This window comes from Conger conger, chromosome 1, assembly GCF_963514075.1.
Source record: "Conger conger chromosome 1, fConCon1.1, whole genome shotgun sequence".
In the NCBI taxonomy this organism is placed as follows: Eukaryota; Metazoa; Chordata; class Actinopteri; order Anguilliformes; family Congridae; genus Conger; species Conger conger.
Window position 1 is genome coordinate 57,881,400 of NC_083760.1, and position 72,089 is coordinate 57,953,488.

Here is a 72,089-nt window from a genome sequence, read left to right on the forward strand (position 1 = left end):
CCGAGTCTTCAGGCTCTGCCTCTTCCACAGAGGACGTGTTGTTCGGGAGCAGGAGCTCCTCGAAGTGCTCTTTCCACCGCCCGACAATATCCCCAGTCCGGGTCAGCAGTTCTCCTCCCCTGCTGAAAACAGCCTGAGACAAGCCCTGCTTTACCTTTCTGAGTCGTCGGATGGTTTGCCAGAACTTCCTCGAGGCCAACCGAAAGTCCTTCTCCATAGCCTCCCCGAACTCCTCCCATACCCGGGTTTTTGCTTCAGCGACTGCCGAAGCTGCAGCCCTTCTGGCCACCCGGTACCTGTCTGCTGCTTCAGGGGACCCCCGGGCCAGCCAAGCCCGAAAGGCCTCCTTCTTCAGCTTGACGGCCTCCCTGACCGCTGGTGTCCACCAGCGGGTTCTTGGGTTGCCGCCCCGACAGGCACCGATGACCTTCTGGCCACAGCTCCTGCTTGCCGCCTCTGCAATGGAGGCTTTGAACATGGCCCACTCGGACTCCATGTCCCCAGCTTCCCCTGGGATGCGTGAGAAGTTCTTCTCGAGGTGGGAGTTGAAGACCTCACGAACAGGGGCCTCCGCCAGACGGTCCCAGTTCACCCTCACTACACGTTTGGGTTTACCGGGTCTGTCCGGCAGCCTCCCCGGCCACTTGATTCAACTCACCACCAGGTGGTGATCAGTTGACAGCTCTGCTCCTCTCTTCACCCGAGTGTCCAAGACATACGGCCGCAGGTCTGATGATACGACCACAAAGTCGATCATCGATCTTTGGCCTAAGGTGCTCTGGTACCAAGTACACTTATGAGCTACCCTATGCTCGAACATGGTGTTTGTTATCGACAATCCATGACCAGCACAGAAGTCCAATAACAAAACACCGCTTGGGTTCAGATCAGGCAGGCCGTTCCTCCCAATCACCCCCCTCCAGGTTTCTCCGTCATTGCCCACGTGAGCGTTGAAGTCGCCCAGCAGAACTATGGAGTCTCCGGGTGGCACCTTTCCAGGATGCCGCCCAGTGACTCCAAGAAGGCCGGATACTCTGAACTGCCATTTGGTGCATAAGCACAAATGACAGTCAGAGCCTTCCCCCCAGCGACATGTAGTCGCAGAGAGGCGACCCTCTCGTTCCCCGGGTGGAACTCCAACACAGTGGCGCTCAGCCGGTGGCTTGTGAGTATCCCCACACCCGCCCGGCGCCTCTCACCTTGAGCAACTCCAGAAAAGAACAGAGTCCAGCCCCTCTCCAGGAGTTTGGTTCCGGAACCAGTACTGTGCGTGGAGGTGAGCCCAACTATATCTAGTTGGTACCGCTCCGCCTCCCGCACTAGCTCCGGTTCCTTCCCCACCAGAGAGGTGACGTTCCACGTCCCCAGAACCAGTCTGCGACGCCAAGGATCAGCACGCCCGGATCCCCGCCTTTGCCTACTGCCCGTTGGACAAAGCACCCGACTCCGATGCCGACCCCTGCAGGTGGTGAGCCCACAGGGCGGCGACCCCACGTGACCAGTTCCGGCTGTGCCCGGCCGGGCCCCATGGGATAAGGCCCGGCCACCAGACGCTCGCCGACGAGCTCCCCTCCCGGGTCTGGCTCCAGCAGGGGGCCCCGGTTTCCCTTTTCCGGGCGAGGTAACTGGGTCGTTGTGTGGCCCGTCTGGAGACTGAGATTCATTTTCTGGCAGGACAATCTGAGACACCAAGATGCAACCAATCTCTGCAATTGTTAAACTTGGGTCCTTTTTGGCCTTCCTCACCATCTTCCTCACCGCATTGGGAACAATGTGCACCTGCTTCCTCTTCCTGGAAAGTTTTTTGTATTATTTTGAAAGATAATACAAAACACTTTTGTATTATTGCCCTTACAGTGCTAATTGACATGTTTATCTGTTTATGTATTTATTGTACCCATTACCAGACTTGTGACGGCCAATTACCACCTGTGTCTTCTGAATTGACATTGATTTTCCCATGCCGATGGATGACAAAGGGATTTTGCATGCTTGTTACCTCCTTTTTATGCTCTAGTGAAACAGGAAGTGATGCAATGACACAATATAGTTCCTTTAGACTTAGAATTAAAGTACAATCTTATTGCAATTTAACTTTGATTTAATTAACAAAAAATGATTAGGGGTGCCAATAATTTTGACACCTATGGTTTTCAGAAAAACATTAGTTCTTTGAAACATGAGATTAAATGAATTCAAATAAAAGTGTATAATTTTCCCATATGCTTGAATGTCCATCCATCCATTATCCTAACCCGCTTATCCTGAACAGGAATACACCCTGGACAGGTCGCCAGTCCATCGCAGGGCACACACACCATTCACTCACACACTCATACCTAATAATTTCGATAATTTAGACTCTCCAATCAGCCTAACCTGCATGTCTTTGGACTGTGGGAGTACCCGCAGGAAACCCACGCAGACACAGGGAGAACATGCAAACACAGAGAGGCCCCGGCCAACGGGGATTCGAACCCAGGACCTCCTTGCTGTGAGGCGACAGTGCTACCCACTGCACCATCCGTGCCGCCTATGCTTGAATGTAAGATAAATTATTATATGGGTTGTTTATTACTGTATATGCAGCCCACTGTACATAAAACTGTGTGTGTATGTGTGTGGAAATGTGTAGTGTGCATGTGTGCATGCGTTTGTGTGTGAGTGTGAGTGTGTGTGTGTGTGTGTGCGTGTGCGTGCATGTGTTTGTGTGTGTGTGTGTGCATCTGTGGCAATCATACATGCCCAGAACATAATGGGGCGGCCTGTAGCGTAGTGGTTAAGGTAAATGACTGGGACCCGCAAGCTCGGTGGTGAAACCACAACAAGATCCGCACAGCCATTGGGCCCTTGAGCAAAGCTCTTAACCCTGCGTTGCTCCTGGGGAGGATTGTCTCCAGCTTAGTCTAATCAACTGTACGTTGCGCTGGATAAGAGCATCTGCCAAATCCCAATAATGTAATGTAATAACACCCCCACTACCATGTTTCACAGATGGGGGGGTGCGTTGGATCTTGGGCAGTTCCTTTTGGCCTCCACACTTTTCTTTTGCCATCACTCTAATGTAATTGAATCTTCTGAAGTATCATCTGTCCACAAGACCCTTATCCAGAAATCAGCTGTCTCTTTTACATGTACTGTAGGTACTTCACAGCAAACATTCAGCGGCTAACTATTGGTTTGCATCTTGCAGTGTTGCCTCTGTAGTTCTGCAGATAGTTTTCTGCAGATAGTAGTCACTGACACATCAATGCCTACATCCAGAAGAGTGTTTCTGATCAGTGGGACAGATGTTGGGGGTATTTTCTTCATTATGGTGAGAATTTTTCAGTCATCAACAGTGCATCTGCAGATCCTTTGCGAATACTGAGCTCACCAGGGCTCTCATTCTTCTTAACAATGCTCCAGTAAATTTTGGTAAGCCATAAATGCTTCCTTAGCTTCATTGGCCCAACTGTGGTCGTCATGGTCACAAGTGGCAATAACAGTCTCCAAAGACCTCCAAAGGCAATCAAATGCCTAGAGTCAAGATTAGATACTGAAAGCTCTCTTATACCTTTTTACACACAGACCGCCATTTTAGGGGAGCAAAAGTAAATCGACAATGTCTTTGCATCATTACTGTAGCTCATGCACAAGAAAGCTAGCAAAACATCTACAGTTTATCCTATGTGTGGAATTGCCTGTTGAACCACAAAAGAGCACTGTATGCTTTCATTTGCAAAAAAGTCCCATTTTCAACAGTCGAAACCAAACAGATCAAGAAACACTCTCCAGGATGCAAGCATATCTGTGTCAAAGACTACCATAAAGAGAAGACTACATCCGCATATGCTCAGAGAGCTCACTGCAAGATGCCAACCACTGGTAAGCCTGAAGAACAGAATGCCCAACCTAGAGCTTGCTAAGAAAGACTACATTATAAAGCTGTAGAGTCATTTTGTAAGTCTTATGGATTGATGGGACCTATATTTAAGTTCACCAAAGATAGTCAAAAGTGAAGAAAGGAACTGATCATGATCCAAGTGCCCCCCCGTTCAGTAATAGCTCTTTTGAGCATCCTTGGGCAATACAAAATAACCCTCATCGGGTTATTTGTTTTGTCTTTCTTCACGCTTCATCATTGAGCTCATTGCAGTTTAGTAATAGGAATAAGCCGAGACAAACCTAGTGATTTCACAATGTAGCCTGTTCTAGTGCTAGCAGCTGAACAACGCTAACTTTAGTTTATTTTTCTAACAAATACAGGTCTATTTCAGATTTGAAATTTTTTGCTGGGGCAAGGTAAACAAATTAACCTGTCATGTTACCCAGTGCTGGCACGGATGGTGCAGTGGGTAGCACTGCCGCCTCACAGCAAGGGGGTCCTGGGTTTGAATCCCCGTCGGCCGGGGCCTCTCTGTGCGGAGTTTGCATGTTCTCCCCGTGTCTGCGTGGGTTTCCTCCCACAATCCAAAGACATGGAGGTTAGGCTGATTGGAGAGTCTAAATTGCCCATAGGTATGAGTGTGTGAGTGTGTGAGTGTGTGAGTGAGTGAATGGTGTGTGTGCCCTGCGATGGACTGGTGACCTGTCCAGGGTGTATTCCTGCCTTTCGCCCAATGTATGCTGGGATAGGCTCCAGCCCCCCTGCGACCCTGTTCAGGATAAGCGGGTTAGGATAATGGATGGATGGATGTTACCCAGTGCTTCATGTCCCCCTGCTTCATCATTGTATTCAGCTAGTGAACAGCCTTGTTTCAGCTGTTGTTGCTGCAGTTTAATACAGTCAAATATGAAATTAAAGCACGAAGAATGTACGCAGGATGTGTTTTGCAAGTATACAGTATACAGTGTTTGATTCTTGATTCTAGAGCAGGACAAATATATAGTACAGTATACAAATATGTCCTTGTCTTCAGTGCATATGAAAGATTAGAGAGAGCAGACGTTTTTGAATAAACAGAATAATGTTAGTATATGCATGTGTGGTATTATGATTTCAAACTCTGGGGAAAATACTGTGCATGTCATTGTTAGCTCTAATGATGGATTATTAATAAGACAGTGGCATAGGTTTGGGCCCCAGCTGGTGCTGACACACTGTGTAGTGCTGGCGGCACTGAGGTTTCTGTTGCATGTAAGGGCCTGAGGCTGAATGTATTCTCCCGTTGGAACAATGAGAATGACATAGTATGATCAATTGCTCAGGTGAATCACACTCTCACGCACAATGACTTTAGGGAGCATGATAAGATGAGAATGGAAGGAAGGCACGGGCACTCGGTCAAAGAAAAAACTGTTATCTGGGCATTTTTCAAGGGTTAGGGGGTTGCTATTTGATATCTCATGAATATTTAAAAATGTAGCATGGGTTTCCTGTTTTAGAGATGCACACTGATGTAGCCAGCGTGGCAATATGGAACTTAGTCCCCTGGTGTTTTTTCATGGGGAACCCTGCACACGCATGCCACACAACTTCCGGAAAGAGCCATTAGACAAGCAACAGCACTGCACAGTGAGGGATAATCCAAGCTTTTGTCTCTTAGCCTAAAGGGTGACATCACTGTCCATGATGAACTTCATGTACACAATGCAGGCTCTTAAATAAACAGAGTCACGGGGTCACAAAGGCTCCTGGGTGGCTAATGCTGCTAAGACACTGTTCTACTGTGTGCCTGATCTGGTATTGAATCCTGATGCCAGTGGCAGCTGTGATTGACTGCCATGTAAGGCAACACGGAATCTTCCATAGTCCAAAGAGGTAGGAATGTAGACCAGTGAGTTGCTTGGTTAATCAAAGACCTGCAGACTGCCTGAAGAATCTGTGAATAAAATATACTCCAGCACAATGACTACGGAGTTTACAGACTTGCTTGTCTACTCGCTCACAAATTGAGGCAGCCTAAAAAAACAATTGGACATTGAATTGTTGACAGTTAAATTTCAAAAATGTGTTTTTTATAATCACCTGCATCTTTTGTCCAGTGTCTACCAAGCCCTGCATTGATCAAAGCTCAGGCTGATTGTCACTCTTAAGTGGATAATTGAATTGCAGTAGATTGAATACCCATTTGCTAATAAGCACACGTTGAAGCTGAGTGAAAAGGCCTCGACAGCCAGGGGAGAGCAGGGCAAGCATGCTGCTTTGAGGAACCCACTTTAACGCAATGCTAATGTGCTGCTGCTTTTATTCCAATGCCGTGAAAAGCCACACAGTGTTACTAACTTGAAATCTGTTAAGTCAATGAAAAATATGAGTGAGACTCTTCTGAGAGCAATTCTCGCCTCTTAACAACTCAAAAACAATCCACAATAAATAATCTTCAGAAGGCATTAAATGTAAGCGAGGGCAGTGGTGCAGACTCAAAAACACCTCGGGAAAACCCTCAAACAGAGAATGTATACAGCGTATCATTCACACTACTATATCCCTACATCTAGGGAGAAACGAACATCTGTTTACATCCACAACCCAGTCGCAGTGAGCCCTTCTAACACAGAACTATCTCAAGGCCCTGAGCAGTCACTCATGGGAAATCCATGGCTGCAGTGATAACTGTCACAGGGGCTGTTTCTGGGAGTGCTCAGAGACCCCCTATTTCCCTTGTGAGCTTGAGGACAATGTGTCAACTACCATTAGAAGCTGCTGTGAGATCCAGAGGGCCATCAGCAGGTTGTTTTGTGGAAGCGCTGTGCAGCAGAACCATAGAAATCGCAGGGCAGCAATACAAGCAAATGGGGCTTGTAAATCATAGATAATAGGCTGAGTTGCCAGGTTAAACACCACAAGTGAAACTTTGGTCTTATCTGGAATCACTTCAGTTAATGTCCAGCTGTTCAAACGAATAACACATAAAATGGAAGTTGTGTAAACCTATCCGTTTAACGTTGTTGGTAAGACAACATACATTTTTTATAGGTGTACACAAAAGTCTTAATGCCACTTGAATGTAAAATCAAGACATTTGCTTGATGTATTGTATTGCCAGTATTGCCAGTTCTTGAAACATTATAATTAATGAAGGCACATATGGTAATAAGTGATTAATGCACACAACATTCAGCAACATAATTTTTTACACATTTGCTTTATACAATGTCATGAACTGTAATATAACTTTGTTATGGGGATGCTGAAAGATACATTAAATATTATTGGCACGTAAGTTGATTATGTAATCATAATTATTTAATCCTGAATATGTTTGAAATGAACAGAAATGTTTTTCACTGAAAGCCCTCTGATAAATCATGAACCATACTCTGGAGGTAGAACCCTGCAACCACTCACAGTGTCTTACTTAGCAACCCCAGCCAAAAGAATAAACAGCCAATGTCACAAACAGCCTGCAAAGGGTGAGGCCAAATTAGGTCAGGGAAGATCGTTCTCTTTGCAGATACAACTGTGTCGAGAGGGTTAGTCTGTTTTGCTACATTCCCCATAGGCGTACAATGCAGACATAGCAGACTTATCGGACAGAACTTTGGAATTGCAATAATTTGACTTCCTGTGTAGAGATTTATAACGTGTTGTCAATTTCCAGATATTAATTTGTAGTTCTTCTAGTTAATCTTTTGCTGGAGTTGGTTATTTATGACATTATCAAAACAAACAAACAAACAAACAAACAAACAATAAACAAAAGAAAAAAAGATCTCACAATGGGACCTACAATTTGTCTGGTAGTGTGTCGACATGATCAGATACTGTGATACTGATTAATATGACACACAATTTTTCCAGAAAGTTTACATACAAACTAGATGACAAAAATCAGTTTGAAATAAAAGATAGATTATAGTGTATTCTTTGACTTTGTGACCATTTTTTCCCACATTCATATTGAACAATTATAAGACACAAACATGCCCCCTCCCCCAATCTCACCCATGGGAATAGGACTTGCCTATAAAATAGCAATGGAAAGCAAGTATAGTTAGAAAGCTATATCCAGCAAACAAAACACCGTTTGCGCTGTTTGTGTAACACTTTAATCCTGCATTTCCATGGTTCTGAAAATTTTAAGAAACACTTATTACCTTAACATAAATTAAAAGATAAACTTCGCAACATGCACTATTGTGTCTCCCAAAAGCGAGTGTTGCCTCAGAACTTCAAGACGAGATACTGAAAATTGAAAAAAATAATAAATAGTAAAGAACAGAGGCATTTTCCATGAATGTTCCTCAGTGTTTGAGCTGCAAATTTAAATCGGCTCAAATTCCAATCCCACTCGGCATTCGAAAAGCTGACTCTGTTGAGAGAGTGTTTGAATGCCATTTGAAAGATCCTTCCTCCTGTCTCTCTCTTTCTTCATATAGACTGTGCCTTTATAAACAACTCTGAGATAATGATAAACAAACAAATACAAAGGAATACAACAAAGGATACATTGCCACGTTCATAAAACTTTTCTGCCATAGATAATCCACAGACATTTGTCATTTTTTCAGATCAGCAGTTCAGCTCAAACTAAACATTTTAATTCCGGTACAGGTAAGTAGTAACGCCAAATATTTCGGACAGATAAGTTGTTAAAATGTGTAGCCTATCAGCATACATGGTTTCATTTTGAAAGCTGAACTCAAGAAGAATAGAGGCAACAATGTAGCCTATTTCATATAAAGCGTAAGCTATCGATCTAATTTTCATGAAAAATATTATTTGTATAAAAAACAGAAATATAATAATTCATACTAAATGTATATAAATAGAACATTGTTAAATTTGGATTATCAATAGGGTATCAATGTATTTTAAGATTTTCCACAATAACGAGTAGTCCACAAGATTAAGGAAGTACAAAGTAGCCTAATGTTTTTAAATCTCAGGGCATGCAAGCACACCAAAATCATTGTAATGAATAATTTAGCAGCAATTAGCTAATACGTTTGAGTAGCTTCTTTGTCTTGTTTGTCAGGCTCTAACAAACAAGACAACATAAAACTACTAAATGTAGGCTATAGATATCTGCCTATAGAACGCGTGTATTGTGTATAGCCTACTGGAGGATACACGCGATCGTAAGATTCAAATCAGTTTTCCTGCAATGTAGGAACTTTATGCTGATGAGACAACAGTAGATAGTGAGTGCGGGAGAAACCATCGTTGCTACTGAAAGGTGAAGTACAAAAACAATTTGCTTGCAAACGGCACCGACTTTGCGTTTAATAGTGGGCTGTATCCCTCAACTCATGAACGACTTTGATAATTGTTTCTTCTTGTTACAATAATCAAGACTGGAAAATAATCAAAAAAGCATTCGGGACAAGAAATTTATGTCTGATTTTCAATAATACCCTTCGGAATAGTGGATTCGGCTCACTCGTGTGCAGTTCGGAGATACAGCGCATGGTTTCACCTTCAGCTTTTTTTCTTTATATCTCTGCCCATTCTGAAATATTGACTATATCAACAAGGTAAGTTTGCATAATTTATTCTGCTGTCTGGTAGTCTGTATATCTTTCTAAAATAAACGGACTAGCTCGGTTAAATGAAATATTTATGTTTTTAAGAAATTAAACAAAAATGATAAACTTTCCTTTTACCAGAAATACGTCGGTTTAATGTTGCAGCTCTAGACGCGGCGGCATCCCGTTTGAAACCGTATAGTTGGCGTAGCAGTGACAATCCTTCCATCATTAACCCGAAAATGTTTTTTGAAACGTACGAATACAAAATACAATGCGAGCCACGGGGCTACAGCAGTCGTTCTGATTTAGGGATTAAAAAACAATGCAATGTTTTCCGTGTATATATGTAGGCTACGATGTTTATTCGTAGTAGCGTCACCTTGAATACGCAAAACAGTTTAGATTAAGGGACGTGCGTTCCCTTTCCTATTTTAGGAAGTTCCAGGTCGTGCAGATATGGTCATTACCTAGCAATGATGTTGTTGTAACTAAGGAGAATAGGGACACATCTCAATTACAAGAAGGGCGATGCCATAAAAACGACAATTGTTAAACAATCCAATGAGCACTTTGTATCGGTTACGTGCATTAATGAACATTGACTGAGCTAAAATTAACGAAAAAGGAGTGGAGTTTCAGAAAATTAACCATGGGACTTTGAGTTGGGGGTGGGGGTGGGATGCAAAGGGTGTGTGTGTGTGTGTGTGTGCGTGTGTGTGTCTATGTGTGTGCGCGCGCGCGTGCGTGCGTGTGTTGGGAGGGGTAGCCTCTCGCAAACTCCTGATGTTCTGAATATAATTTTGATCGGCAGTAGATATTACAGTGCTATTATAACTGCTCTTCTGATGTAGCCTATAGCCTACACAGTTTATATTCGATGGAATGCTAATGCTGAATGCTGTCGATTCTATATCAACAGAATTGCAAGCAGGCTGCTTTTTACATTTAGGCTACTCGTCTGATATTAACGAATGTATTACGTAATGGTGTTAAAGGCTACCTTGGATAGGCCTAGGTCGCAGCCGACAACAGTAGACTATATCATGAACCGTTTGCATTACCTTACCTTGCATGGTATTTATCTAATTGCTGGATTTATAATAGACATCTATGTTCCCTTAATTTAACGGAAGAAGATGTGTGCGGTTGCAACATGTGTAGTGGTAGCATACGTATTGCCTTGGAATCATACTACATTTAGGCTATAATTTGCATTAAATGTAATTTTCATTTTTGTTTTATATCAATTAGTAATATAATCATCTAGCCTAATCTGATTGAACGCCTTGGCATATAAAGTTCAGTTCCATTTTTACGCCACCGTCTGTTTTTTGCATCCTTAGACAGTGAAAATCCCCTTGAGAGAACATTATTAATAATAACGTTCCATTTTGCACATTTGTGTTCAAAGTAAGTAGCCTAAGTTCATTTCGGTTCAAAACCTCCGTTGAATTTGTTTCTTAAAAGATTTGCCTCTGGGCAAGTCAGGGTTTGGATATATGTTTTTTTTTTACCTGACAGTAGCCGGTAGCTTACTTGCAGTCATCTGGTCAATCGCACCCCCACCCCCCGCCTGCGAGAGCCACTTGTCATCCGCGCTTACTTGCTGGGACGTCACGCGGCCAGTCTACTCACTGTAAGAGCGAATCGTAAGGGGAAGTCAGGCTGCGAGTTAAAGGATTGGAAACTTCCAACCTTTATGGAATGTTTCATTCAATGGGAGTGAATATTCGGAGGAAGAGAAAATGAGAAGATGTTCCTGTACAGAAGTTTATAAGGCACTTCCGTGCAATACTTAAAATCAAGTCAAGTGTGCGTGGATGTGTATAGGCTATATGGATATTTCTGTCTCCCTGGAGGGATATTGTCTTACTGAAACGACGTAGGCTGGTAAGGAAGTTATGCTACTATATAAAGATTTATGCATGTTGTTTTTAGGGTGTGTACAGTGGTACCTGTGTGTAATCATGGAATTAATCATTTTGGTAGTTGTTTATTTTTAAAATATGAAATACATTTAAAAATGTCCTTTACTGAGGTAGGTCCTTTGGGTAGGCTATAACTGAGATGGAACTATAGTCCGGCCTTTTGTTGATGTGATGCATTTTATTTAAACAACTAATACGGTAGTACCGTTTACGCCTTTTTTAGGACCACACATTTTTTATTTTTAATATTACAGAACAGAACTTTTATCGATTGAATGATTGGTTTCACATATTTAAACCGGAGCAAAGAAGATGATCAAATTAACCCATAGCCTATAGGCTACTCATTAAACGACATTCAAGCGGGCTTATGCCTCAATAAGAAAACAATGGAATGATTTGACAGTATGAGCCATCTGTCACTCCCCTTGATGTTTTAATCATAATATGGCGTAATACAAACTGTTTCGTGGTACCTTCCTATCCCGTGTTGCATCTTGTGCAGCGCCATCTTGTGCCAGTTTGAGATACTGCAACCAACAATAAAGCAGTAAAACAAATATTCTTATTCGTGCTTATTGTATTACTGTTGTATGATAATTGGTAATTTACAGAACATGTAAATTGTTTTACAGAAAACTTTTATTCTTTGCTATGCTATTCTTGACTAACTCTGATGCTCAAAATGATATAAATCACAACAACTAGGCATATGCAATATTAATAATAATGCACTATACATGAAAACCTGCAACCTAAAATTGATTCCCATGACAATTAACACTAAGGTTAGTTTGATGAACAGCAGACTATGAAGCCAAGAAGTGAAAAGATATCAACCTTTTCACAAGTGCCCTCATATGTATGTGTACACGTCCAAATTTCAGAAAGGCAGTTATGTAGACTAGTCTGGAGATCTTTTTCCAAAGCTGGTAAATGCTGTCGATTAGTGTTGCTTTCTGGAAAGCTACTGCCTGTATTGCAAACGAATAAGAAACAGGCTGCGCTAACAAGGTTTCGACAACTTCAAAATGGACCCTTTCTTGCTCTGATGGAATGCTGTGGAATGCTGTTGGGAATCTGCTGAACAGTGCAGCACTGAATGGTGTGTGAGTTTGCATCCTGAGTGAGCACTCATGGGCTCGCTATGTAAGCTCAAATCCAGGCAGGAACCCTGAAACGTGCGTGCTCATTTCTGCGGCCTGATTCCCCCCTCAGCTCCCGCCGCGTGTTTTACACGAGCTCTTCTGCGCTCTGTGACGGCAGCGCAGTTCTCATTGGTCAGTTCGGAGGGCCAGTATCAAGTTCTCTCGGTTTGATAAATAAGTTAGATAAATCAAAGGTGTGAAAGTGTGAAAAGAGACGGTTGAAAAAGCAGTAGCATTTGAGTCATCTTGTGCCACAGACTTCCTGTCCTCACCACCTGTTAAAAAAATTTGCTTAGACGTTTCTATGTGTGCTACGTGCTCCAGTGTTCTTCATTTTGGGCTAGTCCCGTGAAATCTTCTGAGCTAGGAGTCTGTTACTATTCGCTCAGGAGTTTTTAGACTTTGGTCATCATTATGAGGTAGACAAGGTGCTGTACTTTATGTTCACATTTAAATTGCAACAAGTGTGTTTTTTCCCTCGTTTCGTTTTCGGTCATTTGATTAACATTTCTCTTGTCGTATTTCGATGGGGAAAAAGAGCAGTACTTATCATCTTAACAGTGAGCAGGCCCAAAAAGCCCCTTGTGGAATTCCTTCTAATGAAAGAGGTGGACTAGCTACACAGTGGTTCCTTGTACTGTATTCTTCAATCAGTGTTTTATTAAAATTCAGATGCAGTATATGGATAGTAATGTTTGGGCAGCTTGGGCAAATGCAGTGTTTTGATTGGGTACCTACAGAAAAAAGGGTCTAATAGCAAACCTCTGTGGCAGACAATGTATCACTGTTATTTAATCTCACTGAACAGAAGTGCATTGCATTTGCAAAATACTCTGCTTAGAATACAAAGAAGTCACTTTATTTGTGATTTTAGTGTAGTAGCTCTGTCAAGACAAGCATATTGGGGATTTTCATGGCTGCGACAAGGCATCAGCACCATTTCTGAAGGCTTTGCAGTGCCTTGTAAACATGCAAGCTCGTGTCTAGATGCTGCGTGTGTGTTTTTCTAAGAAGTGGAAGACATGATACGGACATCTGTTTCTCAGTTGTACATTTATTTAGAAAATATAAACACTTACCCTTTAAAAGAGGAAGCAACCCCACTGTTTAAAGCACAGTCGAAGGGCGAAGCACAATTGTTAGCAAGAAATCAAATTTGATTTATTTCTGGGCTCAGCTTGTTTTCTTTTCTTTCTTTCAAAATGGATAAATGCTTAAAACCTGCAGAAACGTTGGAGAGCACAATAGCTCTGTTGAAGAGAGTTTGATATTCAGTGGAGTATACTCATGAAACATTTTACAGTGGCACACGCATGATGGAAAATAGCAGCTTATTTGTTTGATTCCCACAGAGTTATTTGTCTTGGAGAAAGGAGAAAGCCTAACAGTTGAACAGGTCAATACGACCCATTCTTCTTTCACAAACATATTTTCTGTTCTTCTTTTTCCCCATTTTTATGGAACCTGCTTCTGTGCTGGTCATGCATTAAATTTGTTCTTAAAATGTATTGCGATGCTTTCAGACTTCTTCTATTTTGGGAGTTTCATATGTGTCAGATTCTGCTCCTGTTGCGCTGCACATGACAGAAGTGTACTTTGTTTCCTCATCAATGTTGTTGTTAGCTGTTAATGTGTTTTCCAGCATATTTAATATATTCAGCGTTTGTGTCCCTTAATCATATTATTAAGAGAGAAAACCGTAATTTGCTACAGCATTAGACTGCTGTGCATGAAAATCACAGGACATCAGCAGTTTCTGAGATACTCAAACCACCCTGTCTGGCACTAACATTTGGTCTGAAAAACAGTTGAACCTCTTGACCACCTCTGCATGCCTTTATGCTGTTATTGATTAAATATATGCATTAACAAGCTGGTGTGCAGGTCTACTTAATAAATTACTCACTGAGTGTATATCCGGAATCCCACTATGTGGCGTAGTATAATAATATAATATATGAATGTTGTACTCCACCTTGCTTGTTTGCACAGCAGTAGTGGCTCGGCCTAGAATTGACACTGATGGCTTACAGTGCCCAAAACACAACGCCACACCCTGTCGTGCTTTGGGTGCACAAAAGAGAACCAGGGGGAATCTTCACTGGCGTAATCCTTGTAGTAGAGAGAGAGAGAGAGAGAGAGAGAGAGAGAGAAGGAGGGTGGGGGATGGAGCAACTGAAACATGATATGGCTTACAGTATGTCCATATAATACCCCATTAAATTTGTGGTGCCCATTTGTCATTTTAATTATACTATGTTTTAACAACATAATTATTTGATGTCGTTAGTGTATGGTATATGTTGTTCTGCTGCTAATGCCTTTTGCATTTTGGATTGGTTGTGCGTGAGTGCGTTTGTGTGTGTCAGAGAGAGAGAGAGAGGGAGAGAAATCATGTGTTCATTGTGGAAGGAGATGAGGCAGGTAGCACTATATCAAGTGTGTTCCTGAAGTTGGGACCAGCCTGTAAACACAAGGCTGTTGAATTTGCATACTGCATTGATTTGAATAACTGCACACGGATTCAGGATTAAATGGGAGGGTTCAGCTTTGCTTCTGAGTGACTTATGCGCATGATTTAAATTATGGATGGAAAGTGATGTATAGAAAACAGCGGTTTTGTTTTTATTTTTACTTATTTTTCCACCCTGGGGGACAGTCCCTTAGTGCAGTGCGATGCCCCTGTCTTTGTTTTCTCCTCTTCTCCCTCTACATGGTTTCAGCATTTCAGATTTAGGGGTGACAAGTGGGTCGTAATCCCATTGTGTGGGTGTAAACACCTTGACGGGTGTGGCAATCGGTAGCCAGCAGCTAACAGGCAAGATATCTGGCAAAATTAGGCCATAAGGAAAGGGTCTGGTAATCTTAAAGGATTAAGAGAGGAGGGGGAGAGGATAGAGGCTGTGCCAGGACGATTAAGTGTGGCGTGTTTGGCAGCAGGGGCCCAGGTCTTGGGAGGAGATTGGTGTGCTTTGGGTTTTCTAGGTTGATTAGGGATTAAGAGCTATATTGTCCTAATTTGTCCGGATTTTGGTTTAAAACCTTTTTTGCACTAAATATGGCCCTGGCCCCATTTTGTAGCTTAGTGCATTTATAAAATTTTAATTAAAAACCATCACTATATACTGCATTAAGTTTATGCTATATTTCCTATTTCATTTTGCATTGGTGATTCAGCCCTTTTATGACATTGTAATTATTATTATTATTATTATTATTATTATTATTATTATTATTATTATTATTATTATTACTATTATGAACTACAAATACTACTAATACTACAAGCAGTATAGAGTATTTATTGTACTTTGTGGATATACATGTCCACCAAATGAACACGTAGAATCAGAATCTTAGTTGTATATATATATTTTTTTCCCTCTAAAATATTCATGAGAAGTAGGAGTGAGTGGAGCCACAATGAGGCTCAGTGCATCCACAGGATGGTATGCTGGTCTGCTATTGACACAGCTGCTGTATCAGTGCACAATAACTTCAGACGTGCGTGATAGCAACTCCCTGGAATTCACAGTGGAATATATAGGCCTATACGCCACCCCCCCCCCCCTCCCTTCATCTCCCTCTCTCTTTTCTTCACTTAAAGCAAAAACCTTGAAAATGATAACTGCATGTCTGTTCTTTGGGGTTGTGAGGTACCTGTCATTGCGCTAAGAATTCCCTTTGATCGTCCCCTCAGCCGAATTCCTTCCTGTGTGGTGCTTAAGGGCGGAGGGTGTTACTGAAAAGCAGACAGGTAGACAGAGCAAGTGACAGCTGTACTGCGCTCAGGCGCGTGTCTTGGAAGGGGGTGAGGACATGACATTTGCCAGGCAGGAAACCTCGCACATTAAAAACGAACCACAGTGTGCAAATGTACAGCAATACATTGCTGGTATTGTTTCGCTTCGCGGATAACTGAATCCTATATCATGTGTTCAGTGTCTCCATTTCCTGATATTTAAACTGGGCTGCTGTGTTCAGATGAACTGCCTTGATCATGGCCAAGACAGTCCTTGCAGAATGGCACCTGTAATCTGCTGAATACAACTGCAGTTTTGGGGCTGTGAAGTGTGTTTGTTGCCTTATAATCACATATAAATATTAATATTAAATAATAGTAGGAATTGTTTCCCCATGCTGCTAAATTACTATGTTGCAAGAGGCTTTTCAAGGAGTTGTGATAAAAGCGATGGGCACTTTAACCTGATTCACCACACTTGAGTTAATCTTAGTTTTTTGTTCAATTTTGTTCCTCAACTGCCAGGTGACATTGAATGCTTGGCTACCCATAGTTACTTTCATATCCTTTAGATGTAAAGGAAGCTAAATGTGCATTACACTGTAGCTTTAAAATGTGAAATGTTCTTCCTGACCCAGTCTATGCCTTAAAGATGTGAACTATTTTTTATTTTGCCATAATTCATTCAAATGCTTTCTATTTTAAAATGACTACTGCTTTCAGATATCTATACTTATTCTTGTATTATGGTGGATTTTTCTCCACTTAGCGGTAAGTGAAATGTATACTGAAGTGAAATGTATATTGAAGGAGTGATTTATATTGTATGAAAAAGTTAACTGTGGTGCCATTGAAAGCCTAATCTCCAGTTTTGTTCTATATAAGAAAAAAAAGTGTTTCATTCTTGAGTTTTTATTTTTGCATAACTTTGGTTAATGTGGCATTTGTGTGCATATCTCGTGGATAGTTGGCGTAGTCTTGAGTGAGATTAAGTGATTATGAAGCTGTGTCGTGTGGCAGCAAGCTGGAATTCTTTCAGGGCCCAGTTCCTGGTCAGCCCCGAAATGCCACCAACATGCTCATTGATTTCTTTCCACTCTACACACCGTTCAATAGACTAATTACAATATAAACAGAGTTAATTCAACAAAGCCCATTTTCTCCCAGAATGGTAACAAGCGGAAATTAATTCATTTAAAGCTTGGCTCAATTGTATCTTGTTTTTTTCTCATTTTTGGCAACAATATTGAGCAGCATATAATATAATTCCGATAAGAAAACAATTGAAGCTCATCTGCTGATTAGGTAGATCTATCAAAGAAAATGATGTATGATATTCTTATATCCACTATCCAGCAATAATTGATGGACATGCACATAATATCAGGGGTACATGAACTGTGGCTGTGACTGTGTATGCTTGTGAAAAGGAGAGTATGTGCACATACAAGACCTGTGATATCTGTAGTATATAAGATTGCTAAACAAATGAGTTGTGTAAATGACATTCAGAAATGTTCACAACTTGACGACCAGTAGATGCTGCCAATGTGACTCCACAGTATGAATAATTAATGTCCATGTAAATCACAAGAACAGGAGGCAGGCCAGTTGTGAAGTATCTTCCTTTCCCGTGACATCACCCCTGGTCCTGCTCCGAAGTCCTCGGTTTTCCAACAGGTGTCTGGTCCGTTGTCGCGAGCAGCGAGGAATCTGTTGTCGCAAGCAGTGAGGAATGTGTTGTCACAAGCAGCGAGGAACGAGTTGTCAAAAGCAGTTACGAACGGTTACGCGCTCGCGGAAAGAGGCAACAGGTGGCGGCGGCCGCTGCATGGCTGCCGTAATGAATGCCACGGTGCCCTTGTCTCTCTCTCTCCGCAGTGTTCCCCTCTGTAGTTCTCTCCTTCCACAGCGCCTCCTTCATATTTCATGAGGTCTGCGCGTGAAACCGGGCGCCGTGCGGCGACAGCTAAGCTCACGTTGCAGGCCCCAGACCCCGTCTGGCTCCACCGCAAAGGCCGCCAAAAAGGTTGCGAAAGGGGCGCGGGCAACAAAGGAGACCGCCCACCGAGTGCCTGCAGTGACGGACTCTTCCCCTTTCCGCGGGCCTTCGGGTCTCCCCTGCCGCCATCTCGGGAAATTGGCCGGACTCCGTTTTCAGAGATACCGTCCCCCTGAAGGGCACCGATACGGCACCGATACGGCACAGATGCCGCATCGAAAAAAAAAAAAAAAACACGCTACAGTATGGAGATTCAGGTTTTGTCAGCATAGCAGATTTTTTTGTTTAACTGTACAAACACGACGAGGTGCAGTAATTAACCGCTCTCGCTGTGTGGCTGTGCCGCACAGTGGGGGTGATTACCATAATTAGATTAGCTATAATTATTACCATAATTAGATTAGCCCTACTACAGTAGCTGAGAATCCTGCTTTTTTTTTTCTACTAGAAGATTCATTTGGGAGCGCATCTACTCGTTGGGTTCCAGATTGCTTTGGCCCATTGATTAAGAACAACAAGGATGGTGTAATTACTTCAGCGAAAATCCGCCAATGTAATGAGATGGCTCAGCAACAAGGTCTTTGGCTGCCCTGAGCGGATGTGTGCTGACCAAATATGTGTCACTAGCACACACCCACAGGACACCCGGCAGTCTGGCACGGATCTCTTCTGCGTGTGCTCCCGCAGTATTTAACCACGATAATACGAATGCGCGCTTAGCAATAACTAAAATGGTGGAAATGCGCAATGGGAATTTTTGCTTTCCATTCCTCCTGCTACTTCCCTACCGTGACTTGCTCGCATTGGCTCAGTGGGATTTCATGTTGTGGGGTTTTAAGGCCGGTCCAGCTGGACATCTTCAGTGTGAACCAGATGGATTATGGGGCTGTAATCCTGTCCTTTCCAAGGAGTGGACTAAACACCTAGCGGGGGTTTACCGCCCTGTAGCGCCCCCAAATCTTTGGCCGCACAACCGAAACGCGTGCCGCTGTTACTGCTGGCCTGTCCTCCCGGCAGGACCGGCTCATTTGCAGGGCTGCTAATTTCACTGCTGGGGTCTCATAGGCCTATATAGCATTAGCTGGTTTCATGAAGAATTGGTGCCTTTGGTGTCTGTAATTGCTAAATTCCTTAAAGACCACCACCACAGCAGTGTTTGCATGACCAAAGCATGGATAGCTATGTAGCTGTGTAGCTGTGTTTGTTGGTCTATGCTGCTTAAAGACTCCTGGGCCGCACACTCTGAAACATCAGGCGAAAGGGTTCAATTTCTAAGTATGATACTGATGTACACTTGAGAGGGACGTAGCCAGTGTGTGTTCTTCGGTAATAAGTCAGCTGTTAACTGAATAACGAAATATCTCAGATTTCACATTTGACACCAGCCAAAGATAAATATAGCTGCATGACACAATGTTGAATTAACCTGATAGCTGCTTGCCTTTGTGGTATTGTAGTACTAACTTTCTTTGTGAAGGCACTGTTGGTTTATCATCCAGTTGTAGCACTTACCAAATACATTTTGCACCCAGTGAAATCCTTGCAAATTATTGAAACTTGTTGGATGTGAAAAGATTTGTCAGAGCAAGAGCGACAAAACTGGGAGATGCTAGAATGATACGGCTGTCTGAATAATACAGCGCAACAGTCTCGAAAGGTTTCTAGGCAACAAGTAATCATCCAGTAGGGTGAATGTGGTCGTTAGGCAGGGATGTCACTCTGACCTTGCTGTAAAAGTGGGGTTGGAAGAGAGGGGAGGGGGGGTGTCATTGCCATAGCACCAGATTCAAGGTTGAGGGGTGGGATGGACACAGAGAGGGTTAGCACTCCTTAACGCTACTATGTTTATCTAGCCCTCCCAGAACGTCCAAGCTCTGAGACAGTTCCGTTCCTAGAACACACGTCATTATCACACGCAACTGTGTGGTAAACGGAATATGGAGGTCATTGTCGGCCTGATCGACATTCTTTCCGTGGCCGCGCGTGTTTGGAGTTCACACCTGGAGATCATCTCCTAATGCTAACCCTCCATCTATCATAGGGGCTGTTAAGATGCCTGAGTGATTTGATTCTCTCATACATTTTCCATTCATTGCACATAATAAAAATAGGAATATTATCTACTCTTTACTTTTTCGAAGAACAGACATTGCCTTCAAACATCTCATTTAAAGGTCTAAAACCAGTTCAACAGTGGTGTTCCTTAGCTCTGCGGATTTTGACTTTGAAGTGAGTGGCCGGCAGCAGTGGTGGTCGGCAGAACTTGTCCCTCTAAATTGTAGGAAAACAAAAAACTGGAAAGATAATACATAACCTCCCACACCTTTAATGGGGCAAAAATGCAAGCCTGGCCTCCCCCTGGTCCCCCTAGCCCGTGCTCACACATTGTGTCCAGATGGGTACGGGAGACCAGGGGCCTGATCCCAGGCCACAGCAGAGCAGGAGAAGCAATAAAAGCGGCTGTTGGAAAGCCAGCCCTCTGTTTGCTTTGCTTTCAGCAGGAAAATAAGATTTCACAGTATAGGGTTACCTGACGCAGGCTGGCTTCAGCTTTTCTTACACGAGTACTTCATCTCGCTTTCTCCCGACAGAGGTGACTGTGCCCTGCTGCCCTGTTTAACATGAGCTGCTTTTGGAGGTAGTAGTAGTAGGCCGCATAAGTGGGAGATTTTCTATGATGATAATAATGGCAGGAGATGGATGTGTTGTCCTTTGAACTGCTCAATTGAGTAATGAGTAATATCCATTAGAGATTTTAGACTTTTCAGCTGAGACAAAGAGCTGACCACTACAGTTGCCTGGATCTAGAAATCAGGAGCCTTGTTGTCAGACTGCTAATGATCTAGTCCGTGTCATAACACCCCTCAAGGTCATTGGTGTAGACTGGGTAGGGCAAGCAGTGCACCATGCTGAGGAGCTCTCTTAGCCTTGCTACCTGTATTAAGAAAGGCTGTACAGCATCAACAAAAATTCATCCTTTACAGCAAGCAATTGTCACAGATGACTTTCAGTAGAGTGTGTAACTCTGCCAGCACTATGCAGTTGTGAAGATATGCCCGTTCCACACAAAGGATAGTCGCCAAAAGTTCATTTCTTCCATTCCATGTCTCATTGCCAATTAGTTTCACATAAGGATCTATGTACAAATGTATTTATCTCAAACCTGGGCAGGAGACATTCTTGTTCAAATTCTTGCCAACATTTTAGCCGGTTTGGCTGGAAATGAGCTCTCCAGAACCCCCAATTTGGGCCAATATTATAGGGTTTGCCGATAGGCACACAACATTTCACAGTGTTACATGAATGCCTCCTGGTTAACCTTTCCACAAAGTTTTGGGGTATTACGTGAATACATTTGGAGGTTATATGTTTTTTGTGAAAATCTATGCCCACCACCACAGACAGAAGGGGGTGAAAATATGACCTCCGTCAACAGGATTGTACATTGTATTACACTTTATTAATTACCAACCAGTAGACTTTCTCACTGGTAGAGGGACATTAGAATGATTAAAGGAGCAGTTAATGGAACTGTTAATGTTCCTTATGGTTGGATATTTTGTTGTACCTCTTCTGTGACAATGCTTTTCTTGAATGAATGTTAGGACATGGAATTACAGATTCCATATCTGCTGAAAACTGTGGTGCATGAGTCTGTGGTCTGACTACTGTATTCTGATATACTGTAGAAAACAATCTTTCTTTTATTTTCATTCTGACCTCCAGACATCTCACCCTTGGAAAAAATATTTCCGTCTGGGAAATTACGTTACCTGGGAGAATTCCCTTGAACTTTGTGGTTCGTCAATTCACAAATGTTAGGGAGTTTGTGATGCGATAATGCAAATTGCTGAACTTCACTTCCGCCTGTTGTGCAGATTTGTGACAGACTTCTAACCACGAGCGGGTATCGGGGGCAGGTGAATGCTTTGGGCTATTGAGTCTGTGGTTTATCTGACCTGCGTGGGCCATGCTGTAGCAGTAGTGTAATGGGGAGAGATTACCTTGGAGAATGGGTAGTGAGATGATGTGAGGAATGATCGGCTGAGATAACCTGGGGAATCATGGCTAACATGTTTAGCAGGATGACCAGGATTATATTCATGACTCAGGGAGGGTTTAGTGAGGTGGCCTTTGAAAAAAATGAGATTCCCAGGGGATTGGTTAGAGGGCTACCCTGGGGGAATGACTGGCACACTGGTCTGAAGTGTGGGTACTCCCTAACTGATGATGACTCTGGCCTTGGCCTGTGGAATAACCCCGCGGCAAAAGAAGAGCGATCATCTAAGACAACCTGCCCGCAAGAACATAATCCCTGTCTCCAACCACTGTGCTTTATTTAGATTGCAAGCTAATGTCCTGGGATTATGCTCAGATTGCCCCCAGAGCATCCTATTATTTCTGCAATGGGCCTATAACCTTGCATAAGCGGTAAATGGGAGCAAATGGGCATCATGGCCTCGGTTACGTCACGTCTCCCACACTCCAGAACACGGGCCTGCTTCCCACACCCCCCACCCCCCCACACCATCGCCACCCCCCCCCCCCCCCACCCACCTCCAGTGCATAGGGAGAATGAAGGAACTGCCTATGTGGAGTTCATTTTTAGGTCCTTGTGGAAAAGACAATATTATTCTTATGAAAGCAGCTCGAAAATATCGACACACAGACTCGCAAGTGTAAAAACCTTTCTCTCTGTGTATTTTGTACATCTATACCTTCTGCTATGGCTTCTGTAAGACATGTTGTTTCCTTGTTAAGAGACACGTACCACATGGAGCAGGAAAGAAGATCTATTCTGCACATCATCAAATGCTAAAAGAATGGGCCTAATCCTTGCTTATTTGTTGTGTAACAGGGTTAAGGGTTTAAGAGGCAGCTCCTGGAATCACAGGGCGGTGTGGAACATGAGCTTTTGCTGTCCTCCAGGTCTTAACCTCAGAGCTCAAAGGAGTGACTGGGGTCTCCATTTTGGTAGTATTCTCAGAATTCACAATCTGGTTCTGCATATGGACATCAGGGCAGATGGGTGCTGCGTGACGGGCAGAAGTAGATGAATGACATACCCAACATGAACTGCACTGTTTTAAATGGCACTATATGACTGATCACACAGGAGGAGCCATTATGGTCTGTCAGAACTTTTCTTGTGAATCTTTGGAAGTTACAGCCATTCTAAATGCCAGTAGCAGAAACAATGTATATTTAATATATTTGTGACACCATACATTCATATATTGGGATGTGTATTGTAAAGGATATGACGTAGATCGCAGAATGCTTTTAATATAAAGGGGCCGTTGTGAGGTCACGTGTATCATCGAAGGCCCTCAAGGGTGTCGACAAGTTACATTTAATTACTCGACAAATATGTGAACACGGTTAGAATCACAACATGACAGCTATTCTATGTTGTGCCTTTTTGGGATATTTAGATTTTGTTTTCCTTTTGCAAAAAAAGCCTGTTTTATCTATAATTCACTAGAGGGGAAGCAGCAGGCAGTCAAAGGAGACACTGTTGGGCTGCACTTCCTCTTTGTATTTGTGTTCACAGCATGGAGGTTCTTTTATGGCTTGTTGTGGTTTGAGTTTGTGGTCTTTTGACTATTCCAGTAGGATTAGGATATCAAATATCCACACGCCCCTGCATACCAACAGGAAGTAAGCAGCAAAGACTTGTAATGTGTGGATGGATAGGGGATATTCTCTCTGTTGTTTTCTGACATTATGGTGTTGGTCACTTTCACAGATAGTGTAGAAGCTGCTCTATTTTTGCTACTCTACTTTTACTCTGGTGAGATAGGGTATTCTGTACCTTAGATCATTCATAATTATCATATCCATATCCCTATAACATTATATCATGATTTATGTCTTTTGAATCCAGATCTGAGGTTTCCTAAGTCAGTTTTCTCCAGGAAGGAAAGATCTGTGTTTTCAAACAATATTTAGCTTCCTCCCCCCTCAGATTTCCCTTTTCTCTCCGTAAAATATTTCCTAATTTATCTTGAGGCAGTCTTTTTATAATACTGTATACATTCACTGAGCACTTTATTAGGAACACCTCTACAGCTACTTATTCATGCGATTATCTAATCAGCCAGTTTTGCGGCAGCAGTGCAATGCATACAATCATGCAGATACGGGTCAGGAGCTTGGAATGTAATGATTGTTGGTGCCAGACCCTGGTTTGAGTATGTCCAAAACTGCTTATCTTTTGGGATTCTTATGCAAAACAATCTCAAACAGTGTTTGCAGAGAATGGTGTGAAAAACAAAAAAACATCCAGTGAGCAGTAGTTCTGCGGGCAGAAATGCCTTGTTAATGAGAGAGGTCCGAGGAGAATGGCCAGACTGGTCAAAGCTGACAGGAAGGTGACAGTTATGCGAATAAACGTACATTACAACAGTGGTATGCAGAAGAGCATCTATGAACACACAAACTAGTTTTTTGTGCAGGTTTAAACAAACATTTTTGCTTAGATGAGGAATGTCTCAGCTTGACTGGTTTGCATTTCATTAGGGATTTGAAAGGGAATCTCAGCTCGGTTATATGCTGTTTTTCATAGAATCCTGAAGCCATGGTCTCAGCTTGTTTTCTATAGTCTCGGCTTAGCTTTATTGCACATTGTGTAGGATTTTAGGAGGAAGACTTGACTTGGATGTAGGCTATAGTGTGTAAAATGGGATTTTTCAGGAACATTCTCTCTTTGTTGTAGTGAGTGAGGGGAAAGTTTTAGCTTGGTTGTACTACAGTATATTGTATTGTATTTTGAGGGGTAGGCTGAGCTCGGTTGGCACAGTTGTCCCTGTGAACTGTTTTATTTACAATGAGGTCTCAGTACTTTTGGAACCCCCTCATTCCTCCGCAGCCCATGGAGGACAAAAGCGAGAGAAACAGGAGAAGCACTATGAGTGCTATGAAAACATATTCTGTGCCCCCGAGCTTACTGTACATACAGTACTGTGTTTTACACGCCCTACCTGGACATTACACAGTATATCCTGCAGGCTGTGAGTCTCAGTAGAATATGTTCTGTGAGCTATTTTATAGTACACATTCTTTCTTCTTGTGAGGTTAGCTAGCTATAAACAAACACACGTTGATCTTTGAAAGGCAGCTGTCAATGCTATTCTCGGTTCGCTACTTCTTTTTTCCCCAAAAAATACACAAATGCACACAAACACAGGTTCATATAAGCACATACTCATACACAGATGCAGATATGTATACAATAAAATGCATCTATAGAAATTTTGACACATTTTGATGTCAGTTTCTATATACAATTATTTGGAGCTCGACAAACTGCCAGTGCAAAGTTTAGAGAGAGAAGAACTCTATTCTCAACAGTGCCCTTTCTGGTACCGATTGTGCTGAGTATGTTTGGGCGTCCAATAAAACAAGCATGTGCTGACTGGATGCCACGCTTCATCAACAAAAATGTGTGTGTGTGTGTGTTTGTGTGTGTGTAGGTTGGGCATGCAGGCATGTGTGTGTGTCTGTGCTTGCACTTGGGGGCTGTACAATTTAGGCTAATGGTAGTGGGAGTGTGTATGTGGGAGCTCAGCCTACCAACATATCTTAATTTAGCATTTTCTTGAATTTTCAGACTGTGCAGCTTGCAGACCCTGATGATTCGGTTGCATCCTGTTGAACTGGTTATAGCCTTTACCATATGTGTGCTTACCCACAGGAAGTCTAACCGTGGGTTTAGTCTCCTAATTGCAACCCATGTATCTCCTTTAAGCAAAGATATGTGTTCTGGGTATGTCTGGGATTGTTTATGCAGGTTATGAAAATGATATTGTTTGACAGTTAAGCCTAGTTAGTTCAGGGTAACGTGTTCCATGAAATGTGATGCACAGACTCCTCCTCTTCCCTTAATAACCATCAGGCACTAATAAAGGAGGTTTCTGTTTACAGTTTTCAGTTTACATTGTATTGTGTATTTGCAATCCTATACATGGGATTTCCCTGTTCCTCTCTGGCCTGGTTAAGAGTGTGGGTTTGTGTGTGAGGCACATGAATTTGTGTAATGGTGTAAACAGTATGTATGTATGAATGTTTGTACGGTATAAGAGTGCATCTATGGTATGTGTGGAATGATATCCATATATATGTGTGTGTGTGTGTGTGTGTGTGTGCGTGTGTGGTTCAGAGCTGCTCGGTCCCTGCACTGGCCTCTGTTGTGGAAGTAGTTTTGAGGTCAGTTTCTCATGGCTGTGCTGGCTTCACTTCCTGGGGTGTTGGGGTCAGTTAGTGTGACATGAGTGCTGTAGAGGCAGCTTGTAAACAATCCTGTTAATCAAACCCACTGCCTTCTCTCTTTATCACTTCCAGAACAGCAGGGGAAACCCACCATATGTTTACACTCTGAAACATTTTACATCCCAAATAATGTCTGCCCAGCCGAGCACTTTCTCCCGACAGAACAATGTTGTGTGGTCAGGTTCACACCTGTTCAAGGGAGACGATTTGAAAGGCAGGCTGTTATCTGAACGTGGAAGGTGATGACGGTGTCAAACATCCTCCAGAGCAGAGGCGTTAGTTTGTTGTTTTCTTGCGGCTTTCCGTCAGACGTGTCCACCAGGCGTGTAGGTCCGACAGCCACCGGCCACTGGGCGATAGCCGCTCGGAGTACATGCTCGTGGCCTGAAGGGGCGGTCCGTTTTAAACGGGCCCCGGCGGTCGGTGCGTGCGGGAGATGCGTGGGAGCAGGCAGGGGTTAACGAGCCGTGTGTGAGGGCCCTGCAGAGAGAGGCCCCGGGGTCATGGCCCCCCTTGACTGGGAGCGAAGCGCTTAGACTGAGAGGGCAGAGCTGGTGGGCGTGCTGCGGGAGAAACCAACAAAGCGATTGTTTTTTAGGGGGGGGGGGGGGGGTAAGGGGGGTTAGTGGGGCGGTGGGCGGGGTCGTCTAGGCATGCCTTTGAGAGGATTTAGGAACGCGCTAAACGATGGCGGCTGGCCTGGCAAGCTGCAAGCAGAGGGAAGCGGAGGACCGGCACTTTTATTTAGTCACAAATGGAACCTGTTTTTCATCAGTTTTGAGTCAACAAACACGTCGGTTAGGATTTCCTGTTTGCAGCTGAGCCCTTTTAACCTAATTTCATGTAATGTGGGAACTCTACTTGCCTTTGTATGTTTCACATGAAGTCACTTTAGACAAAGGAAAAAAGGTTAAAACATTTTAAAAGTTTGTTTTAAGCCCTTGTCATTCAAAATAACCTGATTTCTTTGTAATCATTTTAAGCATTTCATGTGCCATGAACAAATCTAAAGTTATCACATGAAATACAATAAGTTAAAATGAAGGGGTTTTGGTGAGACTTTCCAAAACTGTTTTCGGTCAGGAAACTGGTTCATAACCAGTCAGTTTACAGATCTCTGCTTCCTCTGTCGACAGCTTGCCAGGAACATTGGTGATTCATGTATAAGTGTTGTGCATGTGGTTATGGACATGTTTATACAAATTCAATAACATGGGCTAAAATTTCACAGCAGTCGAAGTGTGTCTAATGTCAAAGTTAAGTGAAGGGTATTTGACTTCCTCCCTTTTTTCTGTACTGGTTTTTACAGAGACACAGGGATAGGCAGGTCTACAGTGTGCCTCAGTCTGTAAATTTATACGCACATTCACTTAGCACTCTCGAACATTCTAAAGGGCTATTCAATTATGGGCCTTATAAACTGACCACTTGCACACAACCAGTTTTACTTTCATTATATTTGCATTCTTCTTCCATTTTCTATTCTGTGGGAAAAAGAAGAAGCAGCATTTCTGAGGTGAAGACCAGAGGTCTTTGTGTTTTGAATGGAGTCTGTGAACTTCCTTTAAGATCACTAAGTACAGCCATGTGTTGCTCTCTGAGATTACGCCACGCTCCCAGCTCGCACCCCTGTCGGCAGCCCCACGGAGGCAGATTTTTTGTTTGGGGAACAAATGAAAGGGGTGAAGGGGAGCTCAGGGCTGAGAGGGGACGGGGCGTCGCGGACCCCCTCTTTTGTCTGCGTCGGCCAGACACATGCGTGCCGGGGGTCGGCTGCAGAGCGACCCCGGCTCCTCAACAACGGACACGGTGACAGGCCCGCCCTCCCTCTGGGGGTGTGAGGTGACCGGCCCTGACAGGCCTTGTGTCGCAACATCGGGCTTCGAGGGCAGCGCGTTTAAAGGAGGCCCGCTGACCACCGCGTAGCCCCAGTTCTGCCCCCGGTCTCCACGGACCCCCACATTCTGCCTCTCTGCTCTTATTCTGTGGTATTGACGCTACTGCGGGGGGTACATTATTGCGCAACTGCGCTGCTTTGGCATTTTTGGAGGAGCCGGTGACCAAAGTGATTTTTTTCTTTGTTTCTCAGTCAGCGCTCAGCGTTGATATGCAGTGGAGGTGTGGTTTTATCCGCGGGAGTTTCATGCGGAGTGGACCGTCTTCACTCTTTTTCTCTCCTTCTTCTCGGTAGATTTATGCAAACATTCGCAGCCCGGTAAAACGGCGACAGCAGCAGCCCACTTTGAAAAATATTGCGGTCTTGTGTGATGGAGCCTGGAGTATAAGTAGCAAGTGAAATTTAGGTCACTGTTGAGGTTGGCCCTCCGAGAAATATCTCGCTGAACAAAAGCAGTGCTATCGTACACAGTCACTCCAACACGAGTCCACACCTCGTTAGAAAATGCAGAAATGTGGTTTCTGTATATAATTAATAGAAATAGTAGGGGATGTGGAATATGTAATTGTGGAATATGAATGTGAAAAATGTCAAATATATATTTCACAAGAAATGTAGCCTTTGTTGTATTTTTGCTGTTGAAAATAAATATTTGAGTGGCTGCCTTCTAATTGTTATGTTATCTTTAATGCTAGATTGACAGATGAACAACAAGTAGACGGTCGGATAGAGACGTCAAATTACAATTTATGGAATTGTGCTCCCCCCCCCTCTTTGTAGCTATTAATTTTGCATTCATGCATCCTCATGAATTACCACACAATCTCAATTTGGCTCCATAGCATACAGTGGAATAAATATAGCATAGTGTATTATTTTCCTGGCGCAAAGTTTACGTCACAAGGCATTAATATATTTATCTGAGGGAGTAAAGAGGGATTTATGCTTTCGAGAAATCACTGACCTGTTCTTGCCCCCTCCTCGCACATTTTCTCCCATTTGTGTTTCTCCCCCCTTTCCTTTGTGGAGAGACGTACAGTCGTGGTCTTTGTGCGTTTCCTCGTTGGAGGGGAGGGGGGGTGGCGGGGGGGTGGATGGAAATGTAGTTCTCTCATAATGGATTATTGATCGGCTGGAGAATGGCCCGGGCCGGAGGGCCCGTCGCCGTCAGTACTGTCCTATTCAGGGGCTGAACGCATCGCTTCATTCAGACCAGGCGAAGACCCGGCTCTCCCCTCTCTCCTCTGTCCTTCCTTCTCCCAGGCCAGGGGCGACGCTCGCCTCGCTGAGAGAGAGGGCCATTGATGCTTCTCGCACACACGTCCATATATTTATTCTAATACGCTTTTTATGAAAGGAATTTGTTTTCCTAATTCCGCCCAACCCCCCATCTTGTAAGCAGGCTTCCATACACTAGTGTTTTTCAGGCTGGTATTGGGTTCCCCCACAAGGGCAGTCAAAATGATGTACAACTCTCCAGGCAGACAATGCAGTACATCATAACATGCTAAAAATACAGACTCCTCCGTGGCCGCGGTAAAGAATGTGCTCACTGACTATCGCCAGATGTCTCAAGAATCTGCCTGGGCAAAGAAAAAAAGAGAAAAGAAAACGACAACATTAGCGGAGGTTCGGTATATTTAGGTATGGTGGGAAATGGTATACAATGCAGAGATTTCCACATCTCAAAGAATTAATCTTTTAGTGGCAAAAGAGAAAAGAAAAAACACTCTTTTTGTGCTCTGCCTTGGCTACCAAACCACTTGTTCTGGTGACGGTGGGTGCCTGAGTTCCTCGATTATGAAACCCACAGAAATATCTAGCATTCGCTTCCGCAATTGGAAATGTGTTTTTGTTTTTCCGAGACCCGCTCCTATTAGCGCCATTGTTGCTCTGGTTTTTCTCCGCCCTCCGTAAACCCAATTTGTCAACTTTACCATGTGGTGCGGAAAACCAGCGCAGTGTTTCTAGCTGAAGCTAATCTCATTACAGATTCATTAGCATGTGACGACCGGGTGCATGACGAGCCTGACTCCAGATTCTGGCCCGTTCAGCAGTGATGCTCAAATAAATGTGATTATTATTCACTTTGTTAAGAAGAAGATATGATGAAGTTGTACTGTATTGAGAGAGAGAGGGTGGATAAACAAGATGAACAGATTGAGGGGGAGGGATAAATATACAGACATGGAATGTAAAGAAATGGAGAGGTAGTGAATGTGAGAAAGAGACCAAAGAAATGTTGAGAAAATGACTAAATGAGAGAAGGGGAGAGTGGGAGGGAGAGAGGGAGGGAGGGAGAGAGAGAGAGAGAGAGAGAGAGAGAGAGAGAGAGAGAGAGGAGGGGAGCGGGTTAAGACACACTTGGTGATATTATAAACAGACCACTGTTGATTGTTACGCAGTGCAGCCAGTGGGAGTAGGAACTCCGATTGGCAGTAATAAGGCTTCAGCTTGTTTACATTGCAAAGATTAAATCTCTGCACAGAGGCCTGGGAATGCTTCCTGCCCCTAACTGCCCCTGCTCCTGCTCTTGTCTCCCCCTGTACCTGCTCATTCCCTGTCTGCCTGTCCCTGCTCATTCCCCTGTCCCCCTGTCCCTGCTCATTCCCCTGTCCCCCTGTCCCCCTGTCCCTGCTCATTCCCCTGTCCCCCTGTCCCTGCTCATTCCCCTGTCCCCCTGTCCCCCTGTCCCCCTGTCCCTGCTCATTCCCCTGTCCCCCTGTCCCTGCTCATTCCCTGTCTGCCTGTCCCTGCTCATTCCCCTGTCCCCCTGTACCTGCTCATTCCCCTGTCTGCCTGTCCCTGCTCATTCCCCTGTCCCCCTCTCCCCCTGTCCCTGCTCATTCCCCTGTCTGCCTGTCCCCCTGTCCCTGCTCATTCCCCTGTCTGCCTGTCCCTGCTCATTCCCCTGTCTGCCTGTCTCTGCTCATTCCCCTGTCTGCCTGTCCCTGCTCATTCCCCTGTCCCTGCTCCTGCCTTTGGCCTAGTTCCCACACAGTTTCTGTCCCAGCAGCACATCTAACAAACACACTTTCTGGGCTTTGGCTCTCACTGTTCAGTTCTCAAATAAAGCCAACGACCAACTTTCTGCGAATGAGCAGTTAACCACTATACAAGAACAGCAGGTGGTGTGTCCTGTCTATTAAGCTCTGTTACCAGCAGGGTCATCGCCTTCCCACCAGAGACCAAATGAAAACTTTCATATTTAATATCCTGCATTTGCTTCTGTCTTATTTATTATTTGGGGGGGGTAGAAAGAGGCTAGAAAGAGGCCCCACACATGTAATGTTGTGCAGGTTTAAACCTAAGCAGCTTTGGAAACATGTGGCTCTGTACAATCCCACCCTGGGGAGTCCACAGACGGTCTCTCTCCCTCTCTCTCGCTCCCTCTCTCCCTCTTTCTCCCTCTCTCCCTCCCTCTCTCTCTCCCCCTCTCCCTCTCTCTCCCTCTCTCCCTCTCTCTCTACATCTCTATATCTCTCTCTTCCTGCCTCTGTTGGCCTCTGTGATGGCTCCCCACCCCCACAGCTGCATGCGGCTGCAGAAAGGAAAAAGGCCCCAGGCATTGTGCAACATGTAGCAGGGGGGTGCTGGGTGGGGTGGGGGCTGCAGGGGGGTTCTGTTGAGTGGAAGGGTCAGTCCGGCACTCTGAACGGCCTTGTAGAAAGCAGCTGAATCCATGGCATGGGTCCTAAATTCAGTGGGAGGTGGGCGATGCCATATCCCCTGTCCCGGAATGTTTCTCCTGTGCCCTTTATTTTTTCAGACTGTCATCACATTCTTGGTCCAGCAGTTAAACAATAGCCTGTTTTCAGCTAGGCTCACGGGACTCGCCCCAAACGTTGATTTTGATTGATTTTTAATAGACCTGGTAGAGAAAGCATTACCTCATTTACTTTATTATTATTGTTATCATTGGTATTATTATTATTATTATTATTATCAGTTTTTTGGCCAGTGTTGGACGTGGTTTTGTACGACTGGGTTTAATCCTGGCCCCTTCATTTTCTTCTTTGAACTTTATTGGAAATTTTACACTTGGAACAAAATTCGTAAAGTAATTTTTTTTCAAATTAGATTTCGGTACAGTCTCCCTTAAAATGTTAAGCCTTTCCTATCCCTTTTGGGAGCATGGGAGTTTAATCAGCTAAGAGGGTCATGGGTTTGTACTGCACTGTTAAGTAAGATAAGATGGAAGTATCTGGGAAAAAAAACCCCACACATGTGCACACACTCACACACAGAGTTATGGCAGTTCTCTTGGTTGCAGTGTATGATACTGGCATTTCCATCCTGGTGCTTATTTCTGTAAGATGCAGCACTGGGGCCTATGCCATTTGACAGTTCCATTCTGGGACCTGTTCTCTCAGAAATGCAGCTCTGTGCTAGAGTGTGTTTTCTCTCAGATGTGCAGCTCTGTGCTGGGGCCCATATGTTCTGAATGAAACAGCTCCATGCTGGGGCCCATCCACCTTGAGTGAAAGCTCCATCCTGGAGCTCATCCAGATACCCATTTCTGAGTGATGTCATGAGTGATTTATGCATACTTCAGATTCAGTTCTGTGGCAAAGGCTTCAAATGATACGCAGATCTTTATCCATTTAGTTAATGTGAGCAAACTGTTTTATTGTCAGTTGGAACACACTAACATAGACTCCTGTGAAGAGGGCCATTTGTCTCTGTGAAGATGAGATGAGAATCGGTCTTGATCTATCACTGAATCTCAGAGGCTTATTTGTCCAGAGATGGCGTGATGATCGGAGCAATGCCATTAATATTCTGAGAGATTTTATAAATGACGTAAATGCGCAACAAGTGAAAGATTTGTCTCGCTGTCATGTGCGGCAGTCTGTTTCCTCTAAACAGTAGTTTTTACTTATCAAACCACAACACCGCAAAAAAGAAAGCTTTGCAGACAAAGGAATTGCTCGTATTTTTCTGTTCCTGGACTGAAAATTCACACAATAACAACCACAATAAAGAATATCTCGGTAGTCGTTCGAAACACTCGGTGTGTGCTCTTCAAGATTAGTGTCATCTTATTGCCTGTAGGGCAAGCTGCGGAAGGCATGTTTAAGATATTGATTTTTATATTGCGTTTGCCCTTGAACAATCATCTTCATATCAGTCGAGAGCGAGCCCCTATGCTGGGACAGAATTTAATGATACAGTAGAGCTCCTAATGGGTTTTGAACACTTTTTAAATGTTGGAGTTTCTTTATTACATTTTTCAGCAGAGGGAAGGGCAGGCCTTTGCTTTCAGTTATAGCAGTTATGAAGCACATGAGAATACTTTAACAAGGTCATTTAGAGAATTTAATTTGGATGCTTGCAATGGAAAGAGTTGGATATTCGATGGTCATTTCATGTTCTGACCTTTCTCAGGTGTGCAAAATGAATAGTTTGATGTTTTTTTTGTTCTTTGTTTTTTATCCCGATGCATCATGTACTTCATAACATTCAGGTGTATTGTTTTGTGATGCCTGCATCTTAACCCACTCCAGCGTCTGTAGATGGGAATTCATGATTCGGGAAAAGCAGGAGAGGATCAGATTTGAGTCTTCTGTCTCTCAAAATGGTGATGGGAAAAAAAACAAAGCAAATGAACCACTTCCTGTTATTAGTAGGAATCCAAATGAACAGCGGTACCAGTAAACCGCGGTCTTTGCTATAGAATCTTTATGTTCTGTACTAACTCTGCGCTGTCATAAAAAATGTAAAGTTATTTGAATTTGAATTTGAATTCGGTAAATCACCACTATTGATGAAAACCAAAAAAGAGAAGAAAAATGAATGGCAGCCATTTTATCTGCCAGAGCGCAGATCCCTCTGTACCGCTTTTTGAACGTTCCATTGGAACAGTGGCTTTCTGTGAACAAGCGGTCATTCTGTGTGCACGTGTGCCCACAAGCCCACAGCACATCCACACATAAAGACAGGCCAAGCGAAGCCTAGAGCCATCTGCGTAACAGAGCGCGTCATTGAGAGTCCTTTTGGATGGAGCTTTTATTAGAGGCAGTCGAGTTTCTGAGGACGTGTTTTCGGACACTAGGGGTGTGTCCGAGCCCAAATACCGTATGCAGGAATGCACAGATAATGCGTCATACACAGATTTGCCTTGACAAACTTGACCTGTTATGCTTGGACGAGATTAGAAAAAGAAAGAACTTTAAAGGAAAGCAAGGGTAATTTGTTCTCTAGAATGAAACTGCTTTTTAAGGCATTTCCCAACACACAGAGAGATGCATTCATAATGCAAGACAAACCCTCCCCTCCTGCTGGGGACATGCACCCCCCCTCCCTTCCAGTCAGCACTCCCCCATTCCACATACAGTCACAGGTGTAGATGTTTTTGTAGGTTAAACAGACACAGGTAATGTTGTCGCTGCATACCGCTAATGTACACATTGCTAATGCGTTTCTGCTCTTCCGTTTTATTCTCACAGATCTGAGGAGTGACATTTCAACTGGTCATCGGACAAGAACTCCACAGCACCCCCTACCAGCAAGCCATAGCAGAGCAGTGGAGAAAGCCTGGTGTTCTTCAGTCAATGGACACTATTTTTAGGAATATATCTTGTAACTAACTGACATTAACTGAATTAAACAAAGGAGGCGTCCGCAGACGATGCACCGCTGAAAAGAGTAGAGGCCCCGCGGCCCTTTAGCGTCGTTGTGGAAGCGTCGTCACGGAGACTCGGGCGGAGGGCGCGGCGACCATGGAGCGCCGGGAGGGCTCGGAGGACGGGAGCAAGGCGAGCCGGAGTGACAGCGAGGAGGAAAAGTCTCTCTGCCACTCCTGCGGGATCTGCGGGAAGAGCTTCCCCTTCCAGAGCTCCCTGTCGCAGCACATGCGCAAGCACACGGGCGCCCGGCCCTACAAGTGCCCCTACTGCGAGCACCGGGCCTCCCAGAAGGGAAACCTCAAAGTCCACATCCGCAGCCACAAGATAGGCACCCTGAGCCACGGGTACAAGGACGAGGAGGAGGAGGAGGAGGCCGGGCTGGTGGAGCTGGGAGAGGGGCAGGTGGGAGAGGGGCTGGACGGCGGCTGCACCAGCCCCACCGAGAGCGCGTCCGCCTGCAACGGCACGGCCCCCGAGGAGCGGCCCAAAACCCTGATGAGGAGCGTCAAGAGGGAGAAGGCGGGAGCGGGCGACCCCGGGGAGTCGTTGCTCCAGTGCCCCCTCTGCAGGAGGGTCCTGGGAAGCCGGGCGGAGCTGGAGCAGCACTCGCAGGTGTGCCGCCGGCCCTACCGGTGCCGACTGTGCGGATACGAGGCCCAGCGGGAGGACCAGCTCCTCAGCCACGTGGAGAAGGCTCACATCACCGTGGACGGCTCGGCGGGGGAGGGCGAGGCCGGGCCGGACGAGGGCGGGGAGGAGGGGGAGGTGGAGGGGGAGGCCGGAGAGGGAGACTTCCCCTGCGAGGTGTGCGGACAGGCCTTCACCCAGGCGTGGTTCCTGAAGGCCCACATGAAGAAGCACGCGGGCACCTTCGACCACGGCTGCCGGGTGTGCGGCAGGCGCTTCCGAGAGGCCTGGTTCCTGAAGAACCACATGAAGTCGCACGGCTCTCGAGCCAGCGGGCGGGCCACTCGGAGCAGGGCCGAAGCGGAGAACGCTGCCACCATCAACGAAGTGGGTCAGGACGAGGTGTCCGGAGCGGGCGTGACCTGCCTCTACCAGCTCTGCTCGAAATGTGGGAACTTCTTCCACAACAGGGAGAACCTGAGGGCCCACGAAAGGGTCCACAACCAGACCCACCCCGCCAAGCCAGGCGGCAAGCAACAGGGCCGTGGGAAACATGGCGACGACGACCCGGACGGACCTGGCGCCAAGAGGCGCCTCGTCGAGTGCCTGGGCCTGGTGCCCGTCGGGCTAAAAGGCCCGTCGGCCCAAAGAATGCTGGGAAAGCGCATCCAGGAGCTGGACCCAGTGTGCAGTTACCAGGCCTGGCAGCTGGCCACCAGAGGCAAGGTGGTGGAGGCGCCGGAGAACGGGCGGAACCTGGGCTGGGACGAGGCCCTGGCGGACGCTGACGTGGCGTATGACCGGGACAAGGGCGCGTACGTCCTGGTGGGTCAGGAGAAGCGCAAGCGGGAGCCGGAGCCGCACGCCGTAGGAGGGAAGAGGCGCAGCAGCGCAAACCAAGCCCCCCAAACCGGGAGCAGCAGCAGCGGAAGTGGCGGAAATCACCGGAACAATGACAGGCACAGCCACGCCTCCTCGGGCGACCTCAGCCCCGACAGCCTGAGCGACTCGGAGTACCGCCCCCCGTCACGGCAGGGCCGCCGAGCCTCCCGGAGCAAGGGCGCCGAGTGCTTCGAGTGCGGCAAGATGTTCCGCTCCCACCAGCAGATGGCGCTGCACCTACGCGTGCACCGCAAGGAGGGGCGGGCTGGGGGCGAGGGTGGGGCTGGAGGCGCTACCCGCTGGGGGTCTGTCAGTGAGGCGGAATCGGGATCTGCCAGCCCAGGCTCGCCGCCTTCCTCTGCCCTGGGGGAGGATGGGACCGGGGAGAGAGGCCAACTCCAAACCACCGGTAAGACAGTGAAGGGACACCATGCTGACTCAATAGAGACAGTAGAGCATAACTGTAAAGTGCAGCACAGGAATGTGAAGTTCATTACATTAGAGCCACGATGTCTGATGACAAGTACATGTTTGTTAGTAAATTTTGGCAATATCAGAGAGTTGTGTAGTGAAAGTGAAAGTGAATTTTTCAAAAGCAAAGCATTCAACACATAACCAGTAGCATTTTCTCCAGTACAGTAAACGACCTACAATAAATGTAGATTATATGGGTCATTCCATGCCAATTCCAGGAAGCTGCACCACAGCACCTCTTGGATTAAAAAATGTTTTTCTGTGTGCTGGTAGACAATGATACTCCGTACTTGTTTTGCTGGTGGACCCATTTTTTGGCAGGTGTCACAATGAAAAACACATCCCTGCACAATGTGAATTTTAGAGGAGAAAAGCTCTGAATCTTTGTGAATTTATATGTAGGTATAATGTTGAATGTAGAATCAATATCTAAAGAAAAGCTGTATCTGCTTTCCTTTTTGATATATTTGGCCCTAAAAAAACTATTTTTACCAAAACGCTAAGACCCAATTAACAGATTTTTTTGTTGAGCTGATCAAGGTTATATGCAGTATAAGATTAAACAAAAAAAGTGGAGTAGTCTACAGTGGCTCTACTGGTAACTGCAATCAGACTTCCATTTTAGATAATAATCCGAAGTAGAAGGTCACATGAAATTTCTGACATTGGTTTCCAGGCTGGTCTAAATGTGCAAAAAATATTATGTTATTATATCCATATTATTGGTATCATGTAGTATCATGAGGGTGCTCTCAGGTGACCCTCATTTACAAATTTTGTTTACTTCTGTTTAGATTATGACCAACCCAAACCCCCCCCCCCACCCCCCCAAAAAAAAAAGAAAAAAAGATTGGTCTCCAAAGAAAAGAATTCTTATTGGGCAGATATCTCCGACATGAAAGTAGATACATGTTAATTCTACATACAAAATTACTTTCAGATAGAAACTTTCAAAGATTTAGGGCTTTTCCTGAGAAAGTCCTCAAAAATTGGCATTTGAGTTTTTCATTGCGACGTCCGGTGAACTTTAAATGGCTCTACTGGCAAAAGAAAGTGTATGAGTATGAAGCAGAAATGTTGATGTTTTTTTAATATCATTGACTAAAACTGACCAAAACAGAAATACATTTCAGGTGGTGCTGTGGTGAACCTCCTGGAGTTGCTAAGGAATGGCCCATGAGGTCGATCTGCTGTTTTTAACATCTGTATCACCACATTAAACACCTTTTTTCCCCACTTCTCTTTCCCTGTACAAAAATGACATTACAGTCAAATGACTTATTGTTACAAAGTTTTATTTTTACTCATTTGTATGTGGAAAAAACAGATAATGTACAACACGGGTAATGCAATTGGCTTCTTGTGATATATTAATTTGTCTTTTTGGAAATTCAATTACAACTACTTATAACTACATACAGGTCTCACACAGACAGTTTTTTATCTTCCCGTCACAATGTTCATTTTAAGTTGAGTTACATTGCTTTCATTTTTTTTTATGGTTAACATTTTAAAAATAAGGTGGTGACTTCAGTGGTTAAAATGAGATTTAACCTATCCAAAGAGTACCAGTACAGTATACAGTACAATAATAAATATAGTTCTGTGATCATATGCAGAATACCTTATCTGACACAGAAAAAATTTTGAATGACAGATTTACATACATCTCTAAAACATTTTCATTTTGCCTAGCGCGCACCAAGCAAATAGCAGAATTCCTGCCTGAACTGTGTCGATGCAGTTGACATTGATTGGTTTGCTGCTTATCAAGGGGTGTGTGCCACCCCCCCCCCCCCAACATAAAGATTCACAGCAGTGTAAGCTGCAGGACTGAATGAAAAATATATGACGTGCGTATTAAGGAGACCATAAATATGCCCTTGGTCTAGGAAGGGGATTGGTAAACCCAGCTTAATCGAAGAAGAGGAAATACGGCACCTTTGTTTGACGGTCCTTTGCAATAGGATTAGAATAGCAAAAGATGGTGCACACTGTGGACATTTTCCACAGAGGTTGCTCCGGGCAATGTAAGCTCCCTCCCTAATGGAAGGATAAAAACACTCTGTGCTATCAGTTTATAAAAAGGGACAAGCTGCATTATCTGTGACAGTAAACACGCATACTGACATTCGGCACGAAAGGCACAGTGCAGCCTTTTGTTTTTGCCCTGCAGGCCAGTGTGCCTGTTCACACAGTCACCAAAACCCCAGACCGTCATCAACCACACCGACTGTCCCCGATTTGAGACAATGAGTGTTTTTTAATGTGTAATTCCACCTCAATAACAAATAGGGTCTATTGGCTTTTGGCTGATTTAGGCCCTTGAAGCTGGAATGTTTGTTAAACCCAGAGCCACCTAGTGGTGAGAACCGGAAGCACGCTGTGGTTGTTTGGACAAACCCGCTTCTGTGTAAAACAGTAATACTGTCAGTCTTCTGCAATGTTCTTAATAAACTGTAAAACATAAACATATAACTGTATTTATAAACTGAGAAAATTGTTCCCAATTGTTATCCATAAAAAATATCAAGAAATTGCATTATATATGCAAGTAAGGCATTGTCACAAAAGCAATGGAAAGTTGTTGACCATGTTAACTGTTCCCAATGTTCCATGCAGTTTAACTTGCCAAGAATTTTCAATAATAGATGCATCTCCAAGGCCAACATGAGATTTTCGATTTCAATTATAAATGACTTTAAACTGTCAGATTACTGGCATCTTGTTGATTTAGTTTATATAAATTTTATATTTTGCTTTGACAAGGCAAATATACACCATACATATATGTTTTTGTTTCATCACATCCAAGTCTACAGTTACAATTTAAAATAAACCTCAGTGTTCTTTTGTAGTACTGTAAATGTCAAAAATAGGCCCAGCTGTCTTCAGACAGCCTTTGAATGTTATTTCAGAACTTCCTGCTTCAGGAACTCACCCCCCTAGACCGGTTGGTTGCCTTATTTGGGTAAGCTTTCATCCACGAGGGTGAGTTCAGAGTGCATGGCAGAACAAAGGAAATCTCTGAACGTAAAGCTCACAGGCAGTGGATATGAGAAAAATATCACTCTTCCTCTCATATGAGTTTTTCTCATTTTTCTGCTTTGTGAAAAAAAGTATTTTTTCACTTAGCAACTGATCCTGGAACAGTATTAACTTTCACGCTTTGTAATTGGAGTTAGGATTTAACCCTTTGAAGAGTAGGTTTTTCCAGAATTTTAGTTTTAGAAGTCCATTTCTTTCAGTCACCAGTAGTGATTGTTACATCAGCATCAGAATGCTCAGTTCAGAACATTCAAATCACATAGCTGCGATATTGAAAGGGTTAAGGGCTGTGGACAAACTGACCTCAGATCAGTTCTCATGGCCATACAGTACCCAGGCCCTGAAGAAACTGCTCACACTGAGCGAACTGCGTGAGCGCTTATGCTGCAGCCATCAGCCATGCTGAGAGACGGGATTAATAGTACTAGCTGCTAAATGTGCTGATACATAGCGAGTTATCCAATTATCAGTCATTTACTTACAGCGTTGTGTCTTTTCTTGCATCCACTACCGTATGTGGTACTTAGCCAAGCACGTCCCATTGGGAGGACCAGTGTGGTAGCATGATTGACTGATTAATCTAAAAGGAATCAATCACTTTGGCAAGCAAAACCTCGTGTTCCGGGTGAATAGCCCGGAGCGGCGTTTGGCTGCCATTACAGTATCCACCGAATATTTCTAGCATCTGTTTTACAGTGCAGCTAATGCGCAGCCCGGTGTGTTAACACTCTGAGCCAACACCCAACACCGCAGCCTGTCAACGGCGCAGCCGCACGGGCCCCGACGACGTTAGCGTTCGCAAAATTCTGACTATCGATAACGGGCCGAAGCGCTGCTGGGGTAGACCGCTCTTAGCCTCCCGCCCCATCGCCAAGGTGAGAGCTCAATGGGAAGTAGCAGTTTTGCGCCGAGAGAGAGAGTCCTCTCCTCGTCTTAACATATCCGCCGCCACCCCCCACCCCCGTTCCCCCGTTCCCCCAGCCCACCAACCAGAGAAACTGCATCCAGCGCACCCGCAGCATTAGTCCAGCCGCGCTCGTACAATAGGCCCCCCGAATTAAAAACAGATGGCCGTCTCCTTGTCTAATTGAAAAATTGAATGGAGCGGTAGCCCATCTGCTCCAGTGGCAGGGCCGGGCGGACGCACACACACAGACGCGCTGGCCGTAACCAGACGCCGCTCCCGCAGGAAGGCAGGGAGCTCGCGGCCGCGCTATCCCAGAACCCCCCACCACCCCGCCGTCCGCCGCTACGCATTCCTGCGGCGGCACGTCTGTGACGTGTGGCGCCGCCTAGTGGCACACCCCGGCACTGCCTCTCATCCGTCACCCTCAGACATTTTTAGATTCCTGTTGAAAGAAGTCTTGAAACTGCTGAATACTTGATTTGGTTATTTTGATCACTTTATACATATTTTTGGTACTGTACATTTTTATGTTCCATTACTGGAAATTGGTATAAATGGAAATCGGCGAAGGATAAATTTGGCACAGATATTAGGAAGTATTTTTTTGACAAAGAGAGTAGAATTGCCTGTAGTGGAGGCAGAAAAACTGGGGGATTTCAAGACTAGGCTTAAATACTTAAATACTATTTAGCTTTTAGGTACACTTTAGTGGTAGGCAAAGGTGAGAATTCCTGGGCTGAATGGCCTGGTCTTGCCATTATGTTATGTTATGTGTGTTATCTGCTACATGTTCATATAATTAAGCAACCAAACATCTTAACTGTTCATATGAATGAACCACTGTGAAGGCATCCGTTTTATTATGAGAGGAGATTGTGAAAAAAAAAGTATGAATAAAAAACTATCAATTATTTTAAGTGGTCTAAAACATTGAACAATTTTAGTTACTGTACATAGTACATTTTACCTACCTCCCAGTTGTTTCATCATCTTTAAGTGAAGCACATTTAGATCAGATCCTATGCAGTTTAGCCATTAAGGCCTGGTTTGAGAATACTTGAAGATTTGAATAATGTATTATGTAGATTTAATAATGTAGTAAGTGAACTTCCACAGGAAGCTGCTGGCTGAAATTATGGCAAATATGTTTTTTTCCCTGAGAAAAACACACTTCCTGGAAGCCCATGTCGTATTATTTTGCATGAACTGCACGGTCTAAAATTGGGGGTTGACACATATCTTATTCTGTGCTGCCATCTGGTGGTCATACACATGCAATACTTTTTACTCAAAATTTGAGCTTGCGCAGCTCCTGCCTAAGTTTAAAGTACTAGGTGGAAATTGTGGTCTTTCTTACAAATTGGGTCTTGCTATAACCCCATGCTAAGCTAATGACCATTTCCATAGTTCCCTCAACTTATAATCACATGGGTTATATTTTAGGAATATTTAGGATATATTCTGTTATAGACTTTAAAAAAATATATGCTAGTTGATAAGTTGATGTATTCTTCAAGGGTTCAAGATGTATCTATGTGATCACACTAGGACTTGGAACTGTACTTTCCTCTAGCGTCCTCATTGTACTTGTCCCTGTGCTTGATTTGCACTTCATTGTAATTTTATATGATATTGTACAATTGAAGAATAACAAGAAACTGCACTTTCTGATTGTTCTATGTTCCAGAGGGATATCCCTACAGCTGATGTGTTGTGTCTCTTTCAGATGAAAAGCCATATGTTTGCAACCTCTGCAACTTTGCAACCTCTGACTCCACCTTCTTCGCGTCACACGTACAAGACCACCAGGAGGACGTCAGGACGGCCTCCGCTCCTGGTGCTAACACGCAGGTCTCAGTCTCATCAGCAAACGACACGGACAGAGAAAGCCACAGCAGCCAATCCAAACTGAGGAAGGCCCTGCTTCAGCAGCCCATTCGTCATCCTGCCCTCTGCCCCCGGGCCAATCAAAACCCAGCAGACGCCCAAACGTCCGAGAACCGCTCCCCGGATAGGTCCCCTCTGAATCTGTCCGTCCAATCGGATGGCTGGAGAGGCGGGTCCTCCTCGCTCCTGAGGGACGGGTTGGTCAGGCACCGGTGCTCGTACTGCTCCTACGTCACACACTACCCCGAGGTGCTGTGGATGCACCAGACCGTGTCCCACAAGGTCAACAGCAGTGCCCTGGCGCCTAAATGGGCCACCAGGACCGTCCTGAAGGCGCCTAAAGAGGGGCTGGCTTTCCCCAGACGCACGGGGCCCCCGCCGGTACTAGGGGGGAAGGAGTGCCCCGCTCTGCCCTCCACACAGACCTCCCGCACGCGCCCACCAACGTCTGTGACCACCAAACGGGACAAGGCCGGCAGTCAGCCCAGCACCTCCCAGGCCAGGGCCCCACCTCCCCCCCCGACCTCCAGACCGGCCCCAGGCTCCGCTCCCAGCCCCACGGCCGGCAAAAACCAACCCAAAGCCCCCAAGCGCAAAGCCGAGGAGCCCCAGCACGGCCGGCCCCGGGTGGAGATCTACCCCAAAGTGTCCCCGTCGGCCGGGGCCTTGGAGAAGAGCGCGGGGGTCTCCCCCAGGTCGGCCCCCAGCCCCAAAACGGGGGTCCGGCAGGCCGACCGGTACCTGCTGCCCCAGGAGGGGCTGGGCTTCATGCTGTCCAGTAAGCACGGCCTCTCGGATCACGGCAGGGCCCTGGCGTCCCCTCTACCCCAGCTGCCCCCGCACCTCTCCCTGAGCAGGACTAAAACACACAGCCCTCAGCCGCACCCCGCAGCCCGAGGCCCCCCGCCCGACTCGTGGGCGGCGGAGAGCATCGTGGGCGGGTACGGGTCCTCCCAGTCGCTCTGGAGCGCGGTCCCCGGGTCCAGGGCCCCGTACGCGGAGGTGAAGCAGGAGCAGACGGGCGAGGCCTCTGACACACCCGCAGACATCCTGAGCTTCCTGAAGAACTGCAACTCCCATGACCTCGCCACCCTCTACCACCGCTGGGGCTCGGCCAATCCCCTGCTGGATCACACAGGTAGGGGCGGTGCCCACGGTTCTTTTACACGGGGTGTGCTCGCTAATGCTTGAAAAATGCTTCCTCGTTTACTCCACTCATCTCATTACATTACATTACATTATTGGCATTTGGCAGACGCTCTTATCCAGAGCGACGTACAGTTGATTAGACTAAGCAGGAGACAATCCTCCCCTGGAGCAATGCAGGGTTAAGGACCTTGCTCAAGGGCCCAACGGCTGTGTGGACCTTATTGTAGCTACACCAGGGATCGAACCACCAACCTTGCGGTTCCCAGTCATTTACCTTAACCACTACGCTACAGGCCGCCACTACGCTTCTACCGCATATTCCAGTATGGAGGGGAAGAGATGAGTGGAGAAGACATTTTCTTGAGTATTGGGATGCACCTAGTGTATTCGGTGTGCTTCGTTTATTCCTGTGTGTTGGGGAGGGTGTACTGAAAGCCATATGCTGCTAGAGTAGATAGTCTGAAGTGCCCTTCTGTGCATGTGGATTGAAAGATTTGACCCCCCTGCCAAAACCAGAGGCACTTTGTGGAGGTGTGTACACACCAGCATTTCAGCGAATGGTCTCGCTGGTACAAAAGAGTGTTTCAGTACCGGCTGTGGCTTGTGTTTATGTCAGCGACTTGTATTTTATATAGCAATTTGTAAATATACGGGGTATATATCTATGTTTTGTTTCATTCCAGGGAATGAATCTGGGAATGCCTATTTTGTCAGAACTGCTTTATCACTTCATCACTTTATCGCAAATTATGAAAAGCTACTTTCCCGGCGTATTTACGTGTCGAGCGTGTTCACGCAGCACGCATGACAGAAACACAGCGTCACCTAAAAGACGCATAATAAGATTCCCGCAGAGGCCGCTCTTTCACAGCTCACGGCCGCGAATGAGTCTGTTCCCAAAGTGAGAGGATTTATGCGGTGTCAAGGGAGACGCGTGGGTCCGCCCGTCTCCTTTTATTACGCTCTGACAGCTACCTGCTGTTGCTCATGATTGGCTGTGTGACAGGTGACATTGAGGTTACATATCTCCTGGCGCTACCCGGCGTCGAGCCGACTGATTCATGGTTACGTCGGCGGGGCTGTTTTCCAAACCGTCGCGGTTTGGTGTGCGGAATTGGGCGCGGTCGCAAAACGCAGCTTGAGCTTTTCGGCACCAGGCCAGACTAATTAAAAGAGATAATTAGTTGGTACCTTTTTCAACGTACCATAAATCAATCTGGATGGGTTGGTGGCCACAGTTTCAATGAAGTTTTATTGTTAATTTCACTGGTCGAGGAATATCCTAAACCTCTTGACCAGGGGATTATGTCCTTGAAGTATGTTGAAGACATACTTTGAAACTTACTCTAGATGTCAGGTACGTACATGCTGCATACGTCATTCATACGGAAAACTGAACTGTAAGAGATTATTAGTATCTGTTTGGATTTAATTCATATTTGACTGTACATTCACCGAGCACTTTATTAGGAACATTTTAACTTTATTACACCTGCTTATTCATGCGATTATCGAATCAGCCAATTGTGTGGCAGCAGTGCAATGCATACAATCCTGTAGAGACGGGTCAGGAGCTTCAGTTAATGTTCACATCAACCATCAGAATGGGGAAAACATTTGATCAAAGTGACTTCGACCATGGAATGATTGTTGGTGGCAGACAGGGTGGTTTGAGTATCTCAGAACCTGCTGATCTCCTGGGATTTTTCACGCTCACTAGTCCCTAGAGTTTGCAAAGAATGGTACAAAAAACAAAACAAAAATTCAGTGAGCAGCAGTTCTGCAGACAGAAACGCCTTGTTAATGAGAGACGTCAGAGGAGAAAGGTCAGACTGGTCAAAGCTGGCAGGAAGGTGACAGCAACGCAAATAACCACACATTACAACAGTGGTATGCAGAAGAGCATCTCTGAACACATAACGCATCATAACTCTAAGTGAATAGGCTACAGCAGTAGAAAAGAAATAAGTGCAATAAATGCCTAATAAAGTGCTCGGTGAGTGCATACCCTGGCACAGTATGGCAAGTTAATTTCGGTGATTATATAAGCGGCCGAACCAAAATCAAACACTTTTATTTTGCATTTAGCTCAGAGCTCAGGATAGCGAGTCAGCGAGCGAGGGGAGGAGGGTAATAAGTAATTTAGCCTAAAAATATCCGACAGGAAATGGTTGTAGATTTTATTACTCCGATAGTTATTAATCAAATTGCGTGGACGAAACCTGGCGTGCTGTCTGGGATTGGCTGATTAAAAGCGATTGATGTCTTCTGTCACGGCAGAAGCGCGTTTTACCGGCTGCCGCACAGACAGGACCCCAAGGCTTCCCGGCCCCCGGGGGCCGAGGGAAAAGGATTGACGGACAGGAGGATGTCTCGATCGTGACAAGTGTGTAAATAATTCAGGAGAGGTGCATTTACACAGGAAGTTCACATCCCCCCTCTTCCCTGCGCCCCTGACTTCACCCCCCCCCCCCCCACCCAGCCTGTGAGTGTAGGAGGGTGCAAGGTTAATGGAGGTATTGAGTAATGTTTTATCGGGGACTAGCTCGCAGAACCAGCTGCAGCTACCCGTACCGCGAGCAGCAGTGAACAGCGGTGAATAGCGGTGAACAGCGGGGGTAAAGAGCCGCGTTTCACCCGGCGCTACAAATATGTAAAGCATCGTCACGAGGGAAAGGAAAATACATTCGAGCCACCAGCTGCTTTTTCCTTTTTTTTTAAAAAAAGGGGCAATTATGAAATGCACATTTCTGCATTTCTTCCCCCTCCTTAAAGCGTAGTTTTCCTCGGGTCAAACGAGACAAATTGGCGAGTGTGTGTGTGTGTGTGTCTCTCTGCGGACAGACGGCGTCTCCTTCAGACGTCGAGCGCGATATCGTCAGGCCGCTCCGCAGCCCTTTGAGTCACATGCGATAAAGTGACCTTTTCCGGAAAAAACGGCGGTTTGTTTTTCCGCCCCGTCGTGGGGGGGGCCCTTTCCCTTTCGTTAGCGTTTATTTATTTTATTCGCATTTATTTATTTATTTCCTCCTTCCCGTGAATGCTAATGGCTCAGGGAAGGGGGGGGGGGGGGGTTAGTGAGGGGAGAGGGGGCTGAGTTAGAGGGTTTGGGGGGGGTGGTTCTGTTCAGCTGCCAGTGACACTCTCTGTCACTGCTTCCTCTCGTCCGCGGTCGAGTCCGGTCCCAGGGTCACCACGACACCGGCAGGCAGGTAGACGCAGAACGCTCCCTGACGACATGACAGTGGGGTGGGGGTGGGGGGGGGGCTCCTTTCACTCCGTGTTCTGCCCCCCGGGGGTGGGGTAGGTGCGGTACAACAACACGGGGGTGGGGGAGCAGGGGGGGGGGGGGGGTGTTCTTGTTCCACCCGCCACACCCGTGTCACTCTGATTGGCTGCGATGTCAGCGTCGACCGGGGCGACGGCTGGCGAAGAGCATCCGGCGGCGAGTGAGAGAGAGAGAGAGAAGGAGAGAGAGAGAGAGAGGAGGAGAAGAAAGAGAGAGGAACACCTGACATGTGACACCCCCGGTCCTGGAGCGGGAACATCACGGGTGACGCGTTTTAATTGGCTGTAATTTATGCGGCGCCGGGGTCTAGCGCGTGTCCGGCTGTCATCCTCAGCATTGATGCGGGCTGACAGTGGCTGTCCGGGCCCCAGAGGTAGCCCCGCACGCTGACACATTAGACATACTAATGATGCCTCCCTCTCTCTCTCCCTGCCCGGCTCGCGCTGTTGTCTCCTTTAACTCTCCGCTTTTATTTCCCCCTCCCCGCCATCCGCAGGGGCGCTGAGGTCACTGGTGCGGCAGGGAGACTACATCTGTCGAGAGTGCGGGAAGAGCTTCAGTCAGCCCAGCCACCTCCGCACGCACATGAGGTCCCACACAGGTACGCGGCTTGGACCCGCACGTACACACGCACACTCAAAACTACACGTACACACACACACAGGTACACACACTCAAAACTACAAACCTACACGTACACAGGTACACACACTCAAACCTACACGTACACACGCACACTTAAAACTACACGTACAAACACACACAGGTACACACACTCAAACCTACACGTACACACACACACAGGTACACACACACACAACTACAAACCTACACGTACACACACACACAGGTACACACACTGAAAACTACAAACCTACACGTACATAGGTACACACACTCAAAACTACAAACCTACACGTACACAGGTACACACACTCAAAACTACAAACCTACACGTACACAGGTACACGCACTCAAAACTACAAACCTACACGTACACAGGTACACACACTCAAAACTACAAACCTACACGTACACAGGTACACACACTCAAAACTACAAACCTACACGTACACAGGTACACACACTCAAAACTACAAACCTACACGTACACAGGTACACACACTCAAACCTACACGTACACACACACACACAGGTACACACACTCAAACCTACACATAAACACATACACACAGGTACACACACTCAAAACTACACGTAAACACATACACACAGGTACACACACTCAAAACTACACGTACACACATACACACAGGTACACACACTCAAAACTACACGTACACACATACACACAGGTACACACACTCAAAACTACACGTACACACATACACACAGGTACACACACTCTAACCTACACGTAAACACATACACACAGGTACACACACTCAAAACTACACGTAAACACATACACACAGGTGCACACACTCAAAACTACACGTACACACATACACACAGGTACACACACTCAAAACTACACGTACACACATACACACAGGTACACGCACTCAAAACTACACGTACACACACACACACACACACACACAGGTACACACACTCAAACCTACACGTACACACACAGGGACACACACGCAAACCTACACGTACCCACACACACACACAGGTACACACACTCAAACCCACACGTACACACATGCACACAGGTACACTCACTCAAACCCACACATACACACACAGGTACACACACTCAAACCCACACATACACACATACACAGGTACACACACTCAAACCCACACGTACACACACACACACACACACGTACACTCACTCAATCCCACACGTACACACACACACAGGTACACACACTCCCACACATACACACACACAGGTACACTCACTCAAACCCACACGTACACACATGCACACAGGTACACTCACTCAAACCTACACGTATGCACACGGATGCACATACGATCACTCAAACCCACACGTACACACATACAATCACTGAAACCCACACATACACACATGAACACTCGTACACTCACTCAAACCCACACATACACACATGAACACACGTACACTCACTCAAACCCACACGTACACACATACAATCACTGAAACCCACACATACACACATGAACACTCGTACACTCACTCAAACCCACACATACACACATACGTACACTCACTCAAACCCACACATACACACACAGTACACACACTCAAACCCACACACATACACACACACACACTCAAACCCACACGTACACACACACGTACACTCAAACCTACACGTACACACACACACACAGGTACACACACTCAAACCTACACATAAACACATACACACAGGTACACACACTCAAAACTACACGTAAACACATACACACAGGTACACACACTCAAAACTACACGTACACACATACACACAGGTACACACACTCAAAACTACACGTACACACATACACACAGGTACACACACAGGTACACACACTCAAACCTACACGTACACACACAGGGACACACACGCAAACCTACACGTACCCACACACACACACAGGTACACACACTCAAACCCACACGTACACACATGCACACAGGTACACTCACTCAAACCCACACGTACACACACACACACACACGTACACTCACTCAATCCCACACGTACACACACACACAGGTACACACACTCCCACACATACACACACACAGGTACACTCACTCAAACCCACACGTACACACATGCACACAGGTACACTCACTCAAACCTACACGTATGCACACGGATGCACATACGATCACTCAAACCCACACGTACACACATACAATCACTGAAACCCACACATACACACATGAACACTCGTACACTCACTCAAACCCACACATACACACATGAACACACGTACACTCACTCAAACCCACACGTACACACATACAATCACTGAAACCCACACATACACACATGAACACTCGTACACTCACTCAAACCCACACATACACACATGAACACACGTACACTCACTCAAACCCACACATACACACACAGTACACACACTCAAACCCACACATACACACACACACACTCAAACCCACACGTACACACACACGTACACTCACTCAAACCCACACATACACAGGTACACACACTCAAACCCACACGTACACACACACACACGTACACTCACTCAAACCCACACGTACACACACACACACGTACACTCACTCAAACCCACATGTACACACATGCACATTGCTCACTTGCACAAGAAAAGAAAACACACGCATGTGCAATCACTAATCATAAACACATGCACAAGCGTATACACAGTCAAACCCAAACATAAACGCACACATGTAAGCTCATTCATACCTACACGTATGCACAAGTACACATGTGCACTCACTCAAACCCGCATGTACGTGTACACATGTACACCCACTCACACGAGTAAAGAAACACACACACACACACACACACACACCTGGGCAAACTGTATGTGCGTGTACACACCCACAGGCATGTGTGGGCAGGCATGCACGGACAGACTCATCTTCATAAATACAGATATCCGCACACCTGCACATCATTTGAATAAATATGCACACCTGGACGTATGCACCTGCAAAGAGATGCAGAAATGAAAAACACACCCATAAAACATAACACATGCACAGATACACACACACACAAACTAGTATACATACATGTACATAGAGATATGTAACACACAAACTGTACATCCACTGACAATTTTTGTATCTCTTTTATCATTTAAATATGTCTAATTCAAGATAACCAGCGTCTCACCTGAAAATAGAGATTTTATGGATGCATGTATCTGAGTATATTTATGTGTGTGTGTCTGTGTGCGTGTGATAGAGAGAGAGGAGTGTGAGTATAGTTTCATAAAGGTACGCTAGTCTCCTCTTGTACTTTTGCATGTGGGGGTGTGTGTGTGTGTGTGTCCGCGCGTGTGCGTTCTCTCTCCTTGGCCGACAGCACCAGTTTGTTTTTCTGAACTCGCTTTCCTGTGATGCTGACCTGTGAAAAATCGTATACATTATTAATCAGATGTCAATTAGGGAGATGTAATTGCGCATGCTAATGAAATGCATTGCCACCAGCACCGTGAACATCAAATGTCCATTTCAGCATATGTCTCCATTTGCACACGACGTCTCTGTTCCGAGCCCCCCCCCACCGCCCCCCCCCCCCCCCCCCGAATACGTCTCGCCTTCTTTATAATTTTGTCGACGGTCACGGAGGGTAGCCACCCTTACGGCCGGGTTACGGTGTCACGGCAAACGTCTTTTCTCCGCCGTCACCGAGCGCTAACGGTCCGCTCCGCTCTCGAGTCGCCACGGCCCCTTCCACGCAGTCACAGTGAGAGACAGCCGTATCGCGGAGTTCTTTATCGGAAGTGTGAATGATGCACGCAGGAGCCAGCGTGATGCAAAGTGACAGAGGCCAAATGGTAAGTAATACAGGGACAAGCCTCCGCAAGCCTCCGTGTGCATACAGTCATAATTAATGTTGGCAGTGATGGCTTTCTTCTGCGTAAATGTCCAAATTAAAAAGGGCAGGGCCCTCAGGCTGCCATTAGCATACTCTCCAACTCTATGTGTCATGTTAAATCGGTGGTTTCAGTCCAAGGGCGACCTTCTCCCTTCTCTCTCTCTCTCTCTCTCTCCCCCTCTTTTTTTCGTGACTGGTGATGGTAATCTATAACAGTCTCAGAGAATGTTGGCTGACTGAAAATCTTAGGTTCTTAACCGGCCGCCTTGTTCCCCACAGTGTTATTTGAGTCCAACGGACTCCGAGGTACTGACGTTCACCCCACTCCCTCCGAGGTCCCGAAACAAGTATGTTCCATCACCGTTCATTTGGATATTTCCGTTTCTTTGTCTGTTGTATTTGTGTCTTCTGCTGTTTTTGTTTCCTTATCTCATTACATGTTTCATTTATTTGGTTCAGGGCGGTATCCATTTTCTTTTACATTTTGGCCTGGATTCGATCGATATTTGTCCTTAACTTTGCTTTTACCGATAGCATTTTTCTACACAAGCACAGATTGACAATATTCTGGTGATTTCTGAGAGTTTGTTGAGAAAAACAGTTGCTTTTGTTGGTAAAATCAAAGCTGAGGATGAATATTGATTGAAATAGTATTGAAATTAATTGTACATCATTCAGGACTAAGTGGTGGAATCCAGGCTATGATCCATATGCCTGAATAGGATTGGAGTTGACACACCAGGGATCTGAACCCACAACATCCTGACCCTGTCCACTTCCCAAACACATCAGCACCCTAACATATACAGTTTTGAAAAGATATGCTCATTTTGTGACAGCAAACATAAAACAAACACCTTGATTTTTCTACCAGCTCAAAGATTGACACAGGCAGTCAATGTGGACTTAAATGGGTTTCATTAAACTGCCTTTCTTGGCCAGGACACTCTTTGAGGTTTTCCTGGTTAAATAAAGGTAAATAAAAAAATGTTTTTCTGGCTTCAAATAAACAAGCAAAGAGCAGATTCCCACCTTCAACACTTCATAAAGGTAGTAAACCGAAGTTCACTCAGCATCTAGACCAGCGCTACTCAACTGCAGGCATTTGCTTCAACCGTGCACTACACCACCTGATTTCACTAATTAGCTTATTATCTGAACCAAGCAGTTAAATAATTAGTGAAATCAGGCGGTGTAGCGCACGGCAGGAGCGAATACCTACAGACACCGCGGTCCGCAGGACGAGGAGCTGCGTAGCGCCGGCCTAGACTGTGTTATTTATTTTGTAACAAAAAACAAAATTATTTGGGCCTTTTTTTGAAACCTGAAGTTATTATGCCAGAAACACTTTTATATCTACTTTTGAAATCTACCCGTTGTACCCTGTCAAATAAATAGCTGAGTAAAAATTTCACAAAGTCCTTGCGGTGTCCTCTTGTTTTGAGGACGCCGCCCGGTTTGGTCTGCCGGCAAGAGCTGTGATGATAAGTGAAAAATGAGATGTCATGGCAACATGGCCGGAAAGAAGAACCGCGGTTACGGTTAGAACAATGCTGGTTACCGAAAGTGAAGTGGCTCATTACTCATTAACCGTCATTAAACATTCACCTGTTTTTGTATTCCTATTGCTCCGAGGTCAACTATCATAACAGGCACTCTCTCGCTGTATGGAGTGGATTGTTAAATTCTGGTGGAAGTGGTGGTACTTGACATGAGAAATGGATTAGCCTTGACATTCAGACTAATCTGCTCGTCATTAACATCATTATTGTTAATTGACTTTTTTTTATCGTCCAGCATTTTAGCATGTTAGAAGCAGTTTCGGAACGCATAATTCATTCACACATAGTAAATATTTAAAAAATTTGGATTCTGAAAGAATTGCAGTTACATCCTCACTCTCATTTTCGAATCATCGTGTCTGATCACCTACTTCTCTGTGTTCACTGAAATGTCTTCCGTGATTGTGATTGGCTGGATGTCTCCGGCCAGGTTTTTTGATTGTTCTGATTGGTTGAACTCTGTGTGTTGTTTCTACAAGCCTATTACTGAGTATTGTTTTCACAGCCATGTCACTGTTCTGATTGGCTGAGGTCTTTTGGGGTATTTACTGGTGTTATATTTGTCTGTTCTCTATTTTGTTCCCATGCCCCTCTGTGTTCTGTGTAACATTGTGTACTTAACAAAAATCGGTCCACCTGGTGACCTGACCCCACAACCCCACAACTATCCCTCCCCCCCGCCCCACCCCCGCCCCCAACAAAGAGAACCTGACCCGAAAAGCCAAACAGAGACTTTTTCCTCAACCTGTAAAACATTTCTTCAGAGAAAAAAAAAAAGGAAGAAAAAACAGGGCCGATAAATTATAAGCGCACTAGCATTCAGAAAGTCCCAGGTCTGCACTTACGGTAGGACCGTCCTCTTAATTAATCATACTTTTACATTTATCGGACGTTATGAATGATGAACGCGGGAGCAGCGGAAAGGTCCAATTAAATCTATTGTTGGTAGTGCTACGCGGTGACAATAACCTTTAGTGTAATTTAGTGTGTTGTTTCTGTGCGAGATTTCACTTTCCTCACAGGACACAAAGCCATAAAGGTGCTCGCCGCAGACTTACGGCTGAAGCCGCCCGCATTATCGCCTGCTCGAGATTACCTTGATTAATTGTGATTAATTTGTGGAAATTCGCCCATTTTTCAAAACGATAACGAGGTGCAATTAAATGGCAGTCTCATTTGTTTTGTTCAGGTGTGCGTTGCTTATTTATGGGATGTATTAGGAGGAGTTGTAGGTCAGTCTAATTAAACCCGGTGCGCTGAGCCCATGATATTCTTGTTCAACACTAAAAAGGGCGTGGGCGGGAAGTGGGGCTGCGGCCGTGTCAGGTCCGCTCCGTTCGCTTGCTTTTGACGAAGACCCCGGCCTCCTCCGACAACATTACTCCGTTCAGTCTGACGAAATCCCCCCCCCCCCCCTCCAAACTTTGAGTAATGAGTGTAAACAAATGTTTCTTTTAAACACACGTGCGTAAGAAGTTAAGTAAAGTTGTGGCAAGGCAAAGGGAAAATTCCACTGTGGTTGAGCTGAATAGAGGCCTATGTATGTGAACGACTACATATAACTAAGTTTGGTGCAGGTGTAATGATTTAAATGAGAGTTTCCATTTTGTTTAGGGCAATATGTACATATCGGTGTTACAAATTGTTGTGAATCTCGAAGCAAAACATGTCATGCACAGTAGGTAGACAGGTACCATTAACAAGAAAATATTGCTACTGCATTTTAAAGCATCTTAGAAATGGCAATGTCCCACATTCACTCACACACTCTCACACTAGCTGAGCAGCTTCCCCAAAGAAGTGGTAGTACCTCAGTTTCGCCGCTAGAGGGCGAAAGGCCTGAAACAAAGGGGATCCCTCCCCCGGTGTCAGTCTCTGAACAGAGCCAGCTCCTGCTCTTGTTTGTCAAAAAGCACAGCTGAAAAAAGAAACGGTGGAGAAGTGAAGCCTGCTCCATCCCCTCGGGGTAAACAGTCAGCCATCACCATATGGCCTGCCTTCGACAACGTCAGTCACAAAACGCGCCGTCACCCTCCTCCGCTAACCTAATCTGTCTTTTTCCCTTCACGAAAAAAGAGCCAAAGATCTGACCGACCTGCCACCTCGACCCCCAACTCCACCCACCCCCCACCCCCCCTTCCTCCTCCTCCTCCTCCTCCTCCTCCATCCCTCCTCCGCTTCACCTTGTTCTTGTTTCTCTTCCCCTGTTTTTCCGCGGCGCAGGCGAGAGACCGTTCCGGTGCCAGCTCTGCCCATACAGCGCTTCTCAGAAAGGGAACCTAAAGACCCACGTCATGTGCGTGCACGGCGTCCCCTTCGACAACGCCACGTACCCCGACGGGAGGGCCCGCCAGCCAGGGAGCGACGACCCCGAGGACCGCCCGGGCGACCGCGACCGCGACCGCCACCTCCCGCCCGAGAACACCCACCTGGACCGCGAGCCGGACGCCCTGACCGCCACGAACAGACAAATAAGGAACCCGGCCAATTGAACACAGCTAGGCAGCTTGCACGAGGGGGTGCGTCCTCTGACCCCCTAGGGTGACCGGAGTCACGTTTCCCCACCTGCGCTTTCCGCTCTGAGGACGGTGTGAGACTGTTGAAACCTTTTTTCCGAGGGTCTGAGAAACAATGACACTGTGAAATGCATCGCTGGTTAGAGGTCACGTGACCGGAGTTTGGGCCGTTACTCTGATATTTTTCTAGTCCCTTACTCGACTTTCCCACCTCCCCCGTTTTTCTAAATTGAGAATATTCGAGTGCACCTCCGCCCGAGGCAGGACATGAAATCGAACACCTCAGAAAGCACCCCAAAAAAACACTGTGCTTCACGGAGAGGGGTGAGATGTGTGTTTACATGGACAGTGACACTGTGGCCACGGTCTCTTCATTCACCACCGATCTTACCAAACTTGAAAAAGCCATCCGACCAGTTCACACCTGAAGTAGAAGTTCAGCATTTTGCTTTTTAATTTTTCATAAAAACTGATTAAATTCCTGCTTTAAGAGCATCCGCTTGGATTTGAAAAAATAACTTGCTCGCTAAATCTGCTGTGAACAAATTTTCTCAGAGGGAAAGGGGAGACCAACCTCATTTAGGTCCAGTGGACATTTTCAAATGAGAGTGTGTTCACCTTCTTTTTTTTTTTTTTTGCCGTGACTAAAAAATTTTTTCGGGCAAATGGGTCCAAACCTGCGGAAGCAAATATTGTAATAGCTAATATTACTGTGGACTCGCTCACTATAGCTTTCTCATTTTCTCAGGACAACTAATGCTTACTAATGCGTTTTTCTGTCTGTGTATTTCCCTCAGTTAACTTCCTGTCATCCCTTTGATTGGCTTGAGAACTGTCACAGAAACATGAAATGTGAAATCCAAAATGTAAGGAATATATTGAAAAAATTCCGCTCATACTGTAATATAAATTGTGTTTATCGCTGCTTAACTTAATGCATATGTTGCAATGACATACTTTGTAGCATATTGAAGAAGCAATAATAGATGTATTTTGACATGCTTGCAACCTATTTTACCCTAAAAGTAATAATATATTCCTTATATTATTGATTTCGTAAACTACTAGATCCAATTGAATGATTTATTTCATGAGGGAAATTCATATTGTTTACCTCAGAGACATATGAGTACTTAAAGCCATGTGGTATATGCAATGATAAGGCCACCATAGTGGTGTTTATTTTACAGTAATCTTGTACCTGTTGTTGTCTAGTAATATCAGGTAGCACACGCAACATCGAATTAACGGATTACACAAAATGACATGCCTTGAGACGAGACAGTACGAGAAAAGAACTGACCAATTAAATTATTTTTTAATAAAAGCGCGTTATGAGCTATTTTTCAGCTCCACAATGTATGAAAACAGAAATGAAAATAAATTCAAGGCATGCAAATATCTTTTATATATTTTGAGACGTTAGTAGTTTTTACATGTACAATGACGAGATAATTTCTGTATCGCTTGGGTATCTTGTGTAGATACAGTACATGTATGCTTCAATGCAGGTGCGCTTACAGTACAAATATGAAAATAATGCACTTGTAACTTATGTATATTGCATACCGGATGGTATGAACTGATTTAACAGTTTTTGCAAATGTTATTGATTAAGTACATTATTTACTATAGATTTTACTCTAGCTTGCTATTATGACTCACTGGCCTTGTGCTCACTAAGCAGAAACTAAGAAGGAGGGATGTCCTCTCCTCTTTCTGTCTAACCAAACCCTTTACGGCATCAGATACCAAACGGTTGTTGGTAAGCCTCGGTGCACTTAAGATACAAACTTGCTTTAATATTTATTGTGTTTCACTTGTGTTTGGTGAGGTGAAAGGGGTGTGAGTGCTTAACTAACAAAATTGCATCTTTCATTATGTCATTTCTTTTCCCCATACCCGAGTACTTTGAATGCATTTTCTAACGTGGGCATTTTGTGTGATAGGCGCATTAAAAATGTGCAGTTTTAGAAATAAAATTTTAAGAGGTAGATCTATGAATAAATGACACTTAAATGCTGTTTGTTAATGGAAGATAATACACACGCACACACACATACTGTATGACAGTCACTATACTAAAGACTAGTCTTTTTTACTGACTGAAATACATTAACCTCTGCATGCACACGTTACATTTAAGATTTACTTCTGACTCCTGGCTCCAACCTCTATGGAGCATTGATTTTTGCGAACATACATGATTATAATTTGTATGCTGTCTAAAACATTCCATTAACCATTCCCGGCTGAAACGAATGGCAGATAATCACATCTGAGACAAAATTACTACGTCCATAAATCAATAACATATAATTAACGTATCTGAGAAGAAAAAAAAACAGGAAGAATGAAAGAAGAGAAGGCACAGTGCTTAAACCATGTCGACCGATGGATCTGGTGTCTGACCGTGTTGCACAAACGACTACGACACGCGTTTGTCTTTTTTAAAGAATTCCCAGATGCTAGGGAACAGTCCCAACAGTCGCTGTTCCCTAGTGTCTTCTCCATAGTTAGGGCTTGTTCAGTTGTAGGCAAGGTGGCGTTCCAAAGAACCTAGCTTGGCTTATTATTTTCAATTTGTGTGTGTGTGTGTTTCAGAGCAATTTTGTTTTGATTTGATTTTAGTTGTTTGATAGCTGATAGTGTTTAAAACTGTATTTTGTTCTTTTTTCGTAATAATTATCATGTCATAATGGATCAGCAGAAATGCAACATCGTCAATTTGTTTTTATAACATTCTCAATTTCCACCTGACAAACTGTTACCAATAAGAACTTCTCTACCTCTCCTGATTCTCATGTCTGAACAGTTGTTTTGTATGTGGTTCCAATTGTAATGTAATTTCCACATTAAAAGATGAATAAGACAACCTTTTATGACAGAGAGAAATCGTTTCTGTCACCTGACGGTAACATAGCTTGCAGGTATTTGCGGTTGATGAAAGAACCGTAAACACAAGATAACAGAACCAGGTCAGGGTTTATATCTCGACTAGCTTAGATTGACTGTACGCTGCTCGTGTCTTTGTAGCACAATCCAAATGGGCATGTCTGTGCGTGTGTGTGCGTGTGCGTGTGTGTGTATACAGTATAAAAGGCAGAAAATCTAGGCACAATGCTTTTATGTCAGTGTACATAAAAATCAAACATAAAACAAAGTGCCTTGACCGTTTGTGTATGTGTGTATATTTGAACTGTGAATTGTATGTGTGTGCGTATGTGTGTGTGAGTGCGTGTGTGCGTGTGTGAGTGAGCGTGTGTGCGTATATTCCCTGGCTGCCAGAAGGTGGGTCTGACAGTAACTGGACAGCAGCAGTAATAAGGAGATGGGTTGTTGCCTGCAGTCAGGTCCGGCTTTGTCACTCACAAAGGGCTCTGTTTCTGGTCCTCCCCATGGGTGATTCCCTGAGTTAGATAGATTAACAGTGAAAGGGTTCAACAAAGCTCAGGAGAATGGTATTAACCTGTTCCTTCTGTGCTTCAACAGACAACCTTGCTCGTAATAATCACACAGTCCAAACTGATTGTGCCTCCATTACATACGCAGACTTGCATACACCTGGGAAAAAATGTGCCTACTCACAAGGGCCACCACCTTCATTTTGACCACTTATAAATACAACGATGGGACGAATTGAAATGCAGATTGAACAACAGGAGAGCAATGGAAAGCACTCTGGTACACTGTGCAGCTCACTGTAGCAGAATATCTTCTGCGGTTGATTGATAGGGGCTATAGAAATGCACTCTGGAGTAAGTCACTTCTCTCTCAGCCAGATGGACACCCGCTAACGTCCTGGTCACCAAGCCACCTTTGCCTTCACGTGAAGACAAATGACCTGCTTTCATTATGGCAGCACACTGTGAAGAGACTGAAATGTGTGTATTAAGATATAAAAAAATATATATTTCCATTTTGGAACCAGAATTATTCCTAAGGCGAGTATGATATACGGAGAACAATAGCAATAGCAGACTTCCGAATGAGGTGCAAAATGCTTTGAAATACAATTTTGAGCGCAGCCGAAGATCTTTTCTAGCACCTTCAAGACTTACTTTTAACTCAATTTTTAATTGCAGTGAAGTAAAAATAGCCCCGTATAATGATGAAATCTCTAAAACTCATTGCGCTGTCACAAAATATATTCATCACAGGATTTGTGTTTTATATTTTTAAAATGAGATTTGATTTCTGGTAGGCTTCTCTGCAGATGTCTGGCTGGGTTTTTGTATCCCTGGCAACACCCCTCTTACCTTATACAGGGACACCAATCTTCGTTCCAAAAACAGGAGGAAGGAGCCATACCTGGAGTATAAGCAACAGTGACTGGCTTTCAGGGAGGCAGAGTGGGGGGGGGGGCTGATGTTTCCTTTCAATTCTGTGACCTCTTCCAGTTAAGTACATGAACATAAAGCAGAACTCTCCCTCCATATTAACTGTTGTGCTAATAACCCAGCCTTACTGAATACATATTTGTGGGGCTGTGAGCTCCCGTGTCTGCATGAAATTGGCAAGCAGACATTGCTGCCATATCTCCAGGTATCCAGAAGTAAATTTGTATTGACAGTTACAGTATGTCTAGCCCGCAATGTCTATATAGGGGTACAGTCAAAAAGGGGGTGCCAGACTTACACTTCGTATTGGGAAATTGGGATCATCTGCAAACCCGAATGAAATAATGACCCTTTTCAGTAATTTTTCCACTGTAATAACTGACTGATCATTTCCATCACTGACTTCACGCTCATAGTAGAAGTGCAGGTAGATGCAAGTTTTTTAACGCGCTGTGAATCTGTTTTTCTCATTAATTCACACCAATGACTAATTCTACCAGCACAGAAAAACATAAATACTACGGTAATACTGAATCATATTTTGTTTATATGAATATTATGCAAGAAATATTATGTTAGCACACAAAGTTTTCCTGTTCTTCTCCTACGGTTTGGAAACATGTTCAGGGAACCTCTTGGAGCTTTGAAATTGGGCCCATAATAGACATAATTATGCACGGTTGCTGTCCAGTTAAAGCAATGGTTCTCAAACTTTGTGAGCCAACCACACATTTAACCAGCAAATGCATGTTCTGTGACTTTTAAGTGGTTGCCTAAGCATGTTTTTATATGGAATTCAAATGTATGTCTAAGCATCGAGTGCAATTTCTGTTCTTTTGGCTCTGCATTCCAGCACATTGTATTTTAAATGAAACAATTTGAGGTGCAGACTGTGACCTTTAATCTGAAGATATTTACATCCATATCAGATGATGATATGGAAATGACATCCCTTTTTGGTACACAGCCCCCTCCCCCCCATTTTAGGGGACCAAAAGTAATTGGACAGTTGGCTTCTCGGCTGTCTTTTATTAGGTGTATTCAGTTGCTTCCTTCATGCAGGTATAAGAAAGCGTTTAGTATCTACTCTTGCTTCTGGGCTTTTGATCGCCATTGGAGTTATTGGAAATTGTCAACATGACCACCAGAGTTGGTGACAATGAAAGTCAAGGAAGCCATTATGAGGCTGAGAAATAAGAACACTAGCTTACCGAAACAAATGGTTTGGAACATCATTAAGAAAGTCAGTCCAAGTATGTTTTCTGATTGATGGAGCTCCAATGGAGCCAATGGAGCTCATTGTCTTACCACTGGGACAGGTATAGTTTGTATACAAAATAAAATAAATAGCATACTTATATTATTTCATCATAAATGTTAGATTGTTTATGTTATTCATGTTTTTCTCATTAAAATACACAGTGAAAAATCAAAACTCTGGGCTCCGGACAACAATAAATCTTTTCAATGTGGAAAGCTACATATTCTAACATGATTTTAGTGTTAACATATGAGGGAGAAAAAAAATGGAAAGAACAATTTTTTCTGGAAATATACGCAAAAAGGACATAAAAGTTCCCGTATTTGCATAATTGCCCATATACACAAAGAAGTGCAGTATTTAACTTGACTGGTGTAAATGTAAATGTAAATGTAGGATATATTTTTCCAAATGTTATCTTGTGACTCACCCCAAGCGCTCTGACTGCCCTAAATTAAATGCACTGGACTTTCCGCGTCCACATAGCAGTGCTCTTACCTTCTGTTCGTCGGACCAATGGATGCGACCTCCCTCCCCCACCCCCCACTGCCTGGGCTGTTGTGTGATCTTTGCAGTGACTCATTTTGAGTGACTCTTCATCTTTAGCATCAGAGTGAATGGACTGGTTTCTGCCTTTTTTCTCAGAGCAGATGGTGCATGATGCTAATGTGTGTGACATTAATGCTTGTGAGGCCGCAGGCTTGCAGGAACTGACTGACAAGAACTGACTGCTATCATTCGTCAGCCACCCAAACCCTGACATTCCAGCTCCCGGTCACTGAAACCGAGACTTTTCCCTCTCAGCCAACGAGAGCCCTTACTGGAGACAGGTCCTGTCTGTGGCACAGGGTGCATTAATATCACAGAGGGAGATAAGCTAACATCCTTCCCCGTCTGGGTACCATTGTGGCAGCCGGACAATACTGTGGATATTGTCGTGTGTTTTTGTCATTTCAGATGCATTAACATATCGGATGGTCCGGACATTTCGAGAACAGCATTCCACAGTCCAAGGTAACTGCAGGTTTGTACGGCTGCCAGTTTCACTAAGGGACCTTCTCAGTAACGATCGCTGAATTTCACTTATATCCGACATCAAAGGTTTAGTGCGTTTTACAGTATTTAAAACATTAAGTTGGCCACAATTTCAAGTGCCAAATTCTTAGAAAGGAAGACCTTGAAAAATCCCTTTGAATATTAAACTGTTCACTTCGAACGCAGAAGTATTACTTAACGCCCTCCTGGAGCTTAGGGTACATGTCTGGGTTTCAGGTAAGGGATAGGGGGTGAGATTAATGGTTAATTAAGGGGTTCATTTCTGGGGAACGGTTATGGTTTTGTTAGGGTCAGGTTTAGCGGTTGGTGGCCTGGGACGGCACATCCCGAATGCGAATGCGCAGGATATGACCACAGCGTTGGACAGAGAGATGTTCGTCTGCTCCTCGACACTTCAAGGTTGAGGTTAGCTGGGGCAGAATTTCATCCACCCATCACTCGCTGAAAGATAGGAAGAGGTCTTGCTCCAGTGTTCTACAACAGACAGTTGATGAATGTTTTTCTTTGATGTAGGGGATAATGATTCAGCCCACAAATGGGTCTCTCTCAAGTTTGCGTAGATCACACAGTGCAACTTGCAGAACTTGAGTGCTTCCCTGTACAAGCTTGTCAAGAAGAAGTGCTTAATGTATGACATTCTTTGCATACAGATATGTTTCTCGTATTATGTGCATAAGCTTGTCAGTGATGGGTCACTGAAATATTCATCATATAATTCCTGAAAACAACTTTTAAAATTATGTGAGCAAAGTTGAATTTCAAGACGACAGAAAGCATAATGACGAGTGCGCATCTACCCATGTCTAAAAAGAAGGTGGTGCTTATCTATTGCTAATGTTTGATGATAATTACAAATGTTCAAATTGAGAAATGCAGCTGTGGTAAAGGGTTTGTTTGAAAGGGGATGTTCTAGGAATGAGGAATTTATACTCGGTCCTGCAAACGAAAGACTTCCCCGGGGTTTAATTTATTTCCGAGACAAGGCATAGACACCATCGTACAGCGTAGCCTCTAAAAGTGAGGTGACAATGGTGAACTTGTAACACTTAACCATTTAATGCAATAGTCTTGTTAACACGCGCCCCAGTTTTGCACCTCCGTGTTAGCCTTGCTCTGAATTCCAAATCAGGGTTCTTTTATTTCGAAAAACAACTCGGGGCTCTCGCTGCTGCTAGCGCCGGCGTGGCTAGCTCCTCGTAGCTCCAGCTGGGCCCGATCTCATCCCGGTGTCAGCGGCCGTGATCTCATCCCGTCGGAGAGGGTGCGGACCCCGCGCTAGTGGGTCCAGAGTTCACGTCCCTCGGAAGGTAAAGAACACAGGCCTCATTCAAAAACACCCGAACAACCAAATGGCGCGGTATTACAGAAGGAGCGGGTGGGGGGCGGGGGAGTGGGGGGGGGGGGGGAAGCAAACAGGGCCCCGTTAGCAACGAGGGCACCAGCGATCCAGGCAAAAGGCCAAACAAATTTACAACACTTCAAGTGCTTCCGACACCAGAACATTTCCGCTGTGGAATATGTAAATATTGCACTAATCAAAGGTTTTTGGAATTGCAAATGCCACAAAAGGTTATGACCCAGAGCCTTGCTAATAGAGGACTGGGGGCACTCAGAGAGAGGGCCCAAGTGACAGCTACCACAGGGCATTTTGCATGAGGTGGACCTCCAGTGTGTGACCTCTGCCTCTTGCTTTTCACCGCCCTGACAGTAATGAATGGAAAGGGGTGTTTATGAATATCAAATGTTATTTACACAGAAACAGCTGACAAAAAGAGGAAAAAAAAGAATGGGAAGCTCTCTCTCTTTGCATCTTTGCACATTGTTTGGTGACTCCTTTATAGTCATTTGGTCTTTGAGAGCTGGCTGGAACAAATGGTTCATTTAAAAAAAACAATTGTAATAATTATCATTTTAACCTGACAGTGTTTATTTTTAGACGTGCGTTATCTTTTTATCCTTGAAACGCACGTCTGTTGAAACGTATATGAAAAGTATATTTGTGGCTGCTGAGAGATAATTACAAGGATTTGTTAAGTAATAGCTCATTTTCTGCCGGCATTTTGGTTGCACATCTGTTTGAGCCTTAGTCATAGCTATCACCAAAAGCCTTCACCGAAATCAGCTAACAAAGCCAGTCGGCAGAAGAAAGTGGCATGTATGTGTAGCAGATCCCGGCGAATGCACAATATGTGTCTAAAACTCGCAAAGCCTCAAACTTTAAACCATTAGGCAGACTTAAATTGTGTCATAAACTGCAAGTAGTGAGCTGGTAAGTTCAGTTTCTCCAAGTACTTTATTTTCTTTGACGCATTCTAATTCTCTGACTGCTTTCACGTCAAGCGGGAAGGGTTAACTTAAGAGCATTACAAAAAAAACACATCGCCGGTTCCCGCTAAATAGGGATAACCTCAAGAATAACCTTGAACCCTAACAATGAGATGTTTCATTCGCCCACAGTACATTTGTGTTTTAACATTCCTTGCCGTCGTCCTGTTGCACTGTCTAACTTATATCACCCTGCGTTAGATTTAGCTGGATCTAAAGTATGCTAATCAGAACCTATTCAGCCAGCCTCCATTCTTAAAAGTGAAAATGATTCCCAGGACATACTGTGACATTTAACATCGCCTTCACTAATTTGTGCTTAATAGCCAAAAAGTGATTAGAGTTAACATTAATGACATTTCATACTCCCTAACCCCCCCCCCCCCAACCCTCCCCCACCCCCCTCCACATTAATTTCCCTTCTGCTGATACTTAACGGCTAATGCTTGTGGCTGGCTTTTACAGCTTAAACTTAATGCAACACTTTGGCAGAAATCCCTCAGTGGCGCTCATCACCGCCACAAAATCTGTGAAACAGAACAACAGAGCACTCGGGGAAACAAAGAACACAGACCTAAACCCCTTAACTTGCAATCTATTGTATCGGTCACCAACTTGTTACCAATTGACACCGGCACCGCAGGAGATTAAAGGCGGGTGGATAATTTAAGATTAGGTCGCACAAATAAATGTGTCTCGCGCTTTTCATTCGTAGGCCCATTATGTACATATCTATTTTTGTCAAAGCTGAATCGCGCAGAGGATAAAACTGTCAGGAAAGAAGGGTGGCATCCATTCACTAGAGATGAGTAGGCTTTTCCAATTGAGCAGTGAGGACATGTTGTCACTGAGTATGGTACAATGGGTTGGGGGCAGTTATATGCATTGCAAGTGCTGGGGTGGTGGGATATTTTACACCCAAATTTAAGGAGTGTATACCAAGTAATGTAATGTACTGTGGGAAAAAAAAGTCATGTACTTTGGTATTTATTCAGTCAACGCTTCTCCTTAATTCTGATATTTTGTTTTCTTCAAAAATACATTTGGCATATTTGAATATTTATGAACTTAGCAAACTTAATTTTTTGCTTGCATGTAATTCTAAGTCATCAGGACAGATGTTGGTTGAATTTAAAATACAACTGTTGTTAGCTTCGGTTCATACATTTAAATTCTAAAATGTAAAAAAAGTTATGGATATTTTGTGATTACAAATTGGTAAGAAGAAATGAAATGCACAACATTGATTGTTCTTTCATATAGACATACTGTATCTGTCGCATGGTTTACACCCTTCTCCAACCCTCCTGAAAAGGTTTCTGTCTGTTGTTAAAAACAACAAACGACTCTTTAAAGAAGAAAAGCAACCTTTACTGCACCTCATATATTGGTTTATTGCTCCTGTATCTTATCCGTTCTTTTTCGGTCACTAGCACCCAAAAAGACAGAGGAAGCCTCTAAGTCAAAGTATGACACCCATTTAATGCGATAACGCACTGCGGGCCATACCAATTTACTGCGGGGGGGGGGGGAACCAAGTGCGTATTAAAAAACGCTTGCGGGGCAGAAACAGGTACCGCGCTGGTACCGCGGTGACCCCTCTGATGTGCGAGGGTGAAACGACACGGTCCGCAGCCGGAGGAAACCGCGGATGGAGGACGGGGGGGGGACGGATCCTTCCGGATCACTTCGTGTTACTTGTAATTGCGGCAGCTGTACACATCCTGGGGGGATGGCGGGAGATGGCAGGAGCCCACGCTGACGGACAGCCCAATCTCCCGACTGGACAGGTTCAAGAAGGACGCGTCACTCCGACCCCAGCCCCTCCGAGCCGGCCGCTGCCGTGGGCACTAAATGCATATCGGCAAAGTGTCCGTGCCAATGTTATTAGCGGGGAGGCTTAAACTCCGCTGTAATTTTCTCAGGGGCCTTCTTTATTGGCACCTGTGATAGGAGAAGTATTTCAATCGGAGCTGAGTGGAATTGTGATTAAGGCTCCTGAAAGGCATTGTGCTTTAATGGACAATCGGAGATGGTGGTTCTGGTGGTGAAGTTGGGGGGGGGGGGGGGGAGCAAGGCAGGATTCTCCATACACACAGGTCGGCTCTGAGGAGACATTACAAACACGGGCCTTCCTGTGCGGGTCTAATTGTACAGGAAGTACAAGGCCTTATGACCGATCCTATATGAATCGTACCTTATCTGGTGTGTTCGCTTGTTTGTCATGTGACCTTGGTATGCACTGTTTTGTACGTCACTTCGGGTAAAAGCGTCATGCTAAATAAAATGTCATGTAATGTAATATAATGTAATGGAAGTGAGATTTGGGCTGCCACTGACACACGGATACAGTGGAAATGCAATAAGCGCAAGTGGAGAATCAAGCCATGATTCAGAAATCATGGTTTCCAGCATATTAATGCTTCTGATATGGCCACCGAAAATAAAACGAATTCATAATTTATCAAAAGTATCTTCTGTGCCGGCTGCTCTCCGCATGGAGTCTTTCTGCGAGACAACGCGGTTGAAGGAGTTCAATGGAAGTGAATGTTTCACAATATTTCTGTTTCCCAGGGGCTAACATAATTGTTTTAATCAAATTTAATTAGTATTAATAACTGGTAATTCCATCCTCTTTAAACATGCTGATACCCCCTTTCCCTGTTAATGGAATTCAAATGTCACAATGTTTTGCGTGTGTGCAGTTACAGTGAAACCTTGTCAATACCTTAAGTACATGGCCTTCAAAATGAATTGTGGAGTGACAGAACGCGGGTTTGAAAGGACTGTTACTGATACCTGCTGCTTCGGCTACCAGTAATATTTTTAATCCGCAGATAATCAAGAGCTGGTATTTGATGAAAGCCTCACAGGCTCTTTAAACTCCTCAATACATGGACACACACTGTCTGACCTCCATATCTGTATAAGATGCGGATGAATGTCAAGTGACAATACAGTCATGCTGAATAAGAGTGAAAAGCACCTTTATACCAAAGCGTAGCAGCCAAAACAAATAGGTTCAGTTTATCTTTAAATGGAATGTACAATGGATTCGGGTGTAGGAAGCATGCCTACCATGGCATGACCGCCAAAAATTTGAAAACAAGATTGGTTCACAATTCACAAATATTGTAATAACAGTTATACATGCATAGTCCATGTTTACTGTTTGTGTTTTTTGAGATACTACTACACAGTGAATAAGTGGAGCCACACTGAATTGCTCACTTTGAGACTTCATGTGCCTATGTATTTACAGTGCCATGTTAGCACTAGAGGTTACGTTAATGGAGGGGTGCACAACTCTGGTTCTGGAGGGCCGGTCTGCATGTTGGTTTTTTGTTCCAACCAATTAACCTTCGTTTTACTTCTCTGACAGTGCTATAAACTACACAAGTCTATAAAGTACACTCTTGTACTTGAGTTACAGCAAAATCTTTAGAAAACACTTGCAGTGTGTGGCTGTTGCTGGTGCTTATACTGTACAAATGTGACATTAATATATCATTGAGATAGTTAAATAATTAAGAGCAGAACTTGGCACAAGATCCAGAAACAGACCTACCCTTGTTGTGCACCCCGGCTTTAAGTGGAAATGGAAAGACCACGTTTCACTGAGGTGCTGATGGGAAACGAAGTTCAGAGCTGGTGAATTTGAAGTCCAAAACTTAAGTAGGTTCTTGAGCTCCCATCAGCTCAATGCAACAGGGGCCTCAGTGTGCGTGCCTATTGAACTCACCCCTCCCACATCAGACAGAGTGTCAGGGGGGTTTTCAATTTAATCCGCAAAACGGTACGGGAAAACGAGAGCGCTTTCTCAGTGACAACCTGCGGAAGCAAGACGGGCGGGAAAGCCAAGGACCGCATAGCCAATCAACAACAGGGGGATAATTAGGCGGCCAGGTGTAGAGAGTCAGATAATTTGACCAGGACTCCACACCCTTAGTCTATCGATAAGCGCCATGGGATCTTTAATGACCGTGGCGAGCCAGGAGCTACGCCTCGTACGGAAGGCGGCACCTTCTTCCGTGGAGTTTCCTCATCACCGCGCTGGGGATTCGGATTTAATTGGCCCAGAGGGAAGAGCTCCCCTCTGCTGGCTCTCCAACAGAAAGCCGCTTTCCCCAGGAGGTCTCCTAACCAAGTGCTAACCGAGACCGGGCTTGCTGGGCTTCGTCTGTTTGGCACGACTAGTTTACAGGGTGGCACCGCTGCCGGCAGGTTGATTGATGTCTTCTCTTTGCATTGGTCTGGTCAGCACTGAGAGCGGAGATAAATATAGAGACAGGGTCTATTTTAGGTAAGCAGCTGAACGCTGCACCAGCCATCCTATTGAAATGAGACTTTCTTTACATACTTTAGAACCGGTGTCTGAATCTTCGGGCCAAGTGTTTTTTACCGTTTTCATCTGTACTGACACGTCTTCATTAATAAGCTTTGTGTCCTAAAAGGAAGTCAAAAGATTGTCACTTTCAGTTGCTGAATTGCTTTTCTTTTTGCTTTTTACTTACTGACCATAGGTGAAATATTGTAAGAAACATTTGTTTTGTGATATGCAAAGCATTACCCTGAAACATTTTTTTGAGTAAAGTATGTTCCAAATGCAAATGAACACATCCAGGGAAACTATAATCATATGGCAAATAAATAAAGTAACTTGTATTAACTGAGAGCCTGTGGCATGTGAGTCTGGATTTTACCCATCGTTTGACAAGAGACAGGCATACAAAGACAGACATAGAGAAAAGGAGAGAATACAAACAGGTTACTCTGCAACACTTGACAATCACACAGGAATCGTTCACCCAAGAAATGCAAATTACTCCCAGAAGGACTGATTAGGAGAGAAAGAGATTTAATGTAGTTTACAAGGACACCAAATATGAGACTAAAGTTTCAACCTTGAGTGTTTGGTATGGATACTAATAACCAATTCATTTTTGACCCCTTGACCTTACAATATATAGACATTTTATTTGGTTCTAGGTTTTTGGCAGGTACAACAGACATCTGTAGACTTAGTATTAACTTATTATTAAATATAATTACAGGTGTAAACCTGATTGAGATTATCATCATGATAATGTTTGAATTATTTTTTTATTTGAACACTCTATGGTGATACATCCGTAATCCTCTATTTATGCTCATTCAAATGATACCTGAACCATTTCTAGTGTGTGTAACACTTGGCAGAAACCATCCAAAAATACCCTTGGGAAAGGCTAGTTAATGTATTCTCCATAAAGTCTATAAAGTGGCGCAAACTTACTGTAACATTTCACTGAATGCATAAATACTTTAAGCCAAGCAGAAAAAAAAGATTATTTTTAATGGGGGTGGTAGCAATGAAGCGAAAACGATCTTACGAACACGGATTACATATTCATACGATGAACGTGTACCATAGTGTACTTTCCTAAGGTTATTTATACCGCATTTCTCACTGTACTGTACGGGAATCATCTGTTTTTTTTAATCCTGACCAATATATGCATGTTTTTTTGGGTATGCATGGGAATTTATGCATTTATTGTCCGGGAATAAACTCCAGAAACGGATATTTAAACAGAACACTGAGTTAAAAGTGGGCAGAATTGTTTGCATTGGTCCCCAAATGATTCAAATCTTTATCACATTTTTATGGCCACCATATACATGCCAGGAAAAACGGGCACGGGTTGCGGAAAAATGTATAAATCGCAGACAAATAAATTCCCCTTCCTGTGAACATTCCTGCTGAATCTGAGGAAAGCTGCCCTTTGGAATAATGGTCTGCAGTGTAGAGAGGGGCCAGCACCAACACACCTGCTAGGCCAGTGTAACACCATATCACAGTGTGAAATATGAAGTAAACATAACAAACATTGAACAAGAAAACACAGAATACACAGAAAACACACACCCCCACACGTTTATTAATGTTATTCATGTCTACACACACAGGCATGTACACACACACACACACGCCAACACATACAGTAGTTCATATTTATGCAGATGCATAGACATGATAGATATGTCAAAGCCATTCAATTGTCTGATTTGTCTGATAAAAAGCAAAGTTTACTAAGGCATGGAGCGTGAACTGTATTAGTAGCATAATCTTTTGCAATTTGCCCTGCTTTGGCTACTTTAAGGTAGTTTAGGTTTAGTGACTTTCCAGTCTACATTGGATAGCATATTCTATGCTATTTACTGGGCAGAGGTTTACTAACTACTGTATTTATTTCCTTGCATACTCATAAATAAGCATTATTATATAAAATAGAAATAGGCACACTGTTTATGGCTTAGACATATTTAACTACGAGTGTGCAAAGAGGCCCCATCTTGTAAAATAGATAATAACATTATTGTTGTTTATTTATTTCATTATTTATTTATTCATTCTTTTTTCAGGTTGATTATTATTTTTAAGCTAACTGGGCTTCAAAAGATTACACTTTTTGTAGGCATATAAAAATAACTGCTTATTGTATACGGCACATGGGGAAATTCGTTTTCGATTTTAAGTGTATGTAATGGGTGTATGGGTTTTGATATATTAAAATCATTATTTTTGTTTATTTGTATGCTTATGTATTTTTCATATTTCTTGGCAAGAGGACCGTTGTAATGAGTGGGTAAGGTATAAAATGAGCTCTCACCCATGGTGGTTAGCAGAGTCTCTATTTAAACTTATTCCAACAGTTTTAGTGCAATTCCAGTGACTTTAAGATCACATCTTGCTTGGGAATGGTTAAAAAGCTGCTTGAAATAAAATAAAATAAAAACTAGCTATAGTTATCTTTCTTTTTATCCTATTTTCCATTTTTGTTTTTTTCTTCTTTTTAATCAATTTCTCTTTTCCTTACCCACCCTACCCCAAAACAAGCAATCGTTCATGACATGGTCCATTATCAACTTCTATGCCATGCAACCAGAACACAGTTATTTATATTGACAATACCTTTTTCGAAATATGAATCCTAAAATTGACAACTGGTCTACACTACCAGAGCATAAGAAAGAAAAAATAGATTGGTCAATATGTGTAGCTATGATATATGTCCCATGTCTTGGTCAAAATATGCCCTGTTACTGCATGTTGGAAAGACAATTATGGTAATATAAATCCTGATGAATTATGGTACTTCACATTTTCACATACAAACTAAATAGGAGAATAATGGATGCATAGAAAAAGCACAGCGGTGTCAAACTCACGACTGCCAGTAGATGGCGCACAATAGTAAGAGGAGCCCCAGA

General features: G+C 44.4%; 1 protein-coding gene across 1 annotated transcript; it reads left to right on the top strand.

The window, feature by feature from the left end:
• Positions 1-11,043: 11,043 nt before the first annotated feature.
• Positions 11,044-58,728, top strand: znf516 (zinc finger protein 516). The gene is made up of 5 exons (XM_061242136.1): positions 11,044-11,286; positions 34,834-36,931; positions 42,678-43,976; positions 47,773-47,877; positions 55,561-58,728. Exons 2-5 carry the CDS (start codon positions 35,107-35,109, stop codon positions 55,827-55,829), a joined length of 3,498 nt encoding a protein of 1,165 aa, XP_061098120.1. The 5' UTR covers positions 11,044-11,286; positions 34,834-35,106; the 3' UTR covers positions 55,830-58,728.
• The last annotated feature ends 13,361 nt before the right edge of the window (positions 58,729-72,089 follow it).

Bases quoted from the DNA above. Each gene is read 5' to 3' on its own strand.
- znf516 (XM_061242136.1), top strand. From the start codon at position 35,107: ATGGAGCGCCGGGAGGGCTCGGAGGACGGGAGCAAGGCGAGCCGGAGT. The intron at 43,977-47,772 runs GTAGGGGCGGTG...CGCCATCCGCAG, and splicing joins TCCCCTGCTGGATCACACAG to GGGCGCTGAGGTCACTGGTG. The intron at 47,878-55,560 runs GTACGCGGCTTG...TCCGCGGCGCAG, and splicing joins GCACATGAGGTCCCACACAG to GCGAGAGACCGTTCCGGTGC.